A 72,089-nucleotide genomic window follows, 5' to 3' on the forward strand; every position below is an offset into this window, starting at 1 on the left:
AACTCTCTGAGCACTCCCGGCACATGTGCCGTGCAGAGGGCGATATCAAACGCAACTCACCATCTCCCTCCCTGCTAATGTGAAATCTTTACACCCGCTGTCCAACTATTCTTCTCCTCCCGTCTGTCTTAACTCCTTCATGTGCTGTGGTGAAAACCATTCCCTTATCTGTTGAGCGAGTGTGTGTGTGTGTATTTCGTGCTGTAACAATCACAATATATGCATTATGCCACAAATTGTTTGTCTTTCAAAAAAATATGTATTTATTTCCCATGTTTCCGGTTTTTGGCCATAATAACTCATTTAATTTGTACTTTTTTATTCATTTATTTAATTCAAAAATGTCATATCACTCTCATATATGAGTTCAAAATAACTATACTGCTGAAAAGATTCATTTCTTCTCTATGTTGATTTTATATTATTATTTTAATTGGTCCAGTGTTGTTGTTTTTTCAAACATGCTTTATAAATTTGTTCTGCTCGTCTGCAGAATGTCATATTTCTAAGAGATGTACTTCAATGTAAATGTACTCAACCAAAAGTTTCTCTTTTATAACTGATGTTTACTTGTTAATATGTTAAAAATGTCCGGCTCCCAGAATTGATCTGTAAATGCAAACTGCCATCACTGGGATGTGCTCGAGCCAGCGGAGTCGGACCAACAGTACCTCTCACCACCGGTTATCAATAATTTCTACCGAAAGGAAACATAAGATGTATTACACCCTCCAACCTCTTGCCCAAAGCAGACAATTACAATGTCAGAAGCTGTCACCTGGAGTACAGTAGCCAGTACACCCAATGCCGGGTCACCTGCCAAACCTGAAACAGAAGAAGAGCAGAACAAGAACACAATGTGTTGGAACTATCACTTCACACACATGCAAACCCGAACTAAGCAGGCCGGTCAACAGCCAGACTACCATGCAGTGATACCTCTCCCCTCTGCTTGAACTGGAGGTTCTTTCTTCACACCTGCTGTTCCTCTTCATGGTACCGCAGACAAAGTTCGCAAGGAATGCCCAGTTTCCGCTCTGGCAAAGAAGAACGTCTGGTCTACTCACAATAGCAGGTATCGAAGGAGCTTTAATGTTTTCTTCTTCTTGTTTTTTAAAAAAAAAAAATTTTTATTTATTAAACATTTCTTTCTTTGTTGAATGTTAAATCACAACCTAAGCAGGGATCAACAATAGCTAAAAGTAGACTTTCTTTTTGAAATCTTGTTCTACAAAGATTAAACTTCCACTTTTAACTTTAGTAGTAAAGCAATCACTGTAAACATGTGAACTTGGAGGGAAAAAAAATCTATTCAATATGGTCCTAAGAGAGGAAGTAACAGTTCAGACAGTCACCAGTGATAATAAAATGAGCTTCAGTGAAGGAAGAAAACACTTTTATAGTTCAAAAAAATGTTGGTTGACTGCTGACAAGAATAATCCACCGACACCATCTTAAGATGTTGCATGTGTACGACAGTCTCTGGATGTTAGCATCTGTTTGATCACGTTTTATTAAATCCCATTGTGTCTTTTAACTGCCCGGCTAATGTATTCAGAGAGACGAGCCAGTACAAAGGACCTGTGGCCGTACGTGACCTCAAAATAAAGAATATCACATAGCGTTGTTGCAGCAGTGACACCAACTGTCTCAACCACTAACATGCTGAGCATGTTATCCCCGTCGTCAAAGTAATCTTCAGCTATGCATACAATTCTTCTTTACCAGTAAGCTCCTTCTGCATGCTACTAAATGTCCCGAGATCAACCTATGCTATCACTGAGACAACAACAAAAAATAAATAAATTAAAAAAAGTTCAGGGAAAGAGCATACAATATGTATGAGCGCTGTTATTGAGACCATGTGAACCACATGAACAAAGCGGGTTTTTTTTTTTTTCATGGCAAATCATGTTCACATCAAAGTTTAAAAATACACATGCACATCTTGAAGGAAATGCCATCACGTTTCCCCTGTGATCTGCCTGGCACATCTGTAGCCAATACTGTGTAGCATGTGGTCAGCTCACTTTCAACTGCTTTATCTCTGTGTAAGTCCAGCAGAACAATGGCAGAGGAGACCTCGGGCTGCTCGGGCACACAGGCACGAATGCAAGCATCCATTTATGGATGAGCAAGGCTATGCACAAACACACAAACACCACACTTTGCCCCATTTGCTTGTGGTATACTTCGGTTCAGTCACAACGGCAACAAATAATGAAGCTTTTATATGCGGCGCATTCAATAAGAAAGCAAGACCTCTGTGTTAGTTTAACAGAAAGCAATTCATGGGTATATATATATATATATTTTTGCTCATTCTAAAAAATCCCACATGCATAGTTATTCATGCACATTCATCCTTCCATCCCTGCACTTTCCAGCTCAAGGTGCATGGCTCTCAATGTCGGAACAAAACAAAATACACAGTGTATGGTACTTTGTTTTTTTTTGACTAATATCAGTACAGCTCTGACGCGGCTCAGCCTTTAAAATGTGTATCAAAGCTGTTTAAATGCCAGCAGTTGTTATGTGGCAGGCAGGGGCGGCAGTAGCTGGGACGATTGGAGTTACACCAATTTTCAAGTCCTCAGGAGGCCACCCTTTATTTATTTAAATAAAAAAAAAAAGCAAGAAAGATCTTGGAGGATGAGTGCAGTCAAATTCAGAAAGAACGATGGCTGGACGGGGGGACAGAGGAGAGGATGGAGTCAGGAAGAGTTGTGGCTCTATCCTTTCTCAGAGCAAGGTCTGGCCCTTGATTACCCAGCTGCCTTGCTCACCCTCCCGCTCTCTGCCTTCCTCCTCTCATCTTTCTCTCTTTCCTTGGGAAAGCACTTGCTGAGAAAATCTTTATGAACTCCCGGGCCTGTCGGCGTTGCTGGGGCTGCTTAAAAACCTGCCAGTTTAACAGCTGTGTGTATGGGCTCGGCCCCGGATAAAGCACTTGGAAGTGGCAGGGCTTACACCATAGGGTGAGTCTTTATGAGGGGCCCTCCTGTGTGGCGGCCGCTGCTGGGGCTGTTAATTGGCACACTCTGAAGTGCTGTATATCTGCCCTTCATAATCCAGAGACAGGCGGAGGCAGCAGGGAAAACCAAACGTTTATCCAGCGCACAGTCCCCAAAGCTTCCTCTCTGCTACTTCACCGATTAGTTGTGTAGGATGACTTGACCACCCTTCTAGTGACGAAGGAAAATGCTTTGAACTAAACACCACCTTATATTGGTTTTCAGTTTTGAACAATATTGATGTCCCATATTGTCACCACCCATACGCAAGTCCACAAAGCAATGCAGAAAGCTTGTAAAGCAGCAACACCCAGGTGCATTGTGGGAGGAAAACAAACAAGACCACCTAAAGACCCTGAGATGCGACTTCCTCTTCAGCTGTGTTTTTTCTAGTGTGTGTGTGTGTGTGTGTGTGTGTGTGTGTGTGTGTGTGTGTGTGTGTGTGTGTGTGTGTGTGTGTGTGTGTGTGTGTGTGTGTGTGTGTGTGTGTGTGTGTGATGGTCTTAGTACTGTTTACCAAGTCCTGCAGTGAGATCAAATAAAGCCTTAAGTCTCTGTAAGAAGCATTTACTCTTTATTTTTTTTCCCTGCTCTTTCAAGAAATCCAACTTAAGAGTCAAATGTCACCAAAGGTAGTATTTTCTTACCTATTTCTTTGAATTACTCGTAATGCTGCTTTTGGGGAAGCTTTCAAATGATTTCCTCCAAATCTGATGAAACGCTTTTCATATGGCAATTATAAGGGTTGATTGCATAGATTTTGCCCAACATACTTAGCAGTGCTTCAAAGCCTCTGAAAACAACTGCTCAAACACCTTACATGGCGACACAGTTATATAAGTGATGATTAAAGTTGACATGATTTCCGTGCCGTGCTGCCGACTCTCCAAGAAGTAAGGCAAAGTCAGCATGTAAAGGCTCTCATTAAACCCGCCTTTGAAATTCTCAAAGTTTCGCAGTCAAATAAACAATGATTTTGCTTTTAAGCTTCGAGTATTATGCTTTGGAAGGAAAAGAATCAGGCATCATGAAAGAGCTTGAAACGGTTTATATATACTTCCACGTCATAGGTTACGGCGGGTTCAGAGGTTGAACGCAGTTATGGTTAAAGTTAAGTTTGGGTTTGAATTTCAACAACAATAATTTTGGTTAACCCCAACTCAAACTTTTTAGTCATGGCTGAATAAGAGAAACTTGAAGAAATTACAACTTGTTGTGACAGAAAAAAGCCGGAATCCCAGTTCTGTAAAGTTGGAAACAGATGCGGTTGCCTTCCCATCATCCAAACCGCTGCAGCTTTAGTTTCCAGTGCACTCTTTCACTCCCGGTACATTTCTACTTGTGCTCTCACCGCCTCACTTTTAATAACAATGCATTGTTGTATTTCCTTGCACCGATGCATCTATAACTAATTCCCATACATTTTTCAACTTTTGAGGGGCGAGGCTGTGTGCGTTTTAAATAATTTCAGGAGGCCCGGCTCTCCGCAACTCTCATTTTGAGATAACCATCTTACAGCACTTTTTGCTTATTGCACACATTGCGGTGATGCCAGCAGTCATTCTGCATGAGTTGGTGTCACTTTTTTTTTTTTTTTTTTTTTTTTCATTCCAAATGGGAAATGATTCAATTTGAAATGCAAGACTTAATATCACTCCACTCGTGTATTTCTTCTGAAAGTGACATCAGTGCTGAGTCAGACGTTCACGTCAGTCTAGCATTAAATTTGTTGCGTCAGTGTGGAATTTACTTAACTCAACGAGCAATACAGGTACCGCAATAACCTTCATTAAAACAGGAATGCTATTATGACTTTTCGAAAATATCCACAGTGGTAATGTCCCTTCTTTGAAACGGATCTCCGAGGGCATTCCCCACCGACTGAGACAACGATCGGAAGAAGACCCGAAGATGAGCCACACAACCTGGACCATGAACTTCTGCACTCAGCAGATTTCACTCACATGACAAATTGATTTGCTTGAGCAATGTTATATTCCAGCCAATGCGGCACATGATGCACGCATTGAAAGGCCAACTAAAACTCAGCCATCAGCACATACCAGCAGATGACATGTATGACTTGAGACAGCTGATGAGATGAGTGGAAAACAGAGGAGATGTGCTGGGAAGAAAGATGAACGAAAAAAAAACAAACAAAGCAGTGCATCAATAGGATCATGAGAAGAAATGTGGCTATAGAGTCAAAATCTAACAATGAGGAAGAAAAAAAAAAAAAAAAAAAGGTGGAATAATGTAAGTGTGATAAAGGGGGAGGACATGCGATGAAGAGACAACAGAAGCTTTAGAGTGGATGAGCAGCCCATAAGGTTGCCAGATGAGCTTCAGCTTAACCGCAATCCTCAAAATGGAGACAAACATACGCCAGTGTCTCCTGTATGCCTTCCACAGTCGCCCCTAAACGATTGTAAACATTAGTTCTCAGGGAAAAAAAGAAAAGGGGGGGGGGGGGGGGGGGGCTCCCTGAGGCCACTCCTGTACACGGGATCACACTACCTCAGCAGTGGCGCGACATAATCACCAACAGACAATGTTTGGTTAGCATCAACGTTTCGGAGGACTGATCTCACTGCCGATTGTGAGGAGCACTGGGTTTCAGACTCGCTCGGGCAAATTATTACAAATGCTACTGCAAACCTGGAAGTTCTGCTGTTTGGAGTCACGCTCTGACGTTCGTGACTCCGCCGAAGCTGAGTCAGTCATTCCTTGAGGATGAGAGCCAAACGCGAGCACACGAAGCAAAGTACCAGTAATGAGCGTCAGCTTTAAAATGGACCACGCTATGGGCACAGATTGATTGGATATATTTTGACAACATAAACTGGCATATAAGAACAAATGTAATGCATTTGGACATTTGTTTTTATAAAGTTACTGTCACATACTTTATTTTTCTTAGAAATGTTTCTATCAATCTGAGCATTTGAAACACCCTTTTTGGGTAATCTCCCCCTATATTTTATTCACAACTTTCTTTTTTTTTTGCTTTTTAACTTGAGCTTCAAAACAATGGACAAACCATGCATCTCCGGCACATAAAATATAAAGGCAATTTATTATTTTGGTTTTTGTTTTAAAGATACATACTTAACTTTGTCTGCGATAGATTGATAAAAATCTGCAGTGTTTCTAAGAATTTTAATAAAAAAGTTGTAAATCAAATAGGTTTTGTCCAAAAGGGGTGTTTGGGTGTAAATCATGCATCCCTTGCCACTTTTTTTGTCTAAAATGAATACATTAAAATAAAAAAGAAAAATGAATGAAAAATAATCTATCAGCCTCACAAAAGTAAATTTACAAAAGTAAATTTGTCAAACATCTGTATATACTGGCATTAGTAAAAATTAAAATACTTAATGTGAATAGGAGTTAAAAGAAAAAAAATAATCAGGGCTCTCAACCACCTCATTCTTGACTTTTCAATTATGTCTTTTATGCTATGGTCGGCTTCATAAAAAAAAAACCGAAAAAAAAAACCTCAGTATCGCTCTGAATGAGCTAATTATTTAGTCGATTTGACACCAAACAAATCCGACCTCTGAGTTTACACTGCACAGGCCACAGCTCTGGCATTTTTCAGCGATGAAACATTGCACATGTCACACACACTGCGTCTCCCTGTGTGCCTTGTTTTTATCCCTCAAGGACTACTTTACTTTGTTTGAAGTCCCATTTATTTTACCTACATATCAGCTTCAGAATTGATTAGACCTTGCATACAAGCACCCAGCATTCAGTGATAGTTTTATATGGACATTTGGAGGCAAGCTCCTTCGTGCCAGACCCATTAAAGACATAGCGCGTCTTGACATTATTACTATTTTCCAAGCGTCCCCAAAGGAATACAAAAGGAAACAAAACGTAAACAAACCAGACACCAGAAAGGAGATATTTGATTCAAACTCTCACATCCTCTTTTCTGAGGTGGCTTGAAAATGGAGACCTGGGGTTTGTTTAGTTTTGTGTCCCCTGAGATTGGGAACATTTGGCCTCCAAGTATTAATTGGTGAACCGGCAGAATGTCCACAGCTGCTTAAGGTCTCCAAAGAAATTCATCACTGCCAAAAAGTAAATATAAAACGTGATATACAGAGCAGCTTGTCTCATTTCGAGGCTCACCGTGAGTGTGGACTATACCATGACCTGCTCAAAAGGTCTTCAAGGGTCTCTGTGAGGGTTTTAAAAAAAGCAACCAAGCCCAGAAATGACCTTCTGACTCATGTTGTGATTAAAATCCCCCCATCTGTAGACAAGAACTGATACCCGAATTAAACAACCATCTAATTAGATTACACCCTTTATGTGTGACGCTGAACAGAATCTCTCATGTATTATTCTTGTTCCCATTTATAATAGTTAGCGCTCTGATTTATTGTGCTAGGCGAAATATTTGCGGGGAGCGGGATCAAGTTTAACGGTAGAATTTGTCACATGTATTTGGAGAAATAAGAACAGTGGTTATTGGGTCACGTTAAGTAACCTTGGGGGAGAGAATTAATATCATAAAGTATTCGCAAACGTCAACAACTCAAGATTCGGACCGTCTGGAACAGTGGACTAACTAAACAATGAGAACATTGTTATTTTCGTAAACCTGTTGACACAAGTCATTGAGGACGGTATTATATGCCAGACAGCTGTTTCGACATAAACTCAGGCGTAAAGACAAGATGTGAAAAAAAAAAAGGAAAACCAGGTTTGAAGGATGATTACATTATCCAGTGTCCCAGGCAGCGTATACTGTAATCAAACAATTACAGTGGAGCAATTTACTGGTTGACTACTGCACCCAGTCAGCTGCGGTGTCGAGGCGGACTCCAATGGAAACCAAACAATCACCGTTATTAGAAGATGTTATCAAGTGTCACGGGTTGACCCACAAACATGAACAGATGTACGACATAAGGTCCGAGTAAGGGTTCAAAACTGGAAGATTCCCATGGGTTAATATAAGCAACTGAATGATCAAAGAGTTTGTGTGTATCTATGTACAACAACGTGGCCAAACAGCATTTTTAGATTCGTGTGGACACATTACATGAGAGACTGCAGATGCATCAATTGCTGCTTGAAGGCTGTAAAGACAAGGAATAAAGGGAATGAACACAATGAAAGGTGAAGAGAGAAAGAAAAGAAACTCAGAGTGTAGAAAGTGGAGCTTTCTTGGATGCCCAGAAGTTTCCAGCAGACATGCTTAAGGGGTTGCATTGGTGGCATTCTGGTAGAGGATGAGGTTTGCATTCATCCGAACATGCCACACAAAGTCTCTGTGGCCAATCCACGCTGGAGGCCCTAGGACAGGGAGTTTGTGCCGTTGAAAGGTTGGGACAACACAGCTCGACAGCATTGAGCACACACACACACACACACACACAGACACACATTAACACACACACACAACACAGTGAGAGAAAAGACAGGCTGGTTTCCCACAGGGCAGGGCTGAAAGCTACACCATGTTCAGCTGGTACAACATGATGAAAGTGAACTGGAACACATTGTGCTGGACTGCCACCGAAGGGACATCAGCTCTCTGGTGATCTTTTTTAAGCATGAAGCTGGGTTTTTTTTTTTGTTTTTTTTTGCATGTGTGTGTGTGTGTGTGTGTGTGTGTGTGTGTGTGTGTGTGTGTGTGTGTGTGTGTGTGTGTGTGTGTGTGTGTGTGTGTGTGTGTGTGTGTGTGTGTGTGTGTGTGTAAACCCTATAATCTCAACAGAACTTGTTGGAAATCCTTCTACCATGTAGTCATCAATCGATTAAGTTACTGAAACTTGTGAAGCAACTATTGGACAGTGAAGGATCTCTGTAAGTCTACTAGGAGCGTGAGCCGGTGCATCCGAGCATCCTTAAGTACCGAAGGGACGCCATTCCTTTCCCGCAACATCTTTTTCATCTATTTAAATTTATAGGTCAGAATATATCAAATGCGTTTAGCAAAATTCGATAAAAAAAAATCACCAGTGCACATCCCTCACTCACACCGAGACACTTTGTGCGGGCCATGTTTCGCACAAGATTTTGTGTGTTGGGGTCAAAGGCGACCTCTTGACACGGAGAGTTTATACATGCTAATGAGGGCTGCACTCTAACCTCGTGGCTAAGTGCATATGGCTTGCTGCTTGTGTTTATGTGGGATCAGTGCGTCCATCATTGAACGGAGCAGCGGGCCGCCTTCAGTCCCTAAAACAAAAACCAAAAGGGAGGAGGCTGGAAAGTCTCTCAGATGGATTCCAAACTAAACATAGGTCTGAGTAGCCATTAACTCATTTTGATAAGTTGAAATAATCCTCGGCTCATAGAGCTTCAAAAAATATTAGAATTAAATGACTATAAGCATTATTCCTGTTTTTACTAAAAACTTTTTTCTTTTTTTTTCAATTTAATGCTGTGAAACATTAGGTATTTACCTTTATCTTCATTTAAAAGTTGGACCTTTTTTTTTTTTTTTAATTTTAATAAAGATTTATTCTAACACGCACACATGCACGCGCACAAACACACACAAATAATAAGTAAATCACAAGCTTAGGAAAAGTTACAGCTTTTGAAAACTCACTTTTCCTCAGCCAAACTTCTTATACATATTTGCAGGAAAATCAAAGCGTCTTTCTGGGGCTGGCCCTAATCCTTTCTCCGGCACATAAAGGATGTACCTTTAAACTGGCTTTCACTCCTCTGACAACCATGCAAATTGGTGAGAGGTAGGATGCCATCTCATTGACATTGTTTGTTAGAATAACATAGCACGGGGGAAAGGTCCCGTCTCAGGCATTCCACTGAAGCCCACTGAAGGCAACTTCACAGAGGGGACTCTGTGAAGTTGCCTGATGAATTGTCACAAGCTTGTTATTCGCCATTAGTTTCTAGCATTTCTTCCTTCTGTTGGCCAAACTAATTCAATCTTTTTTGGGGGGTAATCTCATTGAATCCCCCAGGAGGTTGGAGGGAACTTTTTTCTCCCCCCATTTTCTCCTTTTTTTTTTTTTTTTTCCCTCCATATGTTGTTCTATCCGACCCAATTCATGCAAAGCCAACTTCTTTCTCATTTTAATACCCGAAGACAATCATTTTTGTATCGATTTTTAAAAAAATATTTAGATTACATGAATCATGAAAAAATAAATAAATAAACAAAACATTAATAAAAACATGAATGAAAATGATCACAATTTGATCAAAAATTGAACAGCATCAAAATCTAACAAAGAAAACGAAGGGTAACAAGAATCATCAAACCGCTTTCATTTGGGCTCACACTGGAACATTTACCAATTACATTACATTATTATTTACTCCACTGTGACAGATCTTCCTAAAAAGGAGAGGAATATGTATGTTTACTTACAAGGACCCAACCTAAAGGGCATCAATCACAAGTCACATTGTTAAAAAAAGCACCAGAAGTGTGCTCACATCCGAGCAGGCCACTGCTAACAACCATATCCTTTTGATAGCAGTGTGACTAAGAGTTTAATTTGGGAGCAGCGATCACTTCAAAGGGATATGTGAGTATTTCCCTGCTTATTTGCACCCCCAATGGGGCCTATACATTATAGTATAACCATGTCCCAGTCCTCCGCTCATGCACTAATGCCATCCTGATTGCCTAATTTCTCATGTCAGCAACTTCTTCTAGGGGAGAGAGAAGAGGACAATTAGGGGACAATTGAACATGATTGTGATGGGAATGTTATGTGCAGCAGCAGCAGGCAGCCTCCAAGCCGCTGCACTGTAGGCTGGTTTTGGTTAAGAAGAAGATGCTTTTTTCCCCCCCCTTCTTCTTCTTTCATTCCTTCAATCCATGTTTTTTTTTCTCAAAGTTCATCCTCAGGACACATCAGGAAGTGATGGGCGGGCAGTAAGTCGTCACAGAGGGAACACCATGGCTTTTGAGCTAATTAAAAACATTTCGAGACTTGTGAGTAAATGGGTGGTGTCGTGGGTGGTTTGGTTTGTTTGACGATCCGCGAGGCTTTTTGTATGTGTGTCACACCTTACACTAAACGTGTTTGCTTCTTATCTTGGAACAATGTACGAAAACTGTATATATATATAAAAAGAAACACTTTTAAAGCATCCACAGCAGATGTATATATAGTTTCGGTAAAATATTTGTGTTACAACATAGCCTTCTCATTTTTTCTTAAATGAAAATATAATAAAAAAACAGTGATGAGTTGACGTGGCAACATGCAGATTAATCTTGTTATCTGCCTCCAATGTAACTGTGCTCTAGCCTTCATAGGCAGGGGGAAAGCCGGCAATGTTTATTGTTTTTAAATCTTCCAGAATGTACAAAAGGTAAAACTGAAGTTGGGAGGTAAACGCGATTAAATGTACGACTCGCATAATTTAAAGTTGCAGAAACAGACTTGACTTTCTTGGCGCTATCTCATTTCCAAAATGTCAAAGCTTTCAAATACTTTCAGGACAACAAACTCACTCCTCCTGTGTTGCGATCTCCAGTTCCACTGATACAGTGTGTCCTTGGTTTGTTCAGTGATAAGCGTGTTCTTACAAATGGCAAAAAACACAACATCAAAGCACCCAAAAAAAAAAATAATACGTAAAGGTCTAATAAGTTTCAGTCACAGCTCAAAAGTGGCATTATCTGGTTGTGAGTCCGTGTTTGTGTTATCTTGTGTTATTGGACTATTTGTCATAAGAGAACACTTTCCGTTGTTCAAACAAACCACTCAGTGTTGCAGGTCCCGAGCAGGGGGCCGAGAGGATTCTGGTTTATCTTACCTCTGGACAAATAAACTATAATGCTGACTAATAACTGGCCTGGAATGTGAGGAGAGCTTAACTTTCAGCTCAGTGTGTTGTTAGGCATAATGAATATTACAGGCCCCTCTGTATACAACGCCAAGGTTTGGTTTACTTTACTACACATGGCCGAGGCCTTTAACTGAACATTGACCCCTGGATCTGACAAGAGAGTTTGCTTTGCCATGAATCACTGACTTAAATGAGCGTAACGATAAAAGCAGTGGCAAAAGTCATTACAAATTATATATTTGTAGGGTAACAAAGCATTTGAAATGTAGAAATATAAGTAATTTATGGGAAGTCGAGAAAACAGGTTTTAGTGAATAACAAAGATAGCATTTATTAATTTTTTTTAATTAATTTTTTCTAGAATATGTTTGAATAACATGTATGTGGGGATAATTATATTCAACTGGTACCTGTATTTCTATTAGTGTTTATTTCTAAATATGTATATAGAAAAAAACGTTTCTTTTCCTTCAATATATATTAATCTGCACAGGTTTTCATTGTGCTTTACATTTTCAAAGAATAATTAAAAAAAACATCAAACATAGTTGGTTTTTGCAAAAAAATATAATAACCTGGCTCCATAAATAACGGAGCACCATGATATGGAGATTAAACAATCCCACATTCTTCACACAAGCTGTAAGGAGCTTTGTGTGAAAATGCATTATTCCTACTGCAGAAAATCACCGCCATGCTCACAAGCGTAATCAAAGATGTTCAATTTTTTTTTTTTTTTTTTTGTTTAACGCACCAAAAGAAGAATTATGTCTATAAATAAGCAGGCAAAAGGTTCATGCCACTCTGTGTTATAAGGGAAAGAATAGCAGAGTCGCACGGCTGTCCCGCCTGTCTATAGTTAACAGCAGAAGACACAGCAAGGCCACTCGGTGCCTCAGCGGGCTGTAGCTGTCAGCCTTTCCAGTGAGTCGACAGCCCTGGTGATAAGACCACTTTAAAGGAGAAATACCCGCCTCTCCTCCCCTTTAAGAGGAAATCTGCTTAAAATACCATGACTGTCTTGTATGTGGCTTATAGAGGGTGCGATCGCTGGTGGCTGCTTTAGGAGTTATAAACTCAATACAGCGACTGTCTTGCTTTGTTCGTGGCCCGGTGACTGGCAGAAGCCATCAAAAACAGAAAGGTTGTCACTGTTTCTGTCCCGCTATAACCCATAAATCTGCCTTGATTCCATCAACATTCGATAAAGACGAATGAGGCTTTACAGCGGGGTATCAGCTACCAGAGTGGCAAGTAAGCAATCACTACACTGGATGAATATTTTGAGTCCCACACCCGTGTTTCTTTGCAAAGTGATAATGTCCTTCATGCACTGCTTTCTATACATATTTATACAAAGACAGTTTATGAATTATGGCAACAAGGCCTTAAAGTGACAATGAGATCAAGGTTTCGAGGATCAAAAGGATGTCAGGGGTGAAGTATGAAGGACACGAGATAGGTTATGGTTTGACAGAGTATTTCAGTCCTCTGAATGTTCGCTGCTGTGGCAGTGTACAATTGGAGCTATAGAAACACAGCCCGACTCCCCCGGAGCCCTCCGTCTCTCCCATCCCTCCGTGACCTAATTCCCCCGGGGTTTCCAACAGCCTGTCAAAGTTCTGCACAAACTATCGAAATGGGAATGGATTTCTGTGCGGTGAATACCCTTTACGATCAACCGAGTTGTAGGTATCTGTTTTGCTTGGAGTTGCAGAACTGAGGCAACATTCTGATGAGGACGTGTGGAGGTCAACACCTCGGTGAAAACAATGACAGATGCAGTAGCACTATATAAATTCACCATGGCATCCAGGCTCAACTGTCAGCAACATCTGAGGGCATCAGGGGAGCCCTCTGCAAAAATGAGGGGGGAAAGAACGAGCGGAGGAGAAAGGCAGTAGAGTTTGTAACAGTGTCTATTACGCTGCAGAAGAATTTGCCTGGGAGCTCGGCTTGACAGATTAGCCCAGCGCTCGGATGGGGCAGTGCATTGGTGAAACAAGAGCTACTTTTATGAGGTACGTAACACAAGCCTGGGGTAGCCACGGCAAGGCCAGGTAAGCGATCTCTTGATGAAAGTGAGGGCAGTGCTCCACCTTTCATGTTTCCATAGGTTTTATTTGGAGCATGCACAGACGGGGCTGCAGACAGAAATGACAGACAATTAAGATTGCACAAAGGCAAGGGAAATTCAGTATCGGGCTACATGACCCCTGCTTGCCGGCAGTATTTCAATGCATATGGCTGCCTTTTGTAATGAAATTCTTAGGGAAAACCTGTGTGTGTCAGTGAGAGAGACAGAGAGAAAGAAACAGGGGGAGAAAAGAGGGCCTGGAGCTGAAGCGATGGGTAAAACATGCAGTTATATATACCTGGCAGATTCCAGTTTCTAAACCCACCTTCATGCATCAAAGAGCCAAAGCAATAGACGGGTGTGGGGATTAATGTGGAAATAAACCTTGGGCTTTCTACATATCAAAGACCAGATAAGCTTATGAAGTTTAATTCATATGTTTTATTCCACTGAAAAACGGCCATTTGTGATGATGGCTGGGCTGTCCCAGCGGAATGATAGCACACCGATAACGATCCAGCGCCAACACTTCAACTGAATCCATTTCTAAGGAGAAAGGAACAGGTCTGAGAAATATAAATTAACCTCACCTCGGTGAGAGTGAGAAAAGGAGGGGGGATTCTCCCACGAATGTCCACTGACAGGGATTTCTTCATCCCAATAACTAAGACATCTAGTTTGAGCCAATAAGGAACGATGCCGCAGACAGGCAGTCTGTGGCTCCAGACAGAATAGAACATTTTTTGGTGGCGAGAGATGTCTAAATCTAGGAATGGATTTTATATTTCCAGCGTAATATCAAGGGCGAGCAGGTGAGCTTCCTGGGTTTTCATTCTGCAGACACCTAATCTTGATCTCCCTGCACATGTGGATGAGGGAATGAAGTCAGACAGCATTGAAAATATGCCCATATTGGGAAAGAATTAGAATGAACTTGGCACATGTTAGGTGTTTTTTTTTCTTGTTTTTTTTTTTTTGTGTGTGTACACAACATTTTTTAACAGACTTCTCAACACTCATGAAAAAAAAAAAATGTATGCAGATTGAAATGACTTGTTTCAAAAATATGCTTTTTTTTACAGGTGTTGTTATCTCTGAATACATAATTTAAAGCCACTATATTGGAATTCTACAGAGCAACATTTTAACCCTCATTTTGAGAATATAAACACAGACATACTAGTTGCAAAAAAAAATAAAAAAAATAACACAGAAGGATCAGGTACACAATGTTTTCCTTCACACACCATTGACTTGATGTCACATTTTCTGTGTTTAAAATGTGAAAGGACTTTCAAACAGACCAAGCTGAACACATAAATAAAATATTGCTGGCGCTTACCATGGAATTAGTCACACTTTTGTGCTATCGCCTGCTATTTGTTTTGCTTTTCGAAAACTAAGAATGAGGAAACAAATTTATCATATTTGAACAATGCGGCTAAGCAAGTTTTGAGACAAAAATAATACTGCAAGGATCAGGTACCATGTTTCCCTTCAGACTGGTCACCGCAACTGGAAGGATTTTTCTTGTTGAGCATATAAATTATGACAAAATGTTCTCTCTGCAACCACTTTTCAACAGTATGCTGAAACTCAGATTTCGGGTTTTTTCCCTATTTTTTTATTTTTTTTTAATTTACAGAGCGTCTTCACCGTAAAGTCTCACCCAGGAGGTTTTACAGGATTGTTCCCTTTAATGAGGCCCTGGAAAAGCTTATTTTCCCATCTGTGGCCTCTCTCGTTGCCATTCAGTTAATCAAATTACACGGCATCTTTAATCTTGCCTTATGAGCCAGTTTATTAACTTAAATTCTTCAAACCCTGCAGCACTGAGTGGGTGAGACTGAAAAGAGATCTATATGCGGCGCAGGGAAACAGTGCGTTTCCGTCTCTTTGACACATCCAGGCGCAGCGATGATGACACCTCTGATGAATTTTTCACCACAAACAGCGCTCAATTGATATTTACTCTCAAATGGAAGAGCAAACACATCTCAAAATGACAATCTACAAATCATGAAACCAGCATTATTAATTTTTTCCCCCCCAAAAAAACAGTGATGTGAGTGTAATTACAGCATGCAGTCAGGGACTACTCCAGCCCTACAGGGTGGAGTTATTAATGATTGCAACTGTTCTGCCAATTCGTTAATCGCAACCACACTGAACCACATCGTACATCACACAACCTCGCTCAGACAGCCAGTCAGCGAAACAATCAGTCAAGCAGCCAGGCACTGGGGCAGGAAGCCAACCAGCAAATAAAACAACTGATCAGGCTGTAAGGCAGTTACTTTGTCAGCCAGTCAGGTGGCTGCTCAGCTCAGAGATGGACCAGGTTACGTAAGGCAACAGCCCAACAAAAGCCAGAGTCGTGGCAGTCGGTGGACTCGGTCAGCCACCGGCCTTGCACGCCAGCCGGAGCAGCCCCTCTTGGCCCAAGCCTCGCAGAAAAAAAAGCAGTATGCAATCTGAACACCGTGAACATAATGTGACACATAGCACTGGGTTGAGTTAGATTTATCATTCACATTCTTGGCTCTTCGGTTAATATACTACAACTGCGCTGTGACCCAACTTTCACTCTCAGGCAATGACTTGGTGACACCACTGCCTGCCCCTTACCATTAACATTTACGCCCCCCCCCATCCTGTTTCACTTACCAAAATATTTTCCAAATATCTTACAAGTAGTAAATCTGTTTTTGGGATTAATACTGAGCAGCATGGCATTTGAGCCCTTCTTGTCAGAGCCAAAGTAAATCTCTCCGAAGCACAGCCCAGTTCTGGTTTTAAGCTCTTGAAATATGAAATACTACATTAGTATTAACAGGGGTTCAACAAACAGGTTGGTGGCTGGATGCATCATACGTCCAGTATGGGGGCCTGACAGAATCATGTTTCCTTGTTGTTGTGGAGCAACAGATTATTTTTAGGTGTGCATATTAAAACATTTATGTTTCACTCAGGTTTCACTGCAGCAAATGAAACTGCATATTTGGACTATGTTGGACATCTGTAGTGCAAATCACACGCGCTAGGAGCTTTCTCTTTTTAAACTCTGGCACCACCAGATCTTTAATATATGATCCAGGAAACAATAAATCACCAAATGCCAAATGTCAGAGGGCATTAAATGATATGTCATTCTGGTTGTATTAGGGTCAAGTTAACTTGCTCACAGTCTGCCAAGGCACATACAACTTCTCAACGAATTGTTGCCCAATTAACATGCATTGCAATAAATTTACCATTTATGTTGCGAAAATAAAAACAACCCCTGACAGAAAAACGGCCAAGCTGTGGAAGCATTTGTGCGACAGGTTGGTGTCATGTAGTTGAAACCCAGATTGTGAACAAATGTCTGGCCCTTCTGTGAATATTTATCTGACATTGGAATTTAAAATGCTCTATATTTACTCATTTCTGAGCCTTTCCAAAGTAAGGGTGTATTTCACTCCAAACACGCTATCCCTTTCATAATGTTATTTGCATATCCCCACTTCCCTTGATCTATGATAGCCACACGCTTTAGCTGCTTCGGTTAGAATAATGTCAGTGTCCTGTAGAGACTTGGCATTTAGAAGTGTCAACTGGTCCATGTAAACTGTTGCATATAGAGTAGAAAGGCAGCTGCATTTGTTTCCTAAACTGTGCTGAGGCCACATCCTGCCACATATGTGAGAATCACATTTCAAGTGGCATATTTACCAGCCAGTACATGTAAGGGTATAATGTGCCTGAAGTATCTGCACAGAAAAAGTATCTGCTTTACTGACGAGTTCAGAGAACAATTACTGTTACAATTACTATTATTAGCAAGACAAATAAACACAAGACTTTTTATCTAGGAAGACAGTGGAATTGTAATACCATGGTCTATGTAATATATGTAATATATGCAATATATGCATAACACAACAGAAACAGTGCATTGCACTGTATGTGGGTGATTCAGGAAGGGATGGTGACATAAATATGTTTTGAAAAGTATAATGGGAGGTTCATGTGTCTTTTGTGATACGGATACCAATTTGCAAATACATTATATCAAAGTCTTTCAGGTTCAAATGTAATTGTCTAAACTAAACAAGGGAGATATTTTGTCAATCCAATGATAATCTGTGACCAAGAAATCAGCTGTGGTTGATGACAAGTATAGAAAACAAAGTGGGTGGGATGGTTGTAGATGACGAGGTGTAGTTTAATATAGCCTAACGGTTAAAAAATTCAATTAATATGTATGCACTTTGATGAAATTCTAATACATTCTGTATTTAAAGTATGCCACCGATTAAATAACTCAAAAAAAATAACCCAACTAAGCTTTATAGCACTGTTATACACAAGCCAGGCTTCCTCCTCAGAGAAAAGGTACATCTATCAGTTTGTCACTATGAGACAGTGATGGAAGGGATTAAACAGTTTTCTGAGCCCTGAGCTTCAACAAGACCTGTGTTGAGAAGGTGTAAATACACAGGTTCGAACTGAACGCTGTAGGTTATTTGGTATCCTTACTGTATGTTGATCATTTGTCTGTGAAGGATCCACAGTGATGTGGGAAAACAAATAACTAAGTTTGATTTGGCACATTTATAACCTCATGGAATGAAAGGAAAAGGAAAAGGGGAAAAACAAAACAAAAACAACTTTAGATACTTGTCTTATCTGGTCAAATTGAAACCCACTTCCAAACACCCCTCTGTACATCAAGCTGCGCTTCTGTGTCCAAAATATACCTTACCTCCGGTGTTGACCCAAGATGTGTTTCCCACAATGTCATTCGAGAGCAGCATGGAAACAGTATCACTCTGCTGTTGATATGACAAATATAGAGTAGAGCCTTGAGAACGAAGCATAAAGGTCAGCCAGAATACAGTCGATAAGACGGTATACATCCGAGACCATCAGGAGCTTTAAAGATACAATAATACCAAAACTGTTGAATACCTCAGCTAATTCTAAACTTTACTAGAAAGTTCTTTGTTTATTGATCAGTTTTCAAAGGTCAATCGGTCAGTTCTTGTTTAAATGACCTGAGCAGATCTCAACCTCCTGGAAATGACAGGGATAACATTAAAACACACAGATAAAATAAATATCCATTAAAAAAAAAAAAAAAAGTTACCACAGCCACCATGTGGTGGGTATATCTGGACATGTTCATCTGTTTTCCCATAAGTACCATTACTATCAATTTCACCTATTTTTAAAATGATGGGTAATTAAATCTTCTCACAATGTCGCTCAAATTTTCAATAAGTTCTGCATATCAAAACTCGATGCTGAGCTGCATAGGCTAAAAAGACTGAGAAGGGATCACAGTTGTGCAGAAATAAACACCGAGCTCTGGCCGCAGAGCGATGTAATGGATAGAAGTCACTGTGAGAGGGTAAGAGTTTGACTTTGGGTTGGGCTCGGAGGCTTTTCTGTGAGAAATCTGCATGTTCATGCTTTAGATTTTCTCCAGGTACTCCAGTATCTCTTCATCTCCAGCTGAGATCAACTCCAGTTACATAAAGCATTGAGGACAGACAGACAGAGACAGTCCCCTTCAATGCAGATGCAGGAAAGCAAACAAATTATTCCTCAGGCAAACACATGGTAAGAGAACGTCAGGGTGGAAATCAGAACAAAATTCTAATATTTGTGGCCAATAGCCTACAGAGGACATCTAATGCAAAGCTGCTAAATTAATGCAATTCTCAGGTAAGAAACCACTCAGGTATTATTTCATTCAGATGAGCCGATGTACGGATGCAGACTCCCGTCTCATTTGTTCTTCATACAGTATGTTTATACACATGCTGAGCTGGTCACCTGCCCCAGAGGATTAGAATGCTAACCAGTTTACATTCTGCCCACAGCTTTTGAAATGATTCAATTTTCCTAATCTTGTTTAGCTTTAGAGTATGTGGCTTTGAGGCAAAATGGCATCCTTTTTCAATCGCCCATCCTTTGAGTGCATTTGCATATCTAAATTCTGTGCTGAAATTCAGGACAGGCTCTGCTTTGCGGCCCTGTGGAAAAAAAACCCAAACTGAGAGGCAATGCCGGGTCAGCCTGGAGGCTCAGTTTATGTTTGATAGGTAGAGATAGGCACCTGCTTTTCTCTTCTCTCTTACTCTAGTTTCTGAGAAATGCATAAGCCCTTATTGATGTTAATAGGATAGACTGCTATTCATAAGTCTCATCCTCCTCTTCCCCCCTAAATGGATACCATGAATAGTGTTTTCTTCTATGCAAATAAAAATGCATTCCTAAAGTGTTTGCAAAAAGATAAATTAACTTTTTTACTGGTTTGCTTTCTTCCTCTTCTGTTGAGGCTTCTGCTGGAATTACAGTACAAAGATGGGCAGATGATGATGTCGTGTATTCTTCTATCTTATCCAACAGACAGGGTAAATACATTTTATTACCATAAACATCCAAGTTATATATGTTTTGGGTTGGTTTTTTATTGTTTTTTTTGTGCAAAAGAAAAAGCATAGTCATGCCCTTCATTGGTTTGTAGTCATAGACCTGCAATTACCTGCAAGAGTTAATGTGCAGTGATCTGTAAAATAATTGTGAAGTGCTGAGAGGTTTTCCATTCCAAGTGCTCCCCAATGAATTGAGTGTTAAGTCCTCATGGCACGATAATGCAGAAGACATTTGTTCCTCAGATTCAGCCAGCAGGGAAGCAACAGACTAAATGAAACCAGATTTCCTCTTCATATTTGTGCAACTGCCTGGTTTATAACGTAAGCTGCAACAATGCACTGTATCTTTAAAAAATACACTACTGGGAAGTAGCAGATGCTGTAAATACTGATGTGTAAATATTTTGGGATACTTTAGTACTGTAAAAAAAAAAATAAATAAAAAAAAAAATAGCAGTGATGAAATGGTTAAATACTGCAAACAGATCATACTGCTGAAGGCTGGCATTTATTATTCATGATAATACAATATAATCTGATTGGAAGCAAATGCAATTCTTAGCGAGAGTTACTTCAGACCCATTTTACAGATAAATACCAACATTCTGAAATGCTGCTTGGATTTAAAAAAAAAAAAAAAAGAAGAAAAAAAAAAGCACAAACAAGTTTTTATCAGTGAAACTAAAGAGCTCCTTCTTGTGTAAAGGATGAGTGTCACTGAATATGAATATTGTTTCACAGGCTTTAAAATATGACACGGGGAAAAAAAAAAGATCAATCTTTCTAATCCCAAAAGACCATCTTGATCTCAGAGCTTGGATGCTCAGAGTGAATCCAGTGGGAAAAAAAAAAAAGTATTAAAAAGGGACAAATATCGCTTCTCCATTCGCCGCTAGATGTATGTGATAAAGCGAAATGTCAGCAAAAATACTAAAGCAGTATGTCAGCAGAGCCGGCTGACAGACGGGAGGGAAGAGGTAAAAATGTTCTATCATGTCCGACAAGGTGTTCTTTTTGAGATTTAAAGATCACTGCACAACTTTAAACATGTTTGTCACTTTTTACTCTGACGCAGAGAACTATCATGGGCTTCACAAGAACTTTATCTGCTCGGGCTCAAGGTAAGGGAGACGGGGGAGAAAAAAAAAAGTCCATTCCCATTTATCTTAGCCAGGTTCCCTTCAAAGGCAACAAATAAATTACAGTGTACATTTGATACAAATTGATTTCTTAACTCAAATAACAATGTTGTCCCCCCGGTCAGGGCCATGTGTCACTCAGTCGCCAGTCTGAGTGAAAGCCTCAATCTGTCTCTGTGATAGAAATAGGGCTGACACATCTCCACCAAGGAATGCTAATCACGCGGGCCTGGCCTGGCCCTTTGTGGGCAGGCCATGATAAGGAAAATCAGTTTCCCCTCCTGTCAGACAGTGGGGCCTGCGCCCTGATCGCTGTCTGGGAGGAAACAAGCCATGGGCCTGGAAGTTACTGTCCTAGTTGTTTTGTTGTCTCGGTGTAGCTACATGACGAAGGATAGAGTGCAGGAGAGAGAGAGAGGGAGAGAGAGAGAGAGAGAGAGTGGGACGATGATGGTGGAAGTGTAGTGGGTGAAAACAGGAAGGCCAATCGAACGAAGACAGCAAAAGGCGGTGGTGACAAGAAGAAGGTGGGGAAACTGGGGAAAAGACGGGGAATGACAAGAGAATGAAAGAAAGATTGTGAGCAAGAAAAAGGAGGACGAAAAGAAAGAGGGAGCGAGAGATCAGGACAGACGGTTTGGTTTTAAAGCCTCAGTGGCAGCTATAGCATCAGAGATGGAGCTGGAGTGAACCCCACTGAATATCTTGAGCCGATCTTATCAACGGCTGGGAGAAATGAGATATTGGCAGGAGCTGTTGAGTGCTCTCACAGCTGAGCAGGTTAATAGGGTTGGAAGGCAGGCCACAGGCTAATTGGATTTGCCGTGGCTTGATAAACAGTGGCAAGCCTTTTTTGCCAGCCAAACACACAGGTCGACTCCGTTGCTGCCGATGCAACCCCCCCAAACCCCCCCAACCCACCCACCCACTCCTCCTCTTCCAAACCCCTTTTCGAAACCACAACAAGAGTCGGAGAGCAGAATGAAGGCTATTTTCTTCTCCTTATTCCCAACAGGCCAGGAGGGTTTGCTGTTTGTGTATCAGTGTGTGTGATTGTGTGTCCGTGTGTGTTTGAGTGTGTACACGTGTGGAAAAGAGAGCGGGAGGGACCGAGAGTGAGAGTTGGCCATCTACTGATTTTAATCAAATACCATTTAACCTGTCTGACCTCCAAGAGTCATCACACATGGCCAGATCAAGCCGGGTTGTTCTCCCCTCTTGCTCGGCATTAGAGCAGCAAGTGTAAAGAGGTCATCTGTGTAAACTGTTATTTCAACATCTTTGCCTTTAAAAGAAATGCTGGATTCCAACATCATCACCCTTTTAAATCTCGGATCAAAACACGTACTATATATTTGGTATTACCCAGTGAAGTGGTTTCAGAGTAGAAAAAGAAAACACATATAATAATGATCACAAGTCTTGAACTGAGCAGAAACGTGCAAATTACATTTAAATTCAAATGATCTTTTCATGACAGTTGTTTCTGCGGTGACCATTTCTGACTTGTTATGCCGAAGTCCTGTATTCCATATGAAACTGCGCAGGTGAACTCGTTTGTTTTTGTCTGAATAATGACTTGCGAACAAAACAGAGATACCCTACCAACAATCCAGACCGATTATTTACGTGCACAAACCTGTGCCCAGCAGGGAGCTCACATCAAAGATTACATGTCCCAGTCTTCCGATGAGAGGTCACCCAATCAGTAATTCACAATCCATACATCTCTGCCTGAGTGCATCAAACCTGGGTTGCTTTGACTAACTTGTGTTCCCACACTTGTTTTGATCAAATTCTCGTAGGTGGCCGGCGTTTGATTCCTTATGTTTGTGTATGTTTTTGCCAGTGTGCTGTGTACACTTGCTCTGAAGTGGGTAGCGGGTCTTATGTGGTAAAATTATTTGTACTTCGAGTGTGAGGGCAAGGAGGAAAGCGTATCCATCAAAATCTATTTACAAGGCGAGGGACTGAGAAGCAAGCGACACAGACAGATTCAATTTTTTTTTCCTTCTTTTTTTCTTGAAGGAATAGCGCCCACTGTGAAACACCCTGGGGTGTCACACTGTCCTCATTTATACAAACAGCCCCGACCGGTGGATAACTCCTCTGCATGCTTGGGTGTAGCCAGATTGGCTTAGTTAGTGAGCACCCCACACAAGACAACCCAAGGAAAACTGTTTGGAAAGAGAGGGGGAGAAAGAGAGGACAGTGCACCAGGCTGCCTCTGGATATCCATTTGGAGAAGAAAAAACATCAAGGCTTCAGACAGCTTTGAAAGGAGAAACTAAAACGGTGATTGATGTGGAAAAGGATGTTCGACGTCAACTGCTGGACAGACTGAATTTGGTAAAAGTTCACAAAGTTGCAGATAAGCCCCAATGTAAACGCAGAAAGAACCAGCTAAAAGAATGATAATGGCCTTTGGGGACAGGCGGCCTACTATCTGTTCGTGAAGTCCATTTTGGGATAGTTTTGTAACGTTAGACGAAAAAGACCAATCTTACGCTGCTTGTACATTATACAGGAAGAATTATATCAGCACACTCAGATGGGACATGGGACAGAAAACAAGCCCTAGTTTGCTCTGGTTCTCCAAAATGGACCAGATCTTTATTTTACTAGACTGAGATGGGCAAAAAGAGAAAGTATGGAAATAAGGGAAGAAGTCTGAGAAAAAGAGGCAGACCTCTTCCTTCATCCCTTTTTATCTCCACCATTGTGGGTAATGGCAGGGTTGAGGGAGGCGGACGTTTGGCACGAATCGTCTCACAGACTGAATTCATCAGCCCCTATAACTTCAACCTGCCCATAAAGAATTTATGAATCTTCTGATAGTAATCGGCTGCATCCATTTCCTGAAGAAGAAAGGACAACTGATGTCTGTTAAAGAGCCTAAAGGCACTGACCTCTACTTGTGGCTGCAGAAGAGAGACACACACTCAGGCATGTATGTAGAAACTTTGTGTTCAAAATGTGCTCCTTCGCAGACACACACGGACAAATATGAACTCCAAAGTGGGGACATATCCATACTGTGGCCGACCTTCAAGTACCGTAGATGCATTATATTTTATAACCATAAGTACGGATGACAATGCTTCCCTTAAATGTGCAAAAAACAAACTTAACTGGGTTAAAGGTATTATATCTGGGAATAACCAGTTGCAACTAATGAAAGTGCTGACAAATATCTAATACTGTTGTGATGACAAGATTAAGATTGAGTATGTATCACAGTAAATAATACAATCACAAAACCCTCATTGTATCTAAAAGCAATAAGGTTACACAATGTAATAAAGTTTACAGTTAAAGCATTCGCAGTAAAAAGTAGTGCCTTCAAATGATACAAATGTTTAATCCAATTAATAACAGGGTTGCTGTGGATTAATTTTGATTAATCACGATTAAATATCATTCATTTTAATCTAAATTAATTATGTTCCATTTTGCATGAGCGGAATCAAGGAAGAAGGGACTATATCTGGACTTAACATGTTTATGCAACATCTTTAACTTTTTTCAGCCAGCTACTTAGACAAACTGACTTTGTCCAAGAGGAGGGTTGACCGCTTCTTATTTACAATGTTGCCTGTAACTGAGAACAGTCAGCAAAATCCCAGACGAATGTGTGCTTTGTGTTAATGTGGTATTCTAAGGTAAAAATGCTCCAGTGAAAAGAAAACTCTTTCCTGCAGAGTGTGATACTTCTTGTATTAGTGCTCAAATTGTCCCATCAAGAGGGCCAACATGCCAATTTGTAAGTCTACTCAAACAAACTGCCCAAAATGTGTTGTGAGAGACCTTTCACGGAATTTGAGTCTTTCTGCACTGCAGATGGGTTAATTGTATGAAAACTTTTCATCAGGTTAATCCTGATGTTGGATTTATCCGTGCTCACGTATCAATTTTGACAGCCCGAGTAGAAAGTAAACAAAACAGATAAACCAAAAAAGACCAAGGAGAAACACAACAATTAAGTTAAATATATTGCATGTAAAAGTGAGATTGTATGTTCCATATATATTTCCCACCAATGTTTGAATGTTGTTATTTGTTAATTAGAATAGAGCCAGCCATGATAATTATATTCCTTTTTCATCCCTATCATCACAAATCCAAACAATCTAACCAGCTTCATCATTCCCACAATGCAATTCATTAAAAAAGAGTCCAGAGAACAACACATATGTTAAATACATAGAAAATGTTAATGTAAGAATGAAAATCCAGAATATGACTTTAATGGGTAAATAAAACAGCTTGTACCTCATCCATGAAAATATTGAGAGTGACTATTTAATCATAACTTACAAAGCAGGTATCAATGGGCAACAGGGCGCGATTACTAATGAAGCCTATCATACTGTACTTAGTGAAGACATCTCTGCAAGCCAACTAATATGAATAAATTACCTTCATACAGCAGGAGGTGGTGGTTGCATAACGCTTCAGAAAAAGCTAATGAACATATTGACATTAGATGAAAGGCTTAATGGACTGTGTGAATTTAAATGTTCAGGTGGAGGCTGAGGTGCCAGTGTTTGATGAAGCAGTGTGCATGTGTGCTCTAATTCTTTTAAAATCACATTTGCCATAGCGATGCCGTATTTCTTTGGTTTAGCAGTAAGAAAAACCTCATTTTATATCAAACACCTCAAAAATCCATCAATATTTTTGAACCCCACTTACAAAACAGATGCTAAGACACACCTACCCCAGTCGCGTGAATGAATCATCTTTTTGACTATTTGTGTAGTTGACCCTGTGGCTGCAGCAGTAGGTAGCTAATAATTAGCATCTTCGGTGGTTTTTGGGGCCATAAACTCCTCCAGATTTGAGATCTGGCTCTGTATGAATGAGGACAGACCATAAGCGCCTTATCTAGTGTTTGCCTGTGTTTTCACAGCTGACCATTGCCTTCTCTTTTTCCTGACTATCATCTTTCAGCCTCTGCTCAGATTCCATTCCTTCCACATCAGAACAGAGACATTCATCTTAAGGATGACATCTGTGGTGAATTTCTCAATAACCTAATAGTCGTTCAGCACAGGAGGGGCTGAGGAGAGGGTTTTGAAAGTGGGGAATAAGAGATTATGACATATAAAATGCTAAAACCCTGCTAGGTGGGCGTGGGGCGGTTGCGCGTAAAGTTCAAGTTTGGTAATTCGAGTTAATGTGGTTTTGTGGTCCTCCAGAGGATGGCCCATAATCCATGGCGTGATACATTCGAGCCCAGATATGTAATATGTTTTACCAAAACCATGAGTTCCATATAATATCATTAGCTTGCAGTTAACACAAGAAATTGTAGGAGAAGCAAGTGTTTGTGTGCTTTTCTCCCAAGAAAAGGATGTCAAAGCCAAGAGTAACACCACATTTTACATTGTAGGAACACGTGTCATGCACTGAAATGCTTATGTTGGTCTTACTGCCATGGTTACAGAGTGGATTGAATTTCTCCTCTTTTCTCACAGCAGACGCACATCAGGATTTTTTGAGGGGGTTTAAATCAAGCATTGCTAAATTGTACAAATGACATATTCTCAGTTTATGCAGCTCTTGAAACTAAAAAAAAAGGCCGCACCCTCACACATTGTCAGACAGCAGTATTTTATGAGAACTATCTTTTGCCCTAACACCTATATGTGATTTGTATCTGCCATGATCCATATGGTGTAGATGATGTGCTTTGAAGAGGCCCATCAGTCAGTTAATCTAAAAAAAAAAAAAAAAAAATAGTGGCCACTGATATATCCCTCTCTTCAAGACAAACCAAAGAGAGGGAGAAGGAGAGAGACAGGGATTCAAAGCGGAGCAAAATCAGCTCCTCTCAGAGATGGAGAGGGTGGTTTAGAGGGGGGATTAAGGCACTCCCTCACTGTGGAGCCAGCTTTTATAAGGTACATCATATTACTTCAGCTTCACACTTTCATAGATATATCATCATCTGCCTCCCACCAAAGCCTGGCTGTTATGCCTGCGTATTCTGTCTCAAACAAGATTAATACTTACACACTTGGTGTGTGAGGAAACACAGTGACAGTAAGCTGACAGTACCTACTGTATGTAAAGCTTACGCACAATTCAAAATCGTGTTTAATGTGTAACCCTGTGGAGATCAGGCCCTAATACACCTCAGTTCACCGCCAGGTCTTAAATAAAGCCCTGTGTAATAAACAAGATATTATATCACTCATGATGTGCGGTGGGTGTTCCTTTTTTAGTTTAATTCTTGTTTAATATGCATTGTAGACACTTTTTTTTTTAATCCATCTGCCTATTTGAAAATGTTTTGTGTCTTTATAATACTGTTGTTGAAATGCAGTTGCTGTTTCATTAGACAATCTAAATTCAATCTTTCTCCATCCGTCCATTCTTCCATCAATTCATCTAACACCCATGCTTATTATATGCCTAAAGCAATGCGCTTCCCTCTCTTTCAAAAAGTTCATTGATGGACTGAGGAGAAGATCAAACACAGTGTTAACAGGAGCGTCTGTGGTTGCTTCAAATTACTCTGTTAATCTATTTACAGCGGGATGAACAAAGGCAAAAAAGGAAATAATGCACAAGTTGCATCCTGGACCTCCACTTACATTTCCACTCTTGACTCACAAATATTTCTGACAAACTAAAGGTTCAAGTTACACCAATGTAAAAAACAAAAATCCAGAACAATGATAATGTGTGAAAAGCACACATATAGAAGGATATATAATCTTTCATGTCAAGCCAGTGTCCTAGAGTAAGATTAGGGCTGCTGTGAACATGTTTGACTAGTCAGTTCATTGCCCGGGGAGAGTCCCCAGGCAAAATCCATACTCTGAGTGCAGGGCTGCCTTTAGAAGCAAGCCACGGAAATGATTAGTGCTGCTAAACTGAAAGGCACAAAGGGGCCCGTTGGCTGGCCCTGAAAGTTTCAAAGTGAAACCAGTACACCTTGTGTCTGTGTTAATTGATCACAGGCACATTATCTTGCCTGTTCAAGGCTTAATTTGCCCTCTGAATCAACATTGTCGACTACTGCAGTCATTTGTTGGAAGGGGAAAAAAAGAATCAGTACAGCTTAATCATTCCAAGCAGGTGTGGATCCCAGCCAATTTTCTGCTCCCTTTTGTCATTCCGTTTTCTCATACAGTTTATGCTTCTTTGGACGGAGTTGAATCCAGTGGCATTGTTCGTGTAGGGAATAGCCTACTGAAAAAAGAGGCATATTTTTGAGAATGTGTTATGTCATATTTTTTGTCAAAAAGTGTAGAGTGGCCAAACAAGTATTTTTTTATTCTGTATGAGCTACAAGCCAAAATAACACAGCATAGAATAATTGAATAAATAAATATATATATATATATATATATATATATATATATATATAAAATAAATACAGCTGTCTATTAGTTTAGCTAACATTTTTTTTTCCTGGTTAATCTAGGTTTATGAATATTCGTACGTGCTTGAGACGATCAGGAATCCATGAATACATTAAAGTCAGAAAAAAACTATGGAAAACCAAAGTGCAACTCAAGAAAAACACTTCACATTAGACATTTATCCATTCTTTGTAAAGACACATGTCAATTCTATTTTACTTTCACATTGTAAACAGTGTTGAAGATGTGTGAAGCATGTTTTTTTTCAAAGCTTTGTCTAATGGATCTGGTTTATCTTCAGTCAGAATGAAACAACATCACCTCTGTGGGATATCAATTTGGTGGATAAGATTCTCCAAAAAGTACCCAGAACATATTTTAGTCGCTTCAAATGGCTATTGCTTAATGTGTTCTTGGACATTTATTTACGGGGCACATTTTACTAAACCATGCAGGAAGACTTAATTTGCAATGGAGAGAAAAATCCCTTCTAAATCACATGCTATATTACATACAAGGGTAAAATGCACTGGTGTGGCCAAATTAAACACCATGGAGGGATTTTAGTCATGCAGTCAACCCTCACTGCCCAATAAAGATTTCAGTTCTATTCAGTTTTCCAACATATTTTCAATCTTCTCTGCTATAGCATAATGAAGACCTGAAGAGTGGTCTTACAAATAAATCACATTTTATTAGCCACATATGTTTCCCTACTAACACGCAGAAGACTTTTGACAAGGTGTTAAATGCCATAAAGAAAAAGACTTATACTCTGACTGCATGTATATGACACGGTTGGCTTACAGTCGACAACTGGCCATGCATTTGCTTTGAGATAAGAACGTTATCAACTCACTGGTGTCTGTGCAATGAGGGTGATTAGAAGACATATAGTACAAACACTTCAATTTTGACTTCAGAAACCTTGCCTCCACCCATTTGTAGCAGCACAAATCTATCATTGGAAGGGATCAGCTAAGGGAAATGTGTATTTCATTTCACTTGCTGTCCCCATTCTTAATGGGTAGCCATCCAGAGAGAATGAAATGATTGATTTTTGTCATCCTGAATGAGGATAAATGAATGGAAGCTAAATCTTCCATGAGGAGGAGGAGGAGGAGGAGTAGTGGGAAGGGAATGGGGGGGGCTTAGAGCTTTCCTTGCACGTCTGGCTAGACGGAAACTCAGCAAACCAGTACGGCTGTAACAGGGGAAAAAGAATGGAGTTTATGTGTGTGAGTGAGAATTTGTGTGTGTGTGTGTGTGTGTGTGTGTGTGTGTGTGTGTGTGTGTGTGTGTGTGTGTGTGTGTGTGTGTGTGTGTGTGTGTGTGTGTGTGTGTGTGTGTGTGTGTGTGTGTGTGTGTGTGTGTGTGTGTGTGTGTGTGTGTGTAGGGGGCACTCGTGCACGTGCGTGTTCACTTACACTTTGCTTCTAAGGTTACCTAATGAAATATTGATGGGAGATGTGGGAAGTGCGGGGGCTGGGTTGGCTGGGGGTTGGTGGTGTTGGAACTGTAACTGCTGCTTCCTGTAGCTTGGGACATCTCTGTCACTCTGGATCTCAGCGAGACAGCCCTGCCCTAATTTAATCTGACTTTGAATGAGTCTGAATCACAGGAGCTAAAAAGAAAAAAAAAAAAGAGAGCGAACTTCCTGCACTGTAAAGAGTAATCTAGAGAGAAGGAGAAGAAAGGCGAGTGAAATAGAGTGCGACAGAGAAAAGGTGATGTTAAAACGTGCAGCCAAAACATTTCAAATGCATTATCATCAGTATTTGACATTGTCTGTCGAAGATATCTAATATATACTTTTTAACTTCGACAAAACAAAGAGCCCAGTATATATACGACACAGCACTGCTCAGGCTATTATAATGTTTGACTGATGTTTTACTGCAAGCGTGAGTCCGCTAATGGACTGAGATACATCTTGGGATTCATTTCATGATTAGATGCAGCTTAGCGGCTTCTCGAGAAAAGATGGCAAACTGTGAACGGCATGACAGTGACGAGCCGCACTACAGAGCGACTGCTTCGTAATTACCTGCCTCTGACACCATTTAGTATGTCCATCTCACCACAAAACCCGAGGCAGAGGTGTTTCGGTATCTATCATGAGTCGCATTGTTTGAATCAAGGCCGGTTTCCTTTTTAGATTTGCCTTTGCTGTGTATTGCAAGACTATAAAAGCATTTGCTTCTCAATGAAATATATATATATATCCACACAGGCACACAATGCACACAAAATATTTATTACAGGCAAGCATCTAAAGACAACCAACTGATCTTAAGCGTGGACCTTAAATTGGGCTGAAAATACTATATATATATATATATATATATATATATATATATATATATATATATATATATATTAATTGCTCCTCTTTATTACACGAGCCAGTTTTCAAGCTTTCCGTGTTATTAGGTGACATGTTTTATCCAGGTCCTTGATTCAACCATCTCTAAATAGCTGAATAAATGAGAAACGCGTGCCAGTACTTCATGAGTTTCCAAGTAGAGTTGGGAGTAACTGATGCAGCCTTGTGAGTTCAACCAAAGGATACCGAGACATTTGAATATATTGAAAATGTAGCAAATGCCGTGCAAGAGTAAAAATGAGATATTATTGACCCGCCAAAAACTATTCTGAATGACATCCACAATAATTATACAGCAAGTCGTATGCAACTGCCAAACTAAATGAGACACATGCTTTAAAAATGTGAACATGGCGTTTTGATTTGTTTGGCACTCACAAATGCCAAAAAGTCATCTCAGCTATCGTCTTTGCGGTAGAGATGGCGAAATGTGCCAACCTGTGCAAAATTAGGTCCGTAGGGAACGTGAATGATTTTTTATCTCGTCCATCATTTTGTGTGTAGCAAGCATTCGGGATAATCTGCTAAAAATCAACTTGTACATTTTTCTTTTTTCATTCTCTAGTCCGTCTCTATCTTGGTAAGCCAATCGGAAAGCCCTTTGAGCTTCTTTTCAGTATAAAAATATCTAAGTTATCCATTTTCACTCACTCATCCTTTGACTTTTTCACGAGCCGCTAGACAAGAAAAATAGAATTAATAGGTTATATTTTTATCGACCCTCTTATCAGAGTGGCAAAATGTATTCAACAACTGCAAACACTATGTTTTCTCCCTGCTATCTCTGCTAACATGATGATGGCTAGCGTGCACTAATCTTGTAAAGTCAACCTTTTAAAAGGGAAGAGGCGGCGGATGGGGCCGGGAGAAAAAGGGTTGGACGGACAGCTATGTACAGGATTGTATCCGCACGAGGAGCTGCCCCTGTCCATATCCAATGTAAGGTTATAGGAATATCATAATCCCTCCTCTGAGCTCCTTTGCTCGGAAGATGATGACTAAATTTCCAGTGTCTTATCACACACTCCCAGACTGGAACTAGTACAAGGGGTTCTGAGGGAGGAACCCAGCATGAAAAGTGCTGGGGATGAGATGATCAGATTAGCGGTGGCTATTGGATTTGTTTGTGGTGGTTGCAATCGGAGCGAAGCAGGCGTTGTTCAAAATGCCCATGGAGATGCAAAGCCTCCACCGATCCTTTCACCCATAAAAAATAAATAAATACTCTTCTTGGGGGTTTTCAGGAGTTTAATACGGGGCGCTCCTGCAGGGGTAGGTGGGGGGATGAGCTGTGGGGATACAAATTTAACACTTCAGGGGCTTGGAGAGGAAGGGGGGGGGTAAAGTTGTGTATTTTATCAGGTGGGTGGATGCAGGACTGCTTCACGCAGTGAGACAAGTGGGATTGACTGGCGGTATTCAGCAGAACGCAGACAGGGCTGAGTGTCGATGGCTGCCTGCAAGGCGGAGGCTGTGGCGGGAGGCTCTTCAGAAACCTCACCTGAGGCGCAGAGAGGCATTGTGGATGGAGGATCCTCTTCTACACCATGCATGCCATGTGCGGGGCTGGATTGGGGAGGAGACAACAGGCAGCTCGGCAGATGCCTCTAAGGAAGACGGAAAAGTAGGCAGGGTGAAGAGACGGGGGCTGAGCAGAAGAGCGCGTTGGCTGATGTTGGAATGAGCTTCCTAAAACCAAGATAACGGAATCCCAAGAAAGTGTGTCATTGTTCAACTGAACGGAAAACGGATCCAAGTAAAGGGATATTACATATAGAAAATGTGTCTTTATGGTTTCGATGGCAGTATCAATCACTGTAATGACTGTGAGATAGATTTTTAATGATGATGAAGTAAATACTACACACGGGATTGAAGAATGGGGGCCATTTCAAAGGGAATCACTTCAAAGGACTCCTGGGAAAAGATTTCCTGGGAAAACTTTGCAAGAAACAAGCCAACCCTTTGCAGTGGTCTTACTATTTATTGACTATTTGACTTTATTTTATTCTTTTATTTTTATTTCTGGTACTGTGTAAAAAAATACATTGATCCCTGGTTTTATTTAAAGATAAATATACTTTGCCACAGTATGAAACAAGGCTGTTAAGCTCTCGGTGTCAAACCACGTTTCTGCCAGATATAAGTGCATATAAGTGCGTGACTCCCATAAGAATTGCAGCCTTGCAAGCTATTTTCCCACATGTTTAATTTTGTTAAGTGATGCAAAAGGATGTCAATACCAGTCTGTACCACTTACCTTGAATACCTTGTGCAGACAGCAGACAAAGACGTGGCTTTGCTTATATGACATAATACAGTGGTGCACTTTGTACCCCTAAGCCAGGTCATTTCAATAGAGAAAAAGCCACTGAGTCAGCTTGGCGAGACAATGTCGATAAGGTAATGGCACAGATCAATAGCAAAGATTTGAGCCAGATCTTAATTAAAGAAACAGCTGCTGATACAAATGATGTTTTCAATGTATTGATACTGCGAGGGGGCAAAAGGTGGGCTGGCGGTAGCGGGAGCACCTGATCAATGTACTTAACATTAGCATTCCTTTTCATCATGTACCAAGATCACTTAATTCTCCCTCTCCTCTTGTTCTACCACTCTATCATTTTCTCTCCCTCTCTCCAGATGCCTTTTCAAAACCATCTGAGGCTGCCGACATCCCCCCCCCCCCCCCCCCCCCCCCCTCCCTTGTTACAAGGTGAACTTGAAGGTCTGCGGGGTTGTGCTTTTATGTGCCTCAAACTTCCTGTGGTCAGTGAGTGTCAAACGAGAGGAGAATCAAACACACCGTTCAGACCGACAACAGGATTCCAAGTGTATGAAAGTCGACTGTCTTTCAAACGGAAACACACTTAATTACAGTGTGCCGATCTTAAGAAGATGCTATTTCTGTCTCTTCAAAGTACAGGTTAATGATGTCAAATAATTAAAGGAAGGTTTCTGGATTACCTGTTTGGATTTTTATCTTTTCCTTTGTAATGCCCCCTTGTGTATTGTTCTTTAGAAGAACAGTTGAAAAGGAGGAGCTTGTCATGATGGAGAAAAATGAACAAAAAGCAAATCCCACAGTAAATTCCTTATGCAGAATCCGAGACAGGAGACTGTTGCTGTCTCGAGGCAACGGTGGAAGAAAAACAAAGATGTAGCCTCTCGTGAATGGTACAATAATAATTATTATAAGGGAAGCTGAATTGATGGATCCCATTAAAGCAAACACAAAGTCTCCAGAGGCCTAGCAGCACAAACAGTCCAAAGTCAATAGTATGATTCCCCAGGTATCCCTGACCAGGACCCAGTTTAAAGAGACATCAATCTGCCATGTCAGTTCCCAGCTAATGAAGCTACGGCCGATCAATATTCAGGATACTACTACTACCTTAAATGAAGTACTAATGCATGTAGAGATTACACCATATGGGTTCACACACCGAGAGGTTTTCTCTTTAGTGAATGGAGCCATGTCACAAAATGACAGTCGGGACAAATTCTCAGTTGCTAACATGTTGTTGTTTTTTTTTTTTTCTTTTAAAGACGCCTCATGACGAATCAGACAGCTGACCCTTGTCATGTCACTAATTTGCAGCAGCATGAATAATGTAATGTTTTCTAAGGTGTATACCAAGGTATTAGTAATGTCTGTGCAAATTAGAAGTTTATCAAACCACTGTTGTCAAACATGTTAAGTAGTCTAACCTAATTAGTCCAGCACCGGTACAGGCCGATTTGGCCTTGACTCGACAAAAGCAGACACGCAACAATCTTTGGATACAAAATGTTTGAACAACTCACATTGTTTTTATTTTACTTGAGTTATTAAATTTTCTATTTAAAAGTTCACGTACATAAAATATTATTTAACTGCTGAACATAAAACAAAAAATAGTGCAGTTCGAACACTAAGAAATTTCCTATGCTATGAAATGTCCTCCGTTTGCAGCTTTTCGCAGCATTCAACATGCACGTTTTTACAAATTACCTTTATTGTATGGCTTTGATGCTAATGCTACGATGTCAAATTATTTAGCTTTTGCTGCTGCTCCACCAATCTCAGTAGATACATTAGGAACAGCCGTTCCGACATGGCAGACAAAAGAAGATTTTTACAATTTTCCACATTATCCGGTGGGCTGAATTGGATCTTGCAGAAAGGCAGTTTTAGCCTCCAGGCCTTATATTTGACACCTTCATCCCTAACCCTAAAAAATTTTAATTAGTCAAAATTGAGACACCAATTTGACAACAAACCGAGAACAAAAAATCAACCTCAGTTCAGAAAAAGGATATGGACTCGAGATTGCTTTGCTTTAATACTATCCGCATTACAGGTAGTACAGTCTCAGATCAGGGTTGTTTTTCTCGAATATTTGAAAAGACATTTTCAACAACACTCCCACCCACATGTGCTACTCCTGAAAAACGGAATAAATGTGATAAGCAAATGAATAATACATAATTGGCAGAGCAAAGTTATTCCTTTGTGATGATCACATTCTGTCCAAAAGCTTTTTTTTAATCCACCAGTCATATTTGAACCTTTTTCCTCCTCATTCTTTTATTTTATGCATCACATGTTAATGCTACTGAAACTTTTATCATTCCTTTCCATTATCCTAGTGCATGTGATACGAGAAAGCTCTTTAAATCATGTATTAGGGCACTGTGCTATGTAAAACAGATTGTGAATTAGACCATATTGGAGGGTAACAAGGACTTTTGTCTTTGAACCCAGCAGATGTGCTAAAAAAAAAAGAAGACTTTATATAAAAAATATGTTAAAATGGTGTCAGAATCCAAACTATCTCTGAATCTTTGATTTATTTCATCAATATTTTCTCACAAACACACATGTTTTATATAGATCTGTAATGGCAGGCCTGGCACAGTGCTGTGAGATTCACTGCCGGTACATAATCCCGTCTACCGCCAGAGAAAAACAGAAAGAACAGCGAGAAAAGAAACAACGTCTCTCATTCACATTTCCCCTAAACTGACTATTCTGCATTGAGTAACAAAACAATAAGATTAAAGCATTCCCAACCTTTTCTTTTTCTCTAAATCAAATGCATTGCGCTCTAAAGCACTGAAGGCAGCGTAGTCGATGTAGTAGCTCAATTATTACCAGCTAATAAGGGGCTAGGTGTGGTAGAGGATTGACTGACATCCTAATACTGAAATAATTTCCACGTTCCCTCTCACGGGCGGGGAATTATTATTATCACATCAAAGGCTTCCTTTAAAATGGGTATAAAAATCATTTAAACAGAGAATGGCGGTGATTATTCAAACTAGGTTATTTGCCGGGGTGTGTATGTAATATGGCATCGTCGTCAAGACAACTTCATTTCCCGATAAATTGCTGTCTGTCACCAGAATAAGTAAATTTGCCACTGTTTTATCAGCATCATTGTGTCAAGTTGGGGGAATACATCAAACAGTCAATCTGATCAACAGGAAATGAACACACAGTGAATAATGCAATGACTGAAAGGAGAGTGGATTGGTCTATTGATGTGCCGAATGTAAATTTTCCTCATGCCCCCCCCCCCCCCCCCATTCCTTTTTTTTAAAGGCATAAAAACTCCCATCATCGCCTGAAACATTGGCTTATCACAGTGACAACAGCACTGTTTTTATTATCAGTTACCTCAGCAGGCTGACATATAAATTTGAAATTTTTAATATCACTGAACTTTAATGTACACAAAATATACATAACTTATATGTGAACATATTGAAGATCAGTTATTTACAAGCATATTAAAAACGTGATTTCATCGCACTTTCATTACAGACAGTGTGTCCAAATCACTGCTTCCAAAAAAGAAAAGAAAAAAAAAAAGAAAAAAAGACAGATTTATTGTATTTTACACTATTCTCATTTACATCCAAACATTCAAACATATGACCTCAGTGGGATCATTTAACAACAAGATTCCGACACTCTGAAATTACCTTTTACTACACTCAAGACAGAATTGTGATTCTCGCCGAAAGACGAAACAAGAAATAAGAGAGAGAGAGGAGAAAAAAAGAGATAGGAGAAAGAAAAAAAAAAAACATAATGGAGTTTGGAGGTCTTTTGTGGAGCTGATATTGTCTCTTAGTTTGATGTTTGCCTTCAGGATAAAAAGAGCTCCTTTGGAGTAACAATATACACCAAAATAAAGAATTGAGCTTGAAAGAAAAAGGGACAACAGCAATAACAGAACAATGGTGCACAATGGCAGGTATTTAACTGCCCTAGGAGAAGAGGGATGGGTTTACGGTCATGTCTCCCAGAATAACGCCTCACAACTGAGGTCAGGAGAAATGTTTCCTGGCTTTTCAAAACCTGCCCGGATTCATTATATTTTGAGGGGATCAGGCCAGAGATTCATGAACGGTGGTTTAACCCACCCAATTAGTCAAAGTCCCTCTGAGGCATTCTCTATCTTGTGTTGATACATGAGGCTACGGTGACAAACCTGCCCTAAGGTGAGGTGATTCAACTCCAAAGTGAGTTCAAAGCACTCCTGTTAAACTTGGAACACAATACTGCCCTGCTGAGGGTGCGGGTGTGCCCTGAACAGGCAGCCAGGGCCAAACACTGCACCACAGCACCTGAAAACTAAAGCGACATAGGATGACGGCATCGATATTCACAATTTTTAAGTGACACGGATGATTTTATCACAATGTCCAGGCATAGAGAGCAAAAAAAACCCGTCATAAACATATCAATACTCAACTCCAAAATCTTACAAACAGCTTCAATCCATGCTGGAGATTGTGTAACAGATGAGAGTGACTTTACTCACAGTTACAATAGAAACCATCAACAAGAACAGTCTCAAGGCCTGATGCTCAAAATAATACACAATACTAATATCTTTATTTTTTTTTTCTACTTTCTCTATGTACTTGTATTTTCTTGTTTCTGTGTCCGCATTAAATATAACAAATCATAGAGGAGTCACTTATAATAGAGAAATTTTTTTTATTAAAAGCAACTTTTTTACGGGTTAATTCGAAGTGAAGAACAAAGTAGATTCTGAAGACAATTATAATTATTAATTTCATTTCAAAATGTTCTCTTACTCTCATATTTGTAACTTAACTAGCACTGAACACATTATGTAACTGCTGTAAAAGAAGTTGCTTCGCCAAGTTGCGTTGCTACATTATATACAAATGTGATTTAAGCTCAGAGTGCAAACCAAGACAAACCCGATTGTCAGCTTAATATATTTCCCTATATAGACTCCTTTACTCCATTGAATGCTTCATATCAACCGTTTATTCCCACAGCAGCTCTGCATAAACAGTCAGAGAATAAAGACGTCTCACCTGCATTTGACCTCACAAGTTAAATAATTTTAATCGATGCAATTTAAACTGTTAAATTGTTGAGTCAACTATTTTGTTTTTTGTGTTGCATGTTCCTTCTGATTCAGATAATAGCATCACATAACCTTCATTCTGGTAGATAAGTGCACAATATGAAATTGTAAAGTTTAAAAAAAAAGAAAGATCAATTAACTATGAACTATGTCTACTTTTAGTCTCATTAGTGTTAATTGTTGTTTGTCATTGACCAAAGCCACATTACATCATAATCCAAGCAATTTGTTGCAAAAAAAAATAAACCTCTCATCCGAGTAGAAGGTCAGGCCGAAGTGGCACAAAGAAATCTCTCAATTTGTCATTTCAGATGAAAGAGCCTGATGTAGCCCCGTGTAAGCTAATATACGGTCACTTTGCTCCCATCTCCCCATAGCCGAGAGATTAAACAGTTTCTCAGTTCCAGAGGAAATAGCCCAAGTGTAATCTAATTTTTTTGTCCTTCCTCATGAGTCTGTAATAGAGTGTTCGGCAGACTGGAGGTTTTTGCCATTCAAAAGTGCTCTTTGGTTATCTATATCTCAAATGCTTTCTGCTCATCAGTGAGTAATTTCAAACTGTTCCAAGATGATAGGTGAGTGAATAAGAAACATTGCCCCAAGCAAATAAAGAAAGTGGTGGAAAGAGAAAATAGAAAAAAAAAAAAATATATATATATATATATTTATATATATAAATATATTTATATATAAGGGAGCGCAGTGAAGAATGCAAGGAAGATAAATAAGACAGATACTTTGTTTCATTGTCAGTGGCACTCCAGGGTTATTTGAAGCACTTATTTATGCACTGTAAGCAGAACAATACCGGCGAGCAGAAATGATTAAATACAGACTCTTCAAGCAATAGACATCTCATTGTGGTGGGCCCTGGCTTGCCACTGGGCCAGCTTGATAAAAGCTCCATGAGCTGATAGCTGATACAATTTGCCGGCGATTTGAATGGGGAGAGGCTGGGAGGAAGGGGCTGCAGCTCAGTTGGTCTGTCGCTGACAGCCTGTATAAGCCATAATAAAATCATTAGAATGTAAATGCTTTATTGCAAAATAAGAGCCTCAAGCTAGGGTGACATTATCTGCCGCCGCCCGAATGAAAGCGCCGATTAGCATTCCCTGATTCCATGATAGAAGCAACTTATCTTTATTAAAATTTTTCAAATCGAGTCTTCATTTTTCGTGATTGAGTTTTAAGCAAATGTAATATCCAGTTTAGCTTGTGTATGAAATGGGTGGAGGGAGGGAGCAAGATGCCCCAGAAATAATTAGTGTACACATTTCTTCCCTACATGTGTTTCATAACCAACAAATTGGATTTCGCATTTGACGTGTCACTATCTAACACATTTGCATGAAAATATGGGGCCGAGTTTACAGAATAATTACTGAAAGTGTACACCTCTTTAACATGTGTCTCATAAGAATGAAATTTGATTTGTTTGAATGCGACTATCATGGTGTTGCCAAATAATTGTTGCCGAATATGAGGGTTAGACTCTGACTTGATTTAGATGTTCATATTCATGACACACACACATTTTCAGCTGAGTCTTTAAGCAGGCCATTGCTTAGTAGGCAGACAGTCAATTCTTATGCAAATAGCCCGGTACTGAGTGTGGGGTATAATATGCTGTAGATCAAATGTCACACTGGGAGTAAGAGTCTGTGTGATATCAAAATGGCTGACTTACACATTGTTCTGTAATATATGCTTCCTAATTTGATATTTCTATTTTATCTTTTTGATGTAAACCCCCCCCCCTCCACCCACCCAAATGTGGCGCTGCACGGGGAAGCTGGTGACACACAAGACGTCGTCAGAGTTGTTTGAAACAGTTCATGGCTGATGAAAGTGATTACACTGAAACACGTTAGCAATCTATATAGTGGATGTGGTGTGTTTGCTGTCATCCTGATCTAATATCACTGCACTCGCGTTATCCATTCAAAGAGCAAGATCGACTTTTAAAAATGCTTCTAAAAGGCTCACAATTGTTGCCCCGAATGTTTATGAAGGCAGAAAAAAATAAAAGTGATTTTCGATGAATTATAAAGACATTAAACCTCACGGGGAAAAAAAAATTCAACTGCAGATCCTTATTGAAGGTGTAAGTTGTTCCACAGTTGATCTAGTTAACTTGAAAACATGTCAACATGCTCAGCTTTTGACCAAAGGGATCGGACTCCGAGGAGCACCGACGCAGACAAACGCTAACAGAGCAAACATGACGCCTCTCACGCTGGCGAGACAACGCATTTCTTTCACTTGAAGTCAGTGTAAAGGTTTTCACACGGAAAAAGCCTGAGATGCGTGTTTGGGAATGGTATTGTTAAGAGCTCAGTGTAGACTTACACAATGCAGTTGTTATGGGACACCCAGAGGATTTGCAGCGGAGTTCATGTGCGTCCTCTTCTTGCAATCACTGGGTCATACATCTTGTGGAATAAATTCAAAAATCCCAGCCCTTTGCCCCCATTCATTGAAGACAAAAGGAGGGGGGGGAGACACAAATTGGTCAGAAAACACAGTGTAAAAAGAAAAGCTTACATTAAGCTCAAGGGGACTCAAGGGACCGGGGCCAATCGTTGGATGCGAAGAAGAATGGTTGTAGAGTTAGGGACCAGGCACCGGCAGATAAATCACTGCCATCATGCAGATTTACTGTGTTGGAGTGAAAAGATAAATGTGTAAAAGGGGTGTGTGTCAGAACCTGCGGTGCAGGGCCACACGGTAATGCTGTGTCAGTAATTGAACTTTGCTATAATTATCCTGAGGAGATAATATTAACTTATAGTCTTCGCGTGAGAAAGCAGCCGGTCCATAATTCATTTGCTGGAAAGGGTGATGGGGCTGGATGGCACTCTCTCACTGTCCCTCTCTCTTTCTCTCTCTTTCCTTTCGCCTGCATTGTGTTACTGAAATATGACGGCTCCATTTTTATCCTGTCACAATGACAACTGATGGGCTTATTTTCCTGTGGCCCCGGGGGATGATGAAATAGTAAGCAAACATTCTTTCTCAGGAGGAGAAGGGTGCTCCATCATAGCGGCCGGGGCCGCCACCGCCGCTTGTGTTGTGTGGCAATAACAGGAGGTTATGGGATACAATACACTTGGCCTCCTCCTCTCAAAACGGAGGGCCGATACCACTGTCGCTTCTCCGCAGTTTCTTTAGTGTCGCTCTTTGCGGCTCACAACACCACTGTCGCCTCATAAAGCGCTCCCTTTTAGGTGAGTCCAAAGTCTTTTCTTCAATGTTTGGCTTATTTTCTTATTAATGGTTTGTCATTATTGAGCATTTGTACAGCGCCGTAGCAATCACTCTCATGGGTTTTGGCCTTGTTGCCTTATAAGAAGCCTGATACTCGCCAGATTTGTTTTAACAGATCTACATGAGTCTTTTATCACTTTTCTATTTCATAAACTCATTGTAAATTAGTCAGGTGTCAATTTCCCAATGCTGAAACTGGATGTCTTTCCCCAGCCGGGCTGATTTATAGAGAAGCATCGTGTAAAAACCTGACACCCAAGGGCCCATTATTTAAACCGTGCGGCACTCCTTCAGTCTAACCAGCAATAAGCAAAGGCACTAGGGCAAGGTTGCGACAACTACAATAGGTCAAAATAACATGCCACTTGGCTCTCGCTGTCTGACAATATCCCATTCATCTCATTTGAATAATGAGGGATATTGATGGACATTAGCTGAGGGAATGAGGTCGCGTTCACCTGAGGGGGTTGAACACTGTCAGCTCTTATTTTCACCCGTGCAGTTTGTTAACCAAGTGTGTGATGCAGTGGCAATAAAAGCGATAAGAGCATTCTTCTCCGCCGCACTGCTGCTACTCCAGAGTAAACACCGTCAAACCCCAGTTTATCACCATGCTAACTGGATTTAGACAAAGAGCTACAGCGGCAGCTTGAGCAGATATCCAGTGACAACAATCAAACATTATAACAGCTCTCATTGTGTGCGCAGTCATTTCCATTATTGATATTCAAAGGCGTTATTTTGAATTATAAATACACAGCTCTAATCCTCATTACTCTGTCTTTCTGCTGGCGGAATAGAACTGCCTGCTGGAACACCCACCTTGGTGTCTTGTCAAGTCACAGCCAGCGGGGGCTTTTGTCTCCTTGGTGTAAAGAGAAATGACAGCGTAATGTGATTTACAGACGATCGCTTTGGCTCAATTAAATTAAGTCCCCAATAATCCATGATGAATGCACACCTACGCCAGTCATTAGGATTCAAAACAAAATATGGGCTTATCGTATCAAGACACCGCGGAGGGAACACACCCTTTAATAGTTGTGCTGATTCATTTAGTCATTTATGTCACACTGTGTAATGCATCCACTGTCTGCTGGTTGCTAATGACTACTAAGCCTCTCAAGATGCCCCCTTTTCCCAAATCCAAAAAAATAAAACTGTCTGGGAGGCAAACCACCAACGCAAAGTCGCACACAGCATGTCTGAAGCACTATTAATTAATAGGATTAGGAATTAACACTTATCGCATTTTGTGGAGCAATTTCCTCTCAATCTCGCACAACTCATACCAACAGGTTCAAACACTCAAAAAGATGCATTTGATAAAGGTGGAATCATTTTACAATTATTTGGGGGGGGGGTCTTTTTTGAAGGCAAAGAATAGAAGAAGCAGGGCAGTCATAGTGACCGGCCGCTACATTTTGATTGACAGTGTCATATTTGTAAGAGGGTTATGAACCACAAAACAAGGGTTAAAGGGAAATTGACCCAGAAGTTGACGGGTGACTGATACACTGAACTGGAGGTCTTTAATCTTGCTGCTGAGCTTACATGAAGCTTATATAACAAATTACAATGCCTACAGGGTAATACATCACCTGATGGACTCCTTCTCCCTCTCTGTCTTCTCTCCTCTTTTTCTGCCGGTGAGAGACCCGGTGGATTCACTGGCATATGGGTGTATATAAGAATATACTGTGTTCTCTGAATATCATCAAGATGGATGGTGTGTCAGGAAGGACTAAATTGTAAAGCAGTATTCGGAGATGTGATATGTATTTTTTTTACTTACTTGGACACACTTATCTAATACTGAAAGCTTGGTTCATAAGTACTTTGTCTACTTCTTGTATGAATATTACTGTACTTATCCTATTTTGTGTCTTATTTTTAAGTGTTATAAATCTGCTCAAAGTCACATATTTCCAGAAGATCCTGATGGATTCAAGTCGCTGCATTTTCCATATTGCAGAGTTGTAGTCGCACCTATATCATATTTGCACTTTAAATTTTTTAGAAACATTTAGTTTTGACAATGACGTTTGTAATATTACGCCAATTCTAAAACTGCTTGTATGAGTCTGAAAGTGATTACTTTTAGCCATATTTGTTTTATGCTTGGCCTTAACAGCCACAGTTATCTTCATTTCACCTTCATTTTCCACCAAAACGCCACAACGTACGATATCCACCGAATCAGGTCCCAACGTCGTCATTTCCCCTTTGAATCCCTGGCATCGGATGCCGAGATATACTCGCTCGATAAGGGAGACTGTCTGACTTAAACCATGTACTGGCTGCACCTGGTGAATGATAAAATGTATGACCCCCTCCGATAAGCCCACAAGTAGAACAACACCGTCCAGGTGCAGATTATTGGTGAAGTATAAGCCCCGTCTTGGTATGCAGAAGGAGGCAGATTCTTCCGATAGCTCTGCGAAGGGGATTCAGCTTCAGCACCCCAGCTTTAGATGTATTCAGCTGTTCTGATCTCCTCAGACTAGTGTAAGGTCATGGGTCACCATGAGTGCTCACTGCAGCACGATCCGAAACGTAACGTCCGGGTGTCAAGTTTTGATCACCGTGAACGCAGGTTCGCTCAAATATCGCAACTGTCAGCACACTCGGAAACTAATTACAAAAAAGAAAATAGTAATCCTCGACACCTCTTTCAGAGTACAAGCTGCAGCGTTTATTGCACCATTAAAAAAGAAGGTTGGCTCACACAAAGCACAAGTCACAAGTTTAACACTGCTCACGGCTCAGTAAAGGTTAGAAAGTTACTTGTGAATGTGAAGACCTGAACTGTCACAATCCACCCTCCCAAAGCGTCTTTAAACTGAAGTACTGATCTGGTATCATAACCTCTCATACAGTAATTGGTGGTCCTGGTTCAGGGGCATGCAGTCAGCACTTCTACCTGAGAATAAAGCTGTCTGAAGCCGTTCCAGCAGGCCGACTAATCAGGCGTTACCCACAGCCAATTTAACTGCATCTTAAAGTGGATGACAGAGGCATCTTAAGTTTCTATAACCTGGGGATGAAAATAATCAATTTATAGCAGGAAGAGAATCTATAGCCGTATGTTACCTTTAAAGATGAAGAGATTCTAGCTTTTTGGATTCATTTGGTTTCTTAAATGTCAAAAATATTTTGTCAGATCTCTTTTTTCTTAAAGAGTTATTGACTGCATACATAGCTATCAAGTAGTTTTAATTTTCTTTTTCTGTCAGACATAACTCAAGTTTCGTTCACCAATCACCATTAAATTTAATGCAGATTTCTATCAATGAATGTGACTGAGGGTCGTGTCATTTGATCAATATTAACCTGTTCCTTATTAAAGACACTTCAATCAGGACACAAGTCATATCAGATGCTCTTAGTGTCTTAAAGTATATCCAAAATGCAAGTGTGAACTTTTATGTTGCATGTTTGCCTGTCAAGTATCTTTATAATTAGAGCCAATCTGCATTAAATCTTTGAATGTGGACTCAGGGAAATGTTTGATAACACTTCAGGTAAGAATACTAAATAATAAGAAATAATAAATTAAAACTGTACACAATTTTCCTGAGTATGCTAGCCTCAATATATTCTTTGCCCAATTTAACAATGACAGGTATATTATTACAAGTAAACTATAATGAAAATCCACACCAGAACCTTTACCTATGCTTGATTGTTGGGAGTAGTAATTCAGAATCTGTCTCTACATTTGATCATTTTTGAACAAGTTTTGGGGAAACAATGAAATTAAGGGAAAACAAAATGACTAAACAAAAAAAACCTTGACTTAAAAAAGCTGCATGGTGTGCAACAATAATACTCTGGTCTTCAGACAAAGCCCCTCACGTCTTGAAACCAAATCTCGTTCCCACCCAAGCACACAGATGCCCGGGACTATCTCCCTTACCCCTGTCTCTCAACAGCTTTTGAGAAGTCTAAGTATAAAATAGCGAGGTGCACTAACAGTATCTGTCCGTTGCAGGATACATATAGAGGGTACGTGGAGAGGCTCAGGTAAGAACTTGCATCAATCTGTCACTCGCTTCCCTCGGGGTGATAAGAGAAATTCCAACACAGAGATAACGCTGGACATTCAACTTAATTCCGAAGGAAGAACTTTTCATCAGTGGGTCACATATTAGCTTTCAGAAAAACTGCGTGCTGGGAGTTTCTTTTTCTTTTTTTTTCTTTCCCCCCTTTTTGCACACATTGCGCGGTCCAAGTATGGGGATGACCTTGTGAACCGGGATGCTTACAATTCCAAGGCAGTCACACAGATTGGAAAACAGGTTCTATTTATTTATTTATTATTTTCTATCAGCATGTTTTTGCTCTTGAAATAAACTTGTTTGATAACACGGTGACCAGACCCCCGGTATTATCTCTCCAACGTGAGGCCCAAACATTAAAAACAGTGTCAGAAATCTTCAGGTCAAACAAATTCTCCTGCAGGCTTCGCCAATATTTTCTGCATCTTCTGCATTGATACCGATCATTTTGCGAAAAAAGTACTTTAGCATGGTTTAAAAAAAAAAAAAACCCCATCAGATTCAAATCAAATCAATTGGTTTAGCATGCACAAACTGGAGGATATTGGATTGCTAATTTGAGCAAACATGGTTTTGGTCAAAGTTCAAAATGTCAGCTAAATTGATTTCATGAGGCTCAGCTGGCTACAAATTAAGTGCTAATCATTCCCAAATCACTTTCAGTCATACATATGATGATACACTGGCTTCATGCTTGAATCCGATTGGAGTATTTTCTTATTTACTGCTCAATGAAGGTGCAAAGCTTTTTGGTTAAAGTTGAGTTCCGTAATTTTTTTTTTGAAAGTTTTCAAAAGAGCCAACGTTAAAACTAAATATGGAATGATATTTTGTACAATGACTCACAACATTGTGGTTTTACTTCACAGGAGCAGTGTAAAGAAGATGGAATGTTTTATGGAAGTGCAGCATCATCTATTAACAAAACTGAATATATTGGAAAAGTTAATGTCACAACTAAAATAAAATGGTTACATATGTTGTATTGCTTACAAACTAAGTTGTTTGTATTTATTTTTCTTCATAAGTAAAAAAAAAAAAAAAAGGCCATAATATTCACAGTTAAACTAACAATACATTTTACTTGTTTCGTTTTTTTGAAAATATTTGTCTTTTTTCGACTGTATGACATCATTCCAAAAAGAGAAGGAAAAAAAAAACAACCTACCTGCCCTTGACTATTATCACGATGCATTTTACTCAAGACTCCACAAAGGAAGACAAGGAAAACAGAAAACATTGACATTATGATGCGGTGGACAAGTCTTTCCATGCAGCAGAGACAATTGATTAGCTTCGTCGTGCTGCGATAGCCCTTACTCAGCTGGGCTGGTGTGTAACTGCAAGTCTGGCTGTTTCATTCTTTTCTTTTTTTTGGTTTTTTTAGAAGGATCGTATGGATCAATACGACATGGCACATTTAGGAGACCCCTACACCATACCCTGGGACATGAGAGTCAAGAATGGAGCCCCTCGTTGCACCATCACCACCACCTCACCCCTTTTCTTTTTGCTGATTGGATGGGGGGGGGGGGGGGTTGGGTGGTGACAATATTAGCCGCCCCCACCCCCACCCACCGATACGGTGCACTTGTTCAAGTGCACGGCCGACCAAGCGGATTTTTGATTGGGAATCTTTTTATGTGCTGCTGTTCATGTGGCACTTCTAACTCAGCTTTTCATGGATGATGTTTATGGTCGCAGTAAGTCAGATACAAAAATATGAATGTTGACCTGGTGGTTTAACGGCTGCTTTTTGTTGGTTTTCTCGTTGGGTTTCTAACAATCCCCCTGCAAAACAAGGACTTAGGCAGGTGCAAAGGTGAGATAAGCAATTAAAAGTGACCACAGAAAAATTCTGGTATATTTCAAAATCAATCACTTTTTTTTATTTTTTTTTTATTTTAAGGGCAACAGCAGTTTCCACAAATGCAGTTGAGGCAACGGCGATTCACTACTGGAATGTAACTCGCATTCTAGAAGTAGAGAAAAGGTATTTATCATTCCCTAACAATAATGCAATGTACGGTAAAAAGGATATTTAGATTTATATGTGTTTAAAAAGAAAATAGAAAATTAGAAACAACTGGTTGACTTAAAAACTCTTTCTTTTTTTTGTGTCACAATACCACAGTATAGCAAAGTGCATTTAATAGCCACTGTGCTGCACATGCTGGGTCATTTAAATAGAATAAATGAATCATTTGAGCACAAAACACAAAAGGGAACCACAATTAAAAACCCATAGTACTAGTAAAAGCTGCTGGGGGCTGAAATTAGAGGTGGCACAAGGGTAATACATTTTCATTGGGGTCACCACAGCTACATAGGCCCCACTAATATATTGCTTTATCTTTTCAACTGTGTTAAAAACAGCTGTTTGGAGCTGTAGTAGATAATTCAAGTGAGGGTTTTTTTTGGGGGTCTATGTGGGCTCGCTAGGAGACAATGGAGGCCCATCGATCGGAGGGGAGCTCGACATCCTGGCTTCTTGTCAGCTGAATAAAAAGACCATTACCCCTTCAGCTCTGGTTTGAAATACACCACAAGGAAGAAAGAATTAGGACTTTTACTCCACTCCCATCAACCCATATCTTCTGTTTTCTTCCTTTCTTTCTTTTTTGTGTCTTTCCCTTCAGTTTGTCCTATAATCATTGCAATCTTTTCTGCATTACGGGCCGGAGTTTGTGAAACAATAGAAGGGGGCTAATAACTTTTCTCGGCGTGGCAGTTTTTTGCCAAGGGGAAGAAAAGGGGACGGACTGAGATGATAAAAGGACGGTGGCCTTGGTCAAAGGTCAGCCGCTGTGATCTTATTGTCGTTCTGTTTGGGGCTTTGAGGACAAGACTTCTGTGTTTCATTACCTTGGGATAGAATTTAACCAAAGGTTTGAAAGAAATGAAGGCTGTTGAGAGCTGTGAAGGCACAGCATGATGGAGCAACACTCACAACTCCCGTTATGTCAGGCCTGCTTTAGTTTTGGCATTAAAAAAAAAACTAAATTAGGAGGTAAAACATTCCACAGCTGTGAAATCTGTTATTTGTTGATAAGGGAAGGACTCCGGAATTTCTGGTAATGTGCTTTGTTTTATTTCTAGAAATGTACGACTCGTGAAAACTTCAGGACAGTTTTATCACAGTTTTGTCATTTTTGCAAGATCAACATGAATCAAACTAATTTTGTTTGTTTTGAAATGTTTTTGTATTTGTGTAAATGCAATTAGTTACATGATTCCATTGTTTCACCGGAAAGTGTGTGACATGCAGTTTATTCACCTATATTCTATAGACAGTCATCCAGACTCGTGGCTGCTTGAAAGTTCACTACACTGTAAACCACATGACAGACACTAATACATGCTAAAATTGCCATTGAGGAGAGGCTGTGTAAATCAATGCCGTACTTTGTTTTGGTTCAAGAAACATAGCCCCGCTTCTCGTAATGTTCTATAAGAATGCAGTTGTGCATCCCAACACAGCACGAGACCCCTTGTTGGATATGGATCAAGGCTCTGATTTAAGTTGATATGATTCCTCGCACACTCACACACCCCCACACTTTGTCGCCAATTTGATTAATACACTCCAATTTTCTGAGAGATAGTTTTCTTACAAAGAAGAGATCCATTTCGCCCGCAAGATCGAAAGTTAGAAGCCGCGGCATAATTGATGACCTCCTGGGACAAACGCTCTCATATTTATCACCACCTGACCTTTCCTCCAATCTCATCCATCATAAATTAAAGTTGTACAGCGGTGGCGTGGCCCGCTTTCCTCTCTCAGCACAACCTTTTGTCCAGAGGTCCCCTCCTCTGCTTCATTTGGAGCTGTTGGAAGGAGCAGCTTTGAAACCTGCAGTTCAGCACCTCTGCTGTTCAGGGCAGATGGTCATCACTGAAAGCATCTGTCAAACTCAGGCCCCCTCACTAGTGGCCAACCGGCATCTGCCTCCCGTCTTTTTTCTCCGTCTCTTCTCATCTTGTCTCCTTTGCGTCTTTATCATGGTATTTATCACCTTATTACCACTCGGCGGGCTGTTTCTCCTCCTTTGTACAGACTTCTAGCTGCCGGTGGCCTTTCCCAGTGTTCTGCTCGGGATCATGTCCACCTGAGTTTACATGAAACGATGCACTGCTGATTTACATCTGTCACAGTCGGTAATTAATGGCTCCTGCTTAGCGGACATATATACACTGAGCGCAAGGAGAAACAGTATTTCTAAATCCTGCAAAACAGTCAGAACAGCACAGGTTGACCACGACAAAGCAAAAGCTCTATGAAGAACAGTCAGCCGAGAAACTTCAATATCTTCGGGTGTAATACTTCTGCCTGTCTTCTAAGCCATGTTGCTGGTTCAGTCTGCAGTCATGCACCAAAACCATCAGCATCAGACTCCCTCTCACTACTCCCTTCCTCCCACTTAATACCCCCCCCCCCCACACACACACACTCACACACTCACACACACACCATCACCTTACTAAAGGCTCCTTTTAATATTGATGAGAGGTAACGCATTAATGTTAAAACTGAGCGTTGGGGCCAAGCCCTTATGACTCCTCTGTAGTGATTAACACAAAGCAATGGAATAATTTATCATTTGCGCCACCTTAACCATGCGAATTTTCTAAATCTCCAGTAAGAGGTGAACAGTAATTATGGGCTAATATCTCTGCCAATTATGGATTTTATGTGCCCGGTTTAATGATGGGTAAAATTGGTATTGTATTCATATAGAAAACATGCATTCTAACCATCTTGTCAGATCACCGGGTCACATCAATAATTAGTTTTGCCATATTGTTGCTCTCTGGTGTTTCTGTTAATGTTTAAAGATCGAGGAGAAAAATGTCAGAGTGGTACTGGGTCAACCCCTTCACGTCCTGTCACAGGAAAATAAATTCAGAGTTTTTTATTAACCAAAAACTCTTATTCCCGACATCAAAGTGGTGCATTCTACGTAAATTAAGATAAACCCCACCGCCAAGCTAAGCGGCTCTTCAACAGCAATTGAAAAGGAGCCACTGAGAATGAGCGATTCATATGTTTATACATTGTCATTCAGTGCATGACTACCCCGCACTCCCACCAGAGGCAGCCTACAAGTGACCCCTGAAAAGAGGGGGTCATGGAGTAGGTCGTGCGGAATGGCCCGGCTGTTGGCTCTGACACTCTCTGACAGCTTTAAGTAGATCTCTTTTTACCCATTTATTTGGAGTGTCTGGAGGGAGAGAGAAAGAGCAGGATGAACAAGAGCCGAGCATGACTTCCTCTTTAAAGGAAAACTGAAAGTGTGACGTTGAATTGAACTTTCAGTGAATGTCAGCGCAGATTTCTCGAGTTGTTTTTGTTTTTGTTTTCCTTGAGAACATACTGTATATAGTGGCTGTTAATATGGTTTCCCAGCTAACTTATTAGGGCTTATTATCACATTGAAACAATGATTCTATCAATATTACTCAAACTATCATTAGCTGAAAGTTATAATTTGTCATTTGTGTGGATTTTCTTTGAAGTCTTTCTCATCCTCCTGAATCTCTTGTGGCTAAATTGTCTGTCATTGCCCTGCTGAGGCCTGTTTTATTTTAATGGCCACACATTGTTTTTGACTCCTCTAAAACGACACAGACCTTAACTACTACAGTGATTATTACATGCACTATATGTAGTTTCAACTTGAAACATTAAAAAAAAAAAAAAAACATGCATTCATATAGGGGTTGGCTCCACAACAATAAACTGATTTCAAATGAGCAGCAGCTAATACACATTTTCAGACAACAGAGTGTTAGCTATATGATACATTGGCAAACTCTGCTGTGTGCAATGACTCATGCACTCATTCCACTTGCAGTGTGGAAGAATTTGTGTGTTCAAACTTGTGCAAGCTGCCTTGTCATTTACAATGGACACGCTCAGCTCCTACAAATGTTGCAGGGGGAGCATGGAAATGATAAAAAAAAAAAAGAAAAAAAAAGGCTTATCAGGAAGTTTAAACTTTCAGAGCTACTGTTCTTACAGGATGGTGCGCTTGCTGATTGCTGCACTTATTTGTAAATGTTGGTGATTGATTGTGCCTTGCTAGTCCCGAAAGAGCTACATAGCCAATCGCCAACAAAAAAAACTGCATATATGGTCACCAAATTGTGAGCTTTGATGTTTGATTCTTTCAAAATACAGTCTTCATAGGTCTGTGCAAAAGCTGCATACTACAATAAGGCTATAAGATATTTACATGTATGTATACATTTAATACCAAACCAACATCATTGTATAAATATAGGTAAAACAAATTATAAGAAATAATTCTTCCTTAATGACGCAGCGGTCCGCCACTTGGGTACAGAGCCAGTACCCAAGTGGCCCAAAAATGGGGAAATAGCATCATACACTATAACTAACAAAACAAAATGAACAAACAAAGCACAATGAAGCCAAGATTATTCCTCCTGCATGGGACAGCGGCTGCTGGATGAACACACTTGGGCAGATTTGCTATTGTTCACCCAGACACGCTGTCATCTCACACCGCTTAGGAATGTAAAAGCAGTTCATCATGATATTGACCCTGCAAGACATACTTATCTCAACCCTCTCAAAGGTTCAGACCACAGGAAGTAAATGAAACTTCTTTTTTTTAACTAGACCAGTTTCAAATAAAATCCAAAGACCGTTAACAGTAATCGCAATAAAAACAAAATCTGATACAGTATAAAGTATAAATGTTCATTGCAGTGTATACCTTCAACTGCAAATCTTTTTTATTGGTGTGTCCTGAAAAGACAATTGCACCCCACAGCTGTAGAGTACCTGTGCTGCAAACAGTCCAGTCTGATATTGTCTTAGTGTATAATGCACTTTTATCTCCCCTGAACCAAAAGGCCATAGATTAGCATTATAGATTCTAATTTGAAGTCTTGTCACTGCCTCCCTTGTCTAGAATTGTAAGTGCAAGGGCTGCCATCTGCTTGCAATAATGAGCCTGACAAGCCTGGTAAATGTGCTTTTTACAATCATAATGGCTGGCGTATTGATCTTAATGGACGTAGCGTTGGCTTGTTCTATCAGTCAGAGGGAAACAGTGGGGCACAGTGAGCAACACCACTCCGCATCTAACAGATTAGTTGCTCCTAGGCAGCCCTCGTGGCCACTTCATTGATATCATTAAGTCGCCATATGTTTTGCTAATTTACTGCAGTTTTCAGATGCCGTGCATAATAAGACACGCTCACCGTAAACTTGCTTCTGACACTGTGACAGGCCATAAAGAATTTAGCTCTCTCCTCTTTACCCTCCCCGGGCTGTGTGCCTGAATGAGGGGGATTTGTGTGTGTGTGTGTGTGTGTGTGTGTGTGTGTGTGTGTGTGTGTGTGTGTGTGTGTGTGTGTGTGTGTGTGTGTGTGTGTGTGTGTGTGTGTGTGTGTTTCACCCCCCCCCCCCCCCCCCCCCCCCACACACACACACAATAGGTAAACATCCTTTTTCTTTTTTTATTTCTTCATTTCCTTCATTTGTTTATCCTTAGACTTGATCACAAACTTATCTATATTCAGGGTATGTAACTGAAGTGGTTTAGAGGTTGTTGTTTTTTTGTCCTCTTAGGCTTTATAACTTAAGCAGTCGTGTCAACAACAATATTCAAAAAAAAGGTTTCTTCAGAAGTTCTCCAAAATTATGAGCACAAGTCATCACACCCAGTCAAGTAAGACAACTGTGGTCATGCATCTATGACATGGACCCATTTGTAGGCTTCAGCTTGTTTGAAGTGGTGGGAAAAGATTCATCACAAAGTCTCATTTGTAACATCATTGACACAGCTATAATGATCCTTTGGCAGTACAGAGTAATGGGTGGCGCTGCCCTTTGACCCCGGCCAATGAACACATTTAGTTTAGGCCGGCGCTCAGTGATTTATTTGTGACAATATTACAGCTTCTGAAGTCGTAGAGCCGGACACTTTGCGCATTGAATGGGACAATCATTAACTAAGCAGGGCATGGTTCACTTTTACTCTCATTCCACTCTGTGAAGGTATTTAGAATTCACTCACCTTCAGATTGCTACTGGTTTATGGAGGGAAACTAACAGGATTGCATTGACTGTGGTCGAGTTAATGTGTTTTCAGTCAGAAACTGAATGTGAGGGGATTTTTAGACAAGAAAAATAGGTTGTTATTGAAAAGAGAACCCAGATTGCTGCAATATATTTTTAATTTAATGACTCAAATTGATAGCATTAGATGCAAAAAATTAAGAAGAAAAAAACAATTGTGTTTCCATTACTTCAAATACAAAATATGTTGTTTTTCCTGAATTCATCAATTAAAAAAAAACGTTGAAAACACAATATTTGTTGTTATAGTTATTTGCAAAATGATATGTCATAAATACAGTGTCACTTTTTGACACTTTCTTTAGGGCCACACATTTTCACTTAAGAATATTTAGTAATTCCTCACGATAGAACCACAGAAGGTCAGTTTCACGGTTTTCAGATACTTTAGCAGCACAGATAAAAGGAAGACATCTGATTAATTGGCTTGAGATTAGCTGTTGAACCAACTCCTCAAGACTTTTCATGTTTTTTACGGGCCAGCTGAATGTTTGAGATCATATCAAAATGAGTGACAAGAAACTAAAGGGGTAGAAACAGTGAAAAAGTAAGTAGCAGAAAATACAGAGAAAGACACAAAATGGTGTGATGAAAGGAAAACAGAATAGAGAGAAAGACCAGAGAATGGGTTTAGGCTTCTATAAACAAATCAACACATCTATCACCCTGGGCCTCCTGTAAGGGCCAGTGGGTCACCAGTGTGTTTGCACCGATCCCATCACTCACTCAGAGTCGACAGGCAAGCCATTCCCAACCAACCACAGTCTGCTTTTCCAATCCAGTCAACAAAGCCCAGGCCCTGGCACTGTCTGTTTAGCTAAAGGGGAAAACTGTCAGGAAAAGTAAGACGAATGAGCTGCCCTGATTGACTATTTCCTTAGATACTGAATCAATGGGCTTATTATCACCAGCAATTACAGTACTAATACAAACAGATGCTTGGGGAAAGACATCTGCTTAGAGAGATGAGACAACTAGATTTCCAGTCAATAGAGTGAGGAAAGCTCTCCTCTCACTGACCCTCAACAGACACATTTGTATTTGTTTGAGGCCCACAAGTAAATCCACACCAGCATTCACACACACATGAATTGAGCACTGGAGATTCAGGACATGTATTGCTTTTAAAATGATTCACTTGGATAGAAAATAATTTTAATGAAGGGGAACAATCCAATAAAAGGACACTACAAATTTACTTAAGTAGTTTATTAAATAGCATTTGAGAAACCGCACAGTTAAGTATTACTGCAATTGCTTAATTCTAATAAAATCAGCACTACAGGTGAAAGCAAAGGAAAACAATCATACAGACTATAAATATTTTATGACCACATGGATTGTCTTTCTTTTATTTATTTATTTTTGCTGGATTTCCTCTGCTTTACTTCCTCAGATGACCTTTTTGTTTCACCGTATTTGACCAAAAGACCCAAAACATGGCCGCCACGTTACGCCTTGTTGAAGGAGTATAAAAAAGGGACCTGCTCCGCTTCACTTCCTTATTATGATGTGATTCACTCCACAGATCTCTACACTGAGCCCCAACAGAGACGCAATCATTTTTAACACTTTCCTCCCTCTCCCATTATCTGTCGCCAACAATAGGCGCGACTCAACACCTCTCCTCCCATTGCTCTGACAGTGGAAACCCAGTCTATGGAGTTTCAGAGGGGAGTGAGGCATATCATTGGAGCTCAGGCCATGCAAACAGCAAGAGGGCCCATTCATAGTGGGCTCTGATGGACGTGGTGCCACTTGAAGAGGACATGCCTGACTTGCCAGTCCCTGACAACCGTCTGTGTTTGCCAGGTGGAGCATTGAGGGGCTGTGCAGTCCTTTTTGTCACGGTCTGCTCTGTTACCGTTTCCCCGCTGCAGGGCCCTCGCTATGTGCCACCATTGCTAGCTCGCTCGCTAGCTCCACGGCTGAGCAGGTAGCCTCAGGAAGGTAGCAGTGCATAAAGGCCCATCCCCTTTTCTCTCTTTCGACGCTGTTTCTCACATTTAATTATCTGATTTCTTCTCTTCCCCTGGCTGAGAGGACACAGGAATAGCTCCTCACGCCTCCTTGCTGCAGAGAGAGCTGCTTGATTGTTCTCACAAAAGCCAACAGTGGGCAGAAAGAAAGGACATCTTCTTGTATCACATCACATATTAGAGCGCTTCGCCAAGGCCCGAGTGTTCGTGAGCGCTGGAGCTGTGTTTGGAGTCAATGACGAGAGCATTTCAGCCGTGTCACTTCAGAATTTGTGTGTGAGGGAAATATTATTTGAGATTTGTTGCTCTGGAAAACAGGCTTTATCTTCTACCTGTCACGCCATTGATTGAGGTTGATGTTGAACTACTGTTCTCCATGAGATCTAATATCCAGGCTACTTGCTCTTTCCCATACAACTGTTGATGCTGATTTCAACTGTGACATTACTGTAAAGGTTAAGTCTCATGCCTTACTTATTTGTCACATTTGCACAATATTACCTTTGTGATTTTTACAGGAATATTCAATGTTTTTATATTATTTGACATAATGTTCAATAATAGTTGTGCTCTATTGCAGTCATTTTTGAGATACCCACTTTGTTTATGTGTCTTTTGGGTATTGGTAACAAAAAATATTATTGTTAAAGGCAATATACAGCCATGCAAGCTGTATATATATTTCATTATAAATGTACATTCCAATAGTTCACAGTAATCACATTATCTGATTATCTTCTAACTCTGTATTCCTGATATGTTCGGTGTAGTTTTCTTGTTACTTATTGTGTTATTCTCTGAGGTTTTGTCATGCAACCTCCTTTGGTCTCCTCCTGAATCGACACTGTAGGAACTAGTGACCTAAAACGCCTTCAAATCAGATGAATAGTCCTGAAGGAAAATTAACCCCCTACTTATGTGGCGATTCCATTTGAAAATCACCTAATTACGTGATTATGTCATTAGGAATGGGGGGGGGGGGGGGGGGGGGGGGGCTCCAGTGAGTCCGTCTGTGAAATAAAAGACGCAAAAGGACCTTAAAGGTAATTAATCCATTTAACTCCCCAGCTCAAGCTCCACATGCCACAGCAGACAACACAGCGGTCCCACAGAACAGACCACGAGAGGAAAAAATGCAAGTGGATTGCTTTACAGGAGTAGCCCTTTGAAATATATACATAAATGACAAACGTACCATTCTTCTGAAGCATGAGGCACAATGGGAAAGTCCTATTCCCCATCTCCCTCTCCCCCCTGTTATGAGAGGAGCTATGTGGCAGCAATTATAGGTTTATGTACAGTACGGGGAATGTGGCATAACAAGTGACCATACAACGGTTAATGAAGGCATGCTGATTGCAGCAAAGTACAAATACTGGATCGTATCTTGGGAACCACACTTTCTTTCTTTTCTATACTGGCTGTAAGTTTGCTTTTTGAATCACCAACTGCTATTTTTCCAGACACTTTAGGGGGATACAATTATTTACTTTTTAATGAATACAAGTGTGTATTGTTATACTGTGACAGCCTACTTCACTGAAAAACACATTTCCCTCAACTGACTTTTGTGACTATATTTGTTTTTTTCAATTAAAAATGTAATGCATCATTCTTTCTGCTCAAATCTCAAGAACAGCTATAATAACTGACATTAAGTGAATACTTTGTTATACAGTATAATTTCTTTATCGGTTTACATCACTGAGCACTTTGCACCAATAAAATCCAGTGAACATATTTCCTCTACATTGAAAGTACTTGGAAATCTCAATAACATGCATAAAGATACTCAATATTTAATTCTCTAAATGCAACTAGTAGTTGGTGTGCAGCGTGGTTAAATAGGAGGAGTTGATTTATAGAAGGTCAGACATCACAACTGTGCCCTGTAAGGAAAATAACGATATAAGATTCAAAATAAACTACAAACAGTTATATATTGCCATCATCGATTGGATTTATGATACAGGTCGCAATAAAACAGTGGCTGATAAATTTTAATGGTGCTCGTTACTAATAAGGTCTTGAGGGAGGCTGGGGCAGTATGTAGAGATGGATAATGGTGTCAGGAAGGATTAGAAAACACACAAAGTTAAACAGTTTTTATCTCATAATTTAAGTTAAATCAACTTTGTACCACTTTGATCATAATGTTAACTTGTTCAAAATCAATCTGAAGTCTATGTTGTTGGGGTTTTTTTTTTTTTTTTTTGCAAAACAAGCAAAATATTACAATAAAACCTCACACCGGCCATAGAAACCATGTGAACGTAATGGCTGTCTGGATATAGAACAGCAGTGTGCTGCTACAGTGTACAGTGAAGCCAAGTTTCCACTGAAGCCCCCACCCGGTGTACTGCAATAACTCACTGTGGCTGTCCTTGTCAAACCACCTAGCCTGAAGATAAATATGTCATTCTTTATGGCCCCCATCAGAGTCCTGAACAGATTCATTTGAGTATAAAAAGAGGATCCCCCCCTTCAGTAAATCCATCAGTGTGATAAACAGTCATTTAAAGTGAGTGCCCAACTCTTGACATTTGACTTTATGTGCGTCGTGATTCTATTTGAGATCGCCCTCACTGTACGCCCGATCCTTTTAGCAGACTGTGGAAAGTGGACCGGACACACAAGTTCAATTCCAGATTTTTTTTTTTTTTTGGGGGGGGGGGTGTTCATAATCAAATTGTTGCGAGGTGGTTTTACCAAAGCTGTCAAAGAATTTTCTTCATTCGGAGAAAGAAGAGGGGGAAGAACGGCAGCTTGCAGAGGAAAAGTTTGATATCTGCTAGTGTACAGTGATAAAGTACCCCACCACAGGCGTCGCGATGTCCGCAGGTGTATTTTAGAGCCAAACTCCAACAGATTGTCAGAACAGTGTGATGTAGGCCATTTGGCACCGAATACCGTTGACTTGCTGCTCCATGGGGAGACGCTCACTGACCTTATTCCTCACGCTCAAGAAGGGAGTGCAAAAAAATAAATAGATAAATAATGAACCTTTTTGGTCAGTTTACGAGTTTATCGATTATAGATTATATATATTTTCTAAATAATGAGCACTGGTAAATAATAAATGAAGACTTGCTGAAAACGGAACTTTTATGGATGTTTTGATCCAATACATTATCACAGTGTGCAGTCATTCAACAGAAAAGGACAGGATGTTGCAATAATACCCAAAATGTACACAACAAGGTTGTATGACACACATTGTGTAAGAAAACCATGCCACATATACAGTATGCATTGTTTAAGACCACACTTGTCCACATTGGCCTAATCCAGGGGTCTGCAACCTTTACTGTCTGAAGAGCCATTTCTGCCCCCATCCCACCAAATCGTGTGTTTGGGGCGGAAAACCGCATAAATGTTAAGATAAATGTATGTTAGGACAACATAAACTTCATAAGTTGCTTTATCAACTAACTCTTGTTGGTTTGTTTATTTTTTTGAAGCTTAATGGTAGGTCTGTATCGCTGGCACTGACAACAAATGAGTCTGTCCAGGTGGATTTAAACTCTGTGTGTTCCTCCAAACCTTTTTTTCTGTCGGATGTATACAGTGGAGTGGACACTTTAAGATTTAAGTGGCAAAATATTTAAACGTTCCTTTATTCAAATCTCACGTTTCCCCAAATTAGAACAAAATTGAAAATAAGGTGAAGATAACTGTTTATTTGCATAGATTTTTAGAAAAAGACATAGGGCGCTCCAAAGCCATGGGATGCGATTGTAGGACACTGGGTTGAAGACCCCTGACCTATTTCAATGCTTATGTGGAGAAAGGAGAAGCAATGGCAGGAAAGAAAAAAAAAGAAAAGAAAAAGTATTGTCGGTATTAATAACATTTCAAAATGCCTTCTGAGATTGGGCTTAGTTATCACCACTAATTCATACTCTTATGTCGTTCCCATGTTGAACGGCCAAATCATTATCAACCGGTATAAGTCATGTCATTTTTGACACAAGAGACCATTTGATTTTAGTGGAAAGACAAAGAGTCAAATGCAGCATGGAGATGGACTTCAAGCAATTGCATATACTGTAATATTGCAAATTTCTGGAGTACCCTTGTTGACTTTCTGTTTCTTGTTTCTAATCCATCCCGCTGTTTACATCACACACTCATTGAATTGTGCCGAAAACTCCTGGAAAGTGCATTTAAAGTTCAAATATGAGCCGAAAAGAGTTGGAGAAAGGGGGAGAAAAGACAAGCACTGAGATTGGTGGTTCAAGTGGCCGAATGGCACCAAATAGTGAGACTGGCTGGAAGTCTGATGTTTCTGGAGTAAGTTAGATGGGTAGAGAGAGATTTCTCCTCCCCTACGCCCGCTGTGCTCACCTATCCCTCTCACCTTGCAGTCTCTCTTTATCACTAAATCGTTTTCTATCTCTCTCTAACTCTCTCTTTAACTCCTTTTCAGTCACGTTCACCCTCCTGTCAATTCTGGTCCTCTTTCAATCTCCTCACCCGCTCTCCCTCTCTAATACTCTGAAAACTACTCACTCTGCACCTCATTCTCTGCCTGAACATTTACCAGGCAACCCTAGTGACTGCTGGGCTGTAAAATGGCCATACGAGTGAGAAGGAGCAGCAGTGAAAGAGTCTGAGAGAGAGGTGTTAGATTCTTGACAGCGGGGTCTCCCATTATCTCTGTAATCTGGTGATAATTAGAATTAGTGCTTCGGCACCCCCAGGGTGAGACTTTGAATGGCTCTAAAGGACCTGGAGGTACCCTCTCTCTCCAAAAAACACACACACGCACACACCCACACAAAATCCTTGACCTAACCTCACACTGGCCCTCAAACCTTTTTCTTTCTCAGTGCCAACTATTAAAACAATATCAAAAACCCCCCTTGCATACAATGTTGACCTTCAACCCCAAAATTCAGACAATCCATACCTCAGTCCAAACACACACACACACACACACACACACACACACACACACACATACACACACACACTCACTGTCGCGCACACACATGCGCTCCAGTCCCAAACCACAACCCCCACTTCACCCCTCTTCCTCGCCCCTGGGCGGTGCACAGCTGAAGGTAACAGTGGGTCGCTGGTGGTGGTGGTGGTGGTGGTGGTGCGGAGCTGAGCCCTCGCTGCCCATTAATCTGCAGCTAATTAGAATGCTCAATAGACTCCTAAAATAGATGTTAGCTGTCTAATTATGCTATCAGCCAGCTAGCTCACTATTAAAGGCAATTGATAAGAGTGGATAGGAAGCAATGAAAACTTGGGGCTGAGGGGACCCGAGCAGAGCAGGGCTGGAGTCGTCTTCTGTTTCTTTTACGCTCCTGCTGCCAAGAAAATGAGCTTTGGCTACAGTTTTTCTTAAAAATGAAAGATGTGTCAAGTAAAGACATGATACATCTTGTATTTCTAAAGAGCGTCAAGATAAATATCTTGATTCCTGTGTCACAATCTGTTGAGAGAAGTTAATAGAGTAGTTTAAAAAGTCTTGCCGGGCTGAACAATATATGGCAATATATATCAATATTAATATCTCACAAACGTGTGATAAAGAATGTTACTATGCACTGTGCATATTTGTCTGCTGCAAATTCAAAATGAACGAATTTTGCATTTGAAAAAAAGGAGCAAATAATTTCAATAACTTCACAAGAATTGCAGGGTAGGCTATTTCAAAAATCTTCATCAATTGACAGCCCAAATAATAAAAAAAAAAAGAAATGGTGGCCCCAGGGCAGAATAACAAAATTATAAAATTCAAGAAAAAAAAAAAAAAAAATGACCAAAACGCTACAAAGTAACCAAAACTGCTCTGCTTCTGAAGACATGCAAAACAATCGGAAGGGTTTTTATTATCAGAAAATTCTAAATTATTACCACAAGTTCATGTAATATTGTGCAGGTCTTATGTCTTGCATATGAAATGAAACAAAATTAATACTAATGCTGTGATTTTTTTTTTCCACTTCTTCTCCTTCGAAGATTGATGGTGACTTGACAATGACTGCACGAACCATCAACGGTCGCAGTCATTTGAAGTTGAACTATTGAGCCCTTTTTGTAACAAATTAACTTGGTGGAGGACCACCACCACCCCAAACCACAAAAAATGCCCGTTAAAAAAGAACAAGGATTTTTAACAACGTACGAGGGGCCTTTACGCTGTTGCTTTCAGATCAATTTCTCAAAAGAAACACATAGAAGCTAATCATACAGAATTCATTTAAAAGGAAAAAAAAAAAAGTTGATACTCAAGGTGTGGTCGGTGAGTAGAGGCCCGGCCACGGCCTTTAACCAGTGTCGTCTGCCATGAAATGTTGTTTTGGTGTCAGTCACAGCCACTGTGACCCCTGCTGCCTCAACACAAAGCCTCCAGTACCCCCCCAGCCCAGTGTGCAGCTCATTCACCAAGCCTCAACGTGCATTCCAACCATTCACTTCCCCTGGAGACTCTCCTCTCCCTCTGCCTCTCACTCCCCCCCCCCCACCATCACTCGCTCTCCCCTCCTTTCAGCCGGTGTCTCTCGGCCACTGTTTCCATCGCATGCGATGATTCGGAGTGGAGCGGCACACACATCTCGGCAGCCACAATCGGTGGCAAGCCAGCCGAGGGAAGAACACTGAGCGAAGAGTAAAAGCTCCACACATTCCAAGCTGAACATTATGGCTAATTTTCTATTACTTAATTTGTCACAAAAAATATTTTTTTCTGCTAAATAAATTCTCAAACTATTTCAACTGTAATCCTATTATCAGTTTTAAAAAGTTCAAAACTTTATGAAGACCAAACAAAACAATTCAAATTAAAACAGACATCTCAATGGTTTAACAGTGTTGACTATATATGTAATTTACTTTATCAATATAAAATCTACATGGAGAATAACTTAAAAGGCCTGACACAACACTTGCAAAGTAGGAATTATGAATTGCCTGATTTTAATATTCATGTACAAAATGTTATTATAAAGATAGAATGGCTGTAACACTTAGAATAACACTTCCACAAATTTCAAATTGGAAATCTTTTAAACAAATCCCATTAATTCTAAAAATAATGTCCCAAAACCGTACACAGCTGGCCAGTGTATTGTTCACCAATCCTCAGAATTCTCAGAAAAAAAAGAAAAAAGAAAAAAAAAAGGTATTGTGCTCGGCTGCAATTCAAAATATAATGTGATCAATACAAACTACATTTGTAAAGAGGACCATTAAAGCAATTTTCAATGTCTGACAGACAATCAATTTACATGTTTGAAGAATCAAGCGCTGACCTAAACTAAAGAATGTCCAGGGAAGAGCAGGTTACTATTGATTCACTTCTGAATGAGCATGATGTCTTGTATTTTTCTCCGTGGGTTTGTGTATAATGTGGACTCAAATTGGTAAAACAGCCACTTAGTCAGGGGGAGGAGGGAAGGGGGGGGGGGGGCTTCCTTTATGTTGATTGTGCAATAAACTCAATGAAACACAAATGAAAAGATAAAGTGCACAATGATCTGAAGTGGCACTCGTTCTCCAGGTTGAGCAGATTTTCATAGACATTTTCAATCAATTATTCTGAATGGTCTGTATATGAACAGCATGGCAATATGAGAACAAAAATGTGTTTAATAGATACATTTTTCAATAGATGTTTTGAAAATAATTTGCTGCATGTATAATATGTGTGCACACATTTTGTATATGTTTTAACACCACCCCCAAAAAAAATGTAAGTATTTTATGACAAGGTTACATTTACCAATAAAGCTGAAACAAACATTTACCCGCCGATTGTCCCTGTAGAAACACACTTTCACACTGACTGTCTCTCTTCCTGTGTCTCCCTCTCTTGCCAACGTTTGGAGATCGATAGAGTCACCTTGGTTAGCTATTTGTAGCCTCACGGTTGGTGGGGTTATATGTGTGTGGGAGCGAGTGTTCCTGTGCAGGGGATGGTGTGTGTGTGTGTGTGTGTGTGTGTGTGTGTGTGTGTGTGTGTGTGTGTGTGTGTGTGTGTGTGTGTGTGTGTGTGTGTGTGTGTGTGTGTGTGTGTGTGTGTGTGTGTGTGTGTATGAATGTACAGGAGCAGGAGCGCACACAGGGTGTGAAGAAAGCCATGGGGATCAGCATTAGCTACAGAGCCCTTTTTGCTCCTCTTTAAACTTGATCAAAGGCAATAGTAGTTGAAGCCTATTAAGCACGTCCCTCTCAAGTGCAGGATAAGAACACCGCATATTCAGAGGGGGCCCATATTTTTTTTAAACCACCGCCACTGAAAGCAAAACGTATAGTTTTCTCTTTTTCTTTTTTTTTTTAAAACACTAATGCCTTATAGTCAAAAAGTGAATTGGAAAATAGAGAAGAAAGTTTTCTGGCGGGGGTAAAGGCCTGAATTCAAAGCCCACACCTTTGAAATCTTGAACGGCTTGATCCACACTTGCTAACTGGTTTATCAAAATCACCACAGCTATTTGCTGTGGTTGTCTGGGCTTATAAAAATACAATTTCAACTTCAGGGAAATGTTTTTGATGGCTTTTCAGTCAAATTTTTTTATACACTCTAGACGAAGAAAGCTTTCCTTTCAGAAGTTTATTTTGCTTTTTTTTTTCTCCCCCCCCCCTCACCTTATTTTGCTGAACACAAAATCATAAAAAAACAGATGATGCTGGATAGACCAAAATATGTGACTGGATAATATCGTCAACGGTCTGATGATTATTGTGTTTGCATTAAACATAAATGAAAGAAATCAAATGGACGTATAGTCACGACAAATAAAGCCTCTAAAACTTCCGTATTAAGTCCCAACCGCGATGTGGGACAAGCAGGGAAAACTGGGTTGGAAGTGATTCGCGGATGAAATAGATACACGTATTATGACTTAAATGACAGATTATGAAGGGGTGAGCAGATGCTGTGTTGAGACCGGAAACAGCGAGTAAAGAGGTGAGCGATAGTTCCTCCAGCCACTTATAGCTGGCATGCCTGGTTTCTCTGTATTTGGTGCAGTCCTCCAGAGGGATGAATTAGAATAAACATATATAATCAGATAATTAGGCATTCAACACAGACACCCCCCCCCCACGCACATGCACACACACACACACAAGCATGCATACACACACATATACACTGAGTTGCCTGCCTCAGGCTCAGAAAGCCAATGAAAGCAGATTAGCAGATGTTTAAAGACATTAGCGAGTGTTGGGGTCTATTTGTTTATTTTTATGTAATCACCAATTTAAGGTTTGACTCTTCTTTCTTTTCGACGGCTTTAATTTATTTAAAGTTGATTGAAAAATATTTCAAAAATGAAATGTTGGATTTTTTTTTTTTTTTTTTTACATTTCCCGTCTTGTTTAATAATGTTTCTGTCCACTTTCAACGGAAAACATTAAAGGCATAAATTTGACTGGCGGGCTTGAAAGCAAGAGGATTGACTTGTTTTAGTGCAGCACAAATTATGAATGTCAGCTCCTTGTTCATTTTGAGTGGAGCTCTAATCGAGGCAGAGGCCATCCTTTCATCAGTAGTGGGTGATGTTGCCCTTGCTCATCCCACCCTGTCAAATTAATTAGTACCCATCATTAATTTGGTGCCGAAACTGGCTGTGACCTGCTAATCCAGCTCCACATTGGTATCAAATCAGCCGTGTATACCTGTCAGATAAATTCTCATATCCTGTCCCATTTCTTATTCAGGAAATCTGTCAAAGTTACCTCAGCCTTACCCCCTTCTCCCCACCATGAAAACAATCAACCAGGAAGGATTTGCGTTTGACAGTCAGGAACCAAGCAGAGGGGGGACCGCTTGTGTTTTCAAGGTGGAATGACTGCACCCCCTAAAGGTCTGAGGAGGAATTTCACATGTACACCTCCAGTCCTCGTCCACCCCACCTTCTCCCCACCGAGTCGGCAGACACACAGAGGGGGGAGAGAGAGGGGGAGGGTGAGGGAGAAGACAGAGGGGTGTTCGTGCCACCAACATCATCCTCTCCACCAGCCTGCTCTCATCTGCCGGGTGCTTATGATCCATTTTCCTCCAGATATGAGAAAGTTGCTCGCTCAGAGGAAGAAAGCAGTCAATCAATGCTACTGAAATAGCCCCACTCCATTAGCAGGCGGTAACAGGAGCTGTGCCCTTGCTTAGGGGACTTTGGTTCAGGCGGCTCCAGTCCCAAAGTCTCTCTCTCTCTCTCTCTCTCTCTCTCTCTGCCGTCTTTGACTTACTGACTCTCTCCCCCTGCCTCGCCTCCCCTCGCCTCTCCCCACCCTCCCAAACTAAAACCAGATCCAGATAGTTTTACAGATATTATGGCATATCTCCCAACAGCTCTCTCATTTCCGCCTCTTTATTTCCTCTTACCTCAACACCTGCCACGACAGTGCATTCTGTGTCATTTTAAAAGCCTGTTTGTGCCCGTCTAAACATCCTTGTCTTTGTCTTGCCAAGTCAGCTCAGCAGTCGGTCAGTCAGTCAGTGCCCCGTTTGCCTGTTTAGCTCTGCGGCCTGTCTCTAAAGACCCCTAATTGTATTAAAAGTACTCCCCTCTGCAGGGCCTTACACCCCGATCTTTGTGTCACAGAAAGCCGATACCTCAAAGCTCCTTTTGTTTTATACGGGGAAAATCGTTTGGGAGTGGACCCGAGGATCTCCACCTGGCGCGCATGCCTCTCTCAACTGCAGATTATTACAAGGAACATCTGCTCGGGGGTCACCGACAGTGTCAATTGGCATAGGAAGTTAGGCAGCGTGGGTCATCTTCACTTAAGTCCTGCACACTCTCCTGTTTGAAGAGTGCAGGACAAATAGCTTCATCAAGAGATTTTAATAGGTTTTTTTTCTCATTACTTATTTATTCAATCTTATTTTCAAAGGCAAAGTTTGAATATGTTAAAAATATTAAAAAGGATAAAGATGATCATTCAAATTGTAGTTTAGGAATGGATTGATAGAGACGTGTTGGGTATTATTGAGAATTTATAAATACTTTCACCGGGCAGCATTGTCAAGCAGGTGTGACAAAACCCTGCTGTGTCGCAGATGATTTTCAAAAAGTAATGTGTATATCGTTGTCCTTTTTATGCCACTGTTTTATCAAATAAAAGTGATGAAGAGCAGTGACACTGCATTAATCTCATTGATGTGCACACTCTTTGACAGCTACCAGTCTCATATTTGATGCCGTCTTTCCTCAGGCACATCCACCCCGCCCAAGCCCCTTCTTCTTCCTCCTCTTCTTCTTCATCCCCCACCTCGCCTGTCCTACCCTAACCCAAACTCAGCTGGGCGGCACAGAGATTGTAGCTGTGTGTAACGCTGTGTCAGGTGCTATTAGAGGCTGTTAGGTGGCAGCCTCCATCACTCTTTGCCTCTCCGTGTCCACTCCAGGGGTGAGGCGGTGCAATTGCCTTACATACACGTGCACCACAGTGCAGTGACAGGAAGGCCTGATTGGCAGTGACATGACCATGTTGCAGAGGGATGGAGCAGGGAGGGAGAGAAAGAGGGAGTGAGAGCGGGGACCCAGGTGGTATCGGAGCAGCTCCACAGGGTGTTATACTATCCAACAGGACCTGAAGAGCTGATGGGAGAATCTGTGTGTGCGTGTGTGTGGTGTGTTTGTGTGCGCGTGCTCGTGCTCGTGCGCGTGTGCGTGTGCGTGTGTGTGTGTGTGTGTGTGTGTGTGTGTGTCCCAGGTGCGAGCATGGCCAGTTCCCCAGGTGCTCTGTTGGGACATATTACATATACTGTACAACGACAGCGATGGCCCTGGACGAGACCGGATGGACTGGCTGGGGAGAAGGTGGTGTAAAACATGTGACAGAGTGAAGGATGTACTTGTCTGCTCCAGTAGAAATCTCCAGACGACATGCAGATGATGACTTGTCCTGTGCTAGTGTGGTTATTTCTGTTAATTCATCGCTTAAAAATTTCAACACTCCAATTATACGCCGCACACCATAATTAGCATTAGGATGAATAGACAAAAGTAAAACCGCATAGAAGCGCTTGTTTTCTCAGTCAGCTCAAGAAAGCTCCCGTATTATAGACGAAAAGTTTTACATTCCCAGTGCATTGAAGCTGTTGTGCGAAACACACTACAGTTGAATAAACAGCCGTCTCTGTGACAGAAACCCGGCGCTGGCTGCTTTGTGATGAAGAGAAATGAAAGGTTCGAGAGAGGAGCGAGCAATAGGCCCCCCTGTGGGGCTGCCCTTGTCTTGCCTGATCCAATGTGTTGAAAAGTGACGGCAGCTCTCTGGCAAGATGTCTCTCGTTTGTTTCAGCTGTTGCTCGCCTTCCTTATTACCTCCATCTGTTCGGTGTCTTTACCTTGAACTTCTTGCAACATCATTCAACAAATGTGGGTATTGATTTCCTGGGTCATTTCATATCTCCATGTGACAGATCACAAATTATTAGCATGTTCATGTCTTCTGATCATTTAATTCACCCAAATTGTTATTTTTTTTACATTTAATGGTTGAAAATGTCCACAAAACGTGAATCACCTGCATATCATGGAGACGTGCTCGCTGGTAATCACTGCGTGTTTGTATATATTAGCTCACAATATGGATTATAGAGACTGAAATAGTCTCATGATGATGATTTTTTTCTGTATTTTTATTGCAATGCTTCTGAATAAAAAAAAATATATATATATATACATATATATTCATATGGCAACAATAAATGCAATAAAATAAAAAAAATCTTCCAAAATCAACACAATGATGTTGAAAGCCTTTTGTCCTGAACTGTGCTTCTTGCTTCAGTGCCATTTCTTCGTCAGGGTCTTCATTTTCTCGACTCAAACCGCACTCTAGTCTACCGACACAAAATTCACAAAAAAAAGCACTGCATCACCAGTAAATCCACTAGCTTCCACAGACATGGTATATTGTACTCCATGTTTCTTAGGTCACCAACAAATAGGATCCATCACACAATAATACCTACACAAGTAATTGCCTTTCTTCAGGCTATAAGGCCCCGAGGTCCTCTTGTCCAGTGAAAGCTTTGCTCATAAACTCCCGATTCTAAAATTTGATATTGTGGAGGCCCCACTATTGTTGCGCCGACCAAAGCCTGACTAATACTGTGTTAGCGCTCGGGCTAAATCTCATGTTCTTCACATTGTGTCTCATAACCCACTTAGCGTTTTCAAAATACAAGATATTTTCACAACGCGCAGGCGCTGACGACTAATACATAAGCGGTGACACAAGAAAGATACAATGACGACATGAACAACTTGTAAATCATTTTTAAACCCACATGGTCGTTTTTGAAATCGCTGTTGTCGTGTGTGTGTGTGTGTGTGTGTGTGTGTGTGTGTGTGTGTGTGTGTGTGTGTGTGTGTGTGTGTGTGTGTGATAACCTTCCCCAAAGAGATGTTCTTCCTCTGCCTTAAATTATCAACAACAAAAGAAATGCCCTCTGCCATCAACAACCACGTTGCTGCTCCCCACACTTGAAGATAATACTAAAAAAAAAAAGTCTCTACATAAAAAAAAGGGGACTCCAACAAACAATGGTGTCAATTCAACAGTAATGCTCGGTGTAATTTTTGGAATCAGTGTGGTTTGTCATTTCTGATTTGATTGAGTCTCAGTAAACAATATTACAACCTTTGCTTATGTTGCTTTGTCGCTTTGTTGCCTTTGGCTATCTGCCAAATTCAGCCAACAAATCAGGGTTTATTTCATAAATGCATTTTCCCCGCTTATTGCATTGGACGAAGAGAGATCAGATTTATTCAGGTGTGTGTGTGTGTACCACTCACTCACTCGCCACTGATGGCGACACAATATCAGTTACGTTATCACTAAAATAGCCGCAGATTATTTATTTAGTCATTCACACTCATGCTAATGAAAGCGCGGACACACAGCAGTCGAGCAAATAATTAGGTCGTATTTTCTTCTTAATATATACGGTGAAATATCACTGAATGGCCTTGACACCTACTAGGGAGCTGTGGAGTTTGTTTACATGGCTAGTTTCCTTTGAAAGGGACAGACCTTATTAGTGTTTGTTTGTCCCTTCGCCTTGAAAATTCAGGCAAATGACAAGGGATTTCATTTTCTTACATCTTTGAGCTGAACATGAAAGAACCTTCTGGTAATTAGTATATAGTGATTAATGGTTGTCAGTATCATAGCCTCCACTGCTTTCATCAAACAAACACACATACACATACAAACATATTCTGTGTGTATCCAGGGTGTGATTCCCACTTAGCCATGGTTTTGTAGAGTCTGAAAATTGTGTCTGAATGGAGTCAAGTTTCACAACAAGGTTTTGCTAAATTAATGAGTACATGGTGCATATTTACCCTTTATCTAAAGCAGGGATATACAACCATGAAGCCACATGCTGTCCTCGCACTCACATCTGAGGGAAGTTGACACACAAAGAGATTTTTAAGTTTGGTCAAACTGGATTAATACATGCAAGCCGCAATAATAAGAGGAATCTTATTGGTAACTGTCAGGCCTTCAAAAAAGTAAACCGTCAATTTTAGTGCTTCTCCAGCTTAGAATTACAAAGAACAATATCGCCTGCTTGGCAGCACCATCATAGCTTTCACATACAGTATTTTCCAAGTATTCCAATCAATGCAGTTTGGCAAATAAGAAGAGGCAAACGGATCTGTGCTCGCCGGAGAAAATGGTACAAACACTCATGCAGGCACACACAATGCAAGCGCCCAAAAATCATTGCTAATTATTTCAAGAAACACACTGATCAATCCTTCATAACTTAATATCATTCCACATGTAGCTTCTGCAGTACAATCTGATTCGGGTAATGTTTTTAAGGCTCTCGTGCCCTTAGCTTTTCTATTGGCTTTATGGATTTTACTGCGCTGAAGCAAAAAGGAGGACCAATTCTGTTCCAAAGGAGTTTATCATAGCCCATCTGATTAGATTGACAAAATATTCAATAAAACGCTTGTTAAATGTAATCTAATAAAGAGCCGCGCAATGTTACCCAAACTAAGCTTATTGTTGAGTCTGCATGCTGTCACCATCTATAGGAGCCAATTTTAATTACAGTTTTATATTACAAAAAAAGAAAACCGATCTATTGCTTCCTCTACGTCTCAGTGAGATTTTGCAGACAAGAGCAAGTAGGTGTATTAACACCTCTTGAAAATGTGCACTTCTGCACATTTCTGAACCCCAGAGCTTTCCCCAGCCTGGATTTCTCCGAGGTGAAAGGTTCCAAATCCCTCTTTAGATGGGTTGATCTTCTCAGGCCCATTATGCCCCTTCACTGTGACAGACTGGAAGCTGAGAGGCAGGCCGGGGGAAGAACAAAGATAAAGGCGGAATTAAGGAAGAAAACCGAACTCAACTTCAGCATTTGTATAACTTACCCTATCTTACACCTGAGCATTAGCACAGTTCAGTTTGTATTCCTCTCTTAAGGCCTTGTTTCCCATCGTCCAACAAACTACTGTGCCAAGAGAAGCCCGGCACAAAAATGTCTGTGAGTCACTCTGACACAGTAGATCAAAGTGTGTGAAGGTAGAGAAGCGAGCGAGTTGCCATTGGCACAATCCCTCTATGTCTGACGTACTGCCTCCACTGTGGATAAAGAAAAAAAAAAAAAGAAAAAAGAATGAACTTGAGTTAAATTGCTTTACGGAGAATTAGTTTTGAGACATTTTAATTTAACCATTCGAACTGTGCCTCCAAAAACAGACCAAGAATCTGAACCGAGACTTTAGGAAACCTTCAAAATGAGAACATATAAAGCAGTGTTTTATCAAATCACATGAAGTGTGCCAGATCGAACATTTTCATGGTCTAATACACAAAATATGACGGTTCGATAAAACAATAAAGTGTCTCTTCAGAGAGGCATTTTATAAGAAACCATGGACCAAAATATAAATATGACTTGTTTTTCTCTCAACTGGATTTTTGCGGCACTGCCCAGTTCACTTTTCTCACAGGACGAGGAGTATCTCATGACAGTAAGCCGACTGAGCTGAGGGCAACGCCGCAGTCCCCAAAGAGAAAACTGAGATTGACTGTTGGAGAAACCCGGGACAC

The sequence above is a fragment of the Lipophrys pholis genome (genome assembly GCF_963383615.2).
Source record: "Lipophrys pholis genome assembly, chromosome: 9".
Lineage (NCBI taxonomy): Eukaryota > Metazoa > Chordata > Actinopteri > Blenniiformes > Blenniidae > Lipophrys > Lipophrys pholis.